Source organism: Pelmatolapia mariae, linkage group LG9 (assembly GCF_036321145.2).
Source record: "Pelmatolapia mariae isolate MD_Pm_ZW linkage group LG9, Pm_UMD_F_2, whole genome shotgun sequence".
Taxonomy (NCBI): domain Eukaryota; kingdom Metazoa; phylum Chordata; class Actinopteri; order Cichliformes; family Cichlidae; genus Pelmatolapia; species Pelmatolapia mariae.
In genome coordinates, this window is record NC_086235.1 from 965,619 (window position 1) to 1,037,707 (window position 72,089).

At 42.8% G+C, this 72,089-nt stretch overlaps 1 pseudogene; it reads right to left on the bottom strand.

Annotated features, from left to right (window-relative positions):
• Positions 1 to 7,615: 7,615 nt before the first annotated feature.
• LOC134634060 (protein NLRC3-like) lies at positions 7,616 to 39,587 on the bottom strand (annotated as a pseudogene).
• Positions 39,588 to 72,089: the final 32,502 nt, after the last annotated feature.

The window sequence follows — 72,089 nt, forward strand, 5'->3', positions numbered from 1 at the left end:
CAATCTTGGAAGAAAAGACTGAAAAGATGAATGGAGAAGAAAACAGAGCAAATGAAAATAAGACTGAAGGAAGAGGAAATACTGAAAGATCAAAACAGAGAAGAAACACACTGTGTTTGCTGGAGCTCTGAAGCCCGAACAGGACACTGTGAATGAAAAGGACCAGTGAGAGATGAAGCTGGACGAGTTTGACTGCGAGAAGATAGGAGATGATTGGATTGAAATTGAACGCTGGACTTGAGGTTTTAGGGATGTCCACCACATCACAACAAAGAGGTAAACAATACAAAAGGTAAAGATAATCAAAATAACTGACACTTATATTAATAAATAGAAAACACACATATACAAACTGTTACAGGTGAGATTATTTTCGAAACGAATCAGAAGTGAGATAGTTTGAATGTAGAGCTCAGTGAAAAGATGCATAAATTAAATATGAATACATGAAAATGCAATGAATACATAAGGATGCAATGAAGAAGCAGCTTACATTCATGCAATGAAGAAACTGCTTACACTTAATTAAGATGATCACCTGGCATGCAATGAAGAAAACAGCTTACACTGCATTTACATGACCACATAACGCAAGGAAGAACACGCTTACATACATGACATAATTGGTATTTTTGACTAGAAAAAGAGAAATGGGTGGTTTAGTGGGTCGTTTAGGCACCCGTGATAATAATGCAAATGTCTTAGTTTGTTATTTTTAGGAGCAAAGCAGACCCGGACCAACTCTCCAGATCCAGCAGTTGGAAGAAAATTGTAGGTTAACGCCAATGGATATGTTAAGGCAAGTTTCTGGTTGAATTGTTCACAGAATCATGTGTACATGAACCTGGAAAACAGGCCCTAGCTCCTGGCTGAAGATTAGGAGTGCTTGTTTAAGGTGGGAAATTAAAATAGAGGGTTTGTAATTCGGGGAAAGAAAAAACTGACTGCTTAACTGGAGAATTGGGAAGGAGTTTGAAAGACTGCGAAGCCATAGATGCATAAATAACACACACAAACAGAAAATGCATTAACTCTAAAAAAATAAGCTCATGAAGTTTAATGCATAGAGACATTGAATAAACCTGGTTAAGAACATAAGCATATGCAATGAAGATCTGCTTGCTGCTTGTATGAGTGAGAGAATGGTGTGAATGGTTAATAAAATTGATGGAGAGATTTAAAAAGATGGAAAAAACACAAGAAAAGTATTAAAGCAGTTTTAAAAGGGTGACTTAGGAGCGCTGTTGCACTGATTGATAAAAACAAGTGATTAGTATAGAAAGAAAATGAAAATAATTGAATAATGTGATGAGGTTTAAACATGTATTTCTCTTGCCAAGTTTACTTGTGGAGATATGATTCCGTACGTAAATTAGCTGGAGTGAGTGACGACAGAGGAGCTTCCTGTGTGTGTGTGTGTGTGATTGAGGCCTTCAAGGAGAAGTAGACAGTTCAGAGGTGCAAATTTGATTAAGAGGTTTATAAATTAGTGTTGACATATTGTTATAACGTGTTTATATCTTAGGTTGAATGTGAGTTTGGTAAAGTGCTTAAAGGGGGATGTTGTGTACGAAACGGTGTAGCTTTTTACGTTTTGGGTGTGTTCTATGGCTGAAATTTAAGATTGTTGAAGATTTTTGAGGTTGTTGTTTTATTTTTAAAGAGGGAGTTTTAATAAACATGGACATGTTTAAGGGGTTTTGTAACAGTGCACTTATAAAGAAAAAACCTGTCAGGTGATTTTGTTTTGTACTTTGATGAGCTAATACTCAGCTCTCTTTTTTCTCATTTTTGTTCTAAGCAGGCCTGCAAAAGACAACAATGAATAACGGCGCCGACAATAGTCTCAGGAAAATAAAAAGTAAGGTGACCTTTTCCGAATTACAATGGGTCAGATTGTGGGTCCCTGGCTAAGAGGATTGCAGCAAGTCAATCCAGTCCAAAAATATAAAGAACTATTTCTTAAGAAACGAGTAAAAAGAAAATAAATGATTATATAAATACACTGAGTTTGCTGAAAGTGGAAAATCTGATTATTCGTGCGGAAGTCTACCAATACCCGATGTTAATGCGTGTGAGTGAATGTGTGGGTGAATGGACGGACCAGGCAGACCATAGGTTGGACCGACTGGACACTGACAAAAGACTGGACTAAGGTTGGACATATGACTGATAACTGTTCTCTTTTAAGTTTTCTTTTATAACACAGGTTGGATCATAAGTGGGAGAAACTGAGTATGAAGTGTGAAGTTCTGGTTAACACACAGGTTTTTGTTTCTAGGACGTTTCAAGGATGCAGGCTGTGGATGGAGCCAAGAAGGGATTTTGACATGATGATTAATTTGATTTCCTTCCTTAAACACAGGTTTGAAGGCCCGGAGCAACTATACCTAATATGATATGATTAACTTTTGTTTTAATTCCCTAACTTGAGTGAAGGATTTTGAGTTTGTAACACATGAGATGTGTCACAAAAAGGGGGGGAGTTACAGGATTGAGTGTTAATTTGAAATGGGTTTTAGGATTACTTGATGACGTTTGGGGTTTTTGATAATTTAGGTATGGTAAAACTGAGGCAGAAAGTGTTATTTTCAGGTTCTTTTTGATTTCTAGAATAAGAGGTTATAATTTGGGCGTGCACATACAGATATGTCAAAGGAAAATTGTATATATGTGATTAGCTACATGAAATGTGCTGTTTTAGGGTTACTAAGCAAATGTCTACGCGACCTTTACCTAACAACCTTTGTGATGATAAACTTGTTTACCGACTTGCTCTCTTGTAGAACATACAGACTTAGGAAAGGGGAACCTCAGCTCTGAGTTTTGAGAATAACTCTGTTAAGTTGACAGGAAACACGTCGGAACAGCCATATAGGGCAAATGTATTAGAGCTTGTAATTAAATGTGGGATTTGAAAAGAGGAAGCAAATTTGGTACAGGACGTACTTGAGATGATCAGATGAGAGAAGGAGAAGGTCAGGAAGAGTTTAAAGTAAGATTGAGAAATTAAATGGGGTAAAAGGGGGTGTAGCTTCAGGGCAGTTCACAGCCCGGCGTAAACGCAAGGTGCTGTCACACAGCTTAAGTTATTTGTTTGATTTATTTTATGACAAAATAATAAGGAAATATTAAAAATATACAACACGTTGAGGAGATCTCTTTTGTTATATTTTAGTGTTTAACATGGAAGATGCCTCTCTGGAGCTTCTCTCCTGATGCTACTCCACCAAAAGACGCTTATCCATAGAGACCATGTCAGCTTCCAAACAGACAACAACAAACCAAGACTAGCAATAAACAATCTAAACATAAATAATAACAAATAAAGAACAATACAGAATAAAATTTGAACGGAGGAATAAAATAGTGAAATGTGGATTATTAAATATTAAGTATTTCTCTTCAAAAGTCTCTGTTAGCTGACGCCAAGCGGTTGCAGCAGATGGCTGCCCGTATCTGAGCATGGTTCTGCCGGAGGTTTCTTCCTGTTAAAAGGGAGTTTTTCCTTCACACTGTTCCCAAAGTGCTTGCTCAATAGGGGGTCACAAGATTGGTGGGTTTTTCTCTGTATATATGAAGCACCTTGAGGCAATTTTTGTTGTGATTTGGCGCTATATAAATAAAATTAAATGGGAATGTATTGAAGTAAACTTAAATGTCATAAACTAGGAATTAGTTCATTTCTCAGGGGAGAAATGAAAAAACGGGGACTGGTGTTAGGAATAAAAGCTATATTTTTAATATGAATCTGCTCATTATTTTGTTTTATGTACTTTAATAATGAAGGCTGGCTTGGAGAGCAAGGCCACCTTTTACTCACAAACAAGTGCTCAGCCAGACTGAAAAACAGGAAGTTTTAGTGCACAAGGCATATTAATAAATATAGACACAAAAGAGGAACTCCCCATATAAACAACATTCAAATGAGTGAAGTATAAAGTACCGAAATAACACTATATAAGTCACAGCTGATGATTTTAATGTTAGAGAGCTCTTGCAACTGGCGTCTGAGCTGTGCAGAGGTCGCTCTTAAGACAGGTACTTACGTAGGTTAGCATAAGGTTGAGTCCAACAGAAGCAAGGCACCCTAAATGCACACAGCATGCAGCAGGGGTGGCCAAAATAATATAGGAAACAGCACATGTAGGGAGGGAATACTCATTAAAAGTTCTGACTAACATAGTGTGGTGGCTTATGTGAACTTGCAGGCGTTCACTATGACATCATTAGCACAACAGAGACTGAGTAAAGTTTTAGATGCTCGAAATCGGACACTTACACATGAAGGAATCAATATGGCAGATTTAATGGGATTAGGAGGACCTAATTATTGTACTAAGAAAGCAGAACTTGAAGGGAAAGTGAGGGAAGATTTAAAAACAGGACCTGTTGGGATTTGGGATTTAGAGATTCTTTTATTGCTATCATATAATCTGTCTTATGATGACTGCATTAATAACAGGTTGTACAGTATAATTTTAATAGTATTGAATATGTTTGTGATAACAGTGATGTCTCTATTTACAGGTTGAGTTTATTTCAGACACAAAGCATAACTGTGCTTGTTTAGAGTTCATGTTCCGTCCAAAAGGGTTTTAAGCTTCACGGGTGAGAGTGTCCAGGTGATACATGTTGAGGGAAGATGAGAACATAGCAGGTTAATTGCATGCACGCTTACAAACACACATGATTTAAATATAGGCCAGGCCGAAGGCCTGGACTTTATGTAGCTTTTAAATTTACAGCTCCTAACTTGCAGGAATGGCGTGGAGTGTAATGAATGAATGGAAAACATGCTTACAGACACAAACATGAAATGGATTTATTTTACAGGGTAAAGGTGGAACACAGGTTGCTTTGTTTCTGCTTAGCAACTGCTGAGGTAAAAGGTGTTAAAGATAAATATGCAATAAGTGAACAGGAAATGTGTGAGGGTGAGCCGGGTGAAACAAAATGTTGTAGAAACTTGTCTAACTAGTATTAACAGTAACTTTTGCATGTTATGTATATGCTTGAAGCAAAAAGAGGCGTAAATGATGATAGAAAATTTTGAAGTGTGTTTTCTAGCGGACATTTAGGCTGACATAGGGATGGTGTATATTTTACCCGGGGTGTTTTTAATAGAACTAAAAGCGTTGCTCACACACATAAAGAGTATTGAGATTAAGTAAAGTTAATATAATGGATAGAGCCCAGAACATGATATTGTCAACCAACTTTGAATAATTGAAGGAACATTAGATGAAGAAAGTAGGTTAGTAAGGTGTAGCAGAGAAAGGCTGTTTGTTTTTTATTCCTTACAGGAGAAGATTTCCACTAGAGAGGGACCCAGAAAAGGAGCAGAGACCACTTAAGCATGAAGTGTTTTCAAGTGGGAGCTGGTGTTTTATTACTGGACCACCTAGAGGACATGAGGTGGTTTTCTGATTTGCTGAGTCAGAGGACGGCTAGAGAGGGTCAGAGCGAAGGCAGTGGACCTGGGAATGGTGGTTTCGGGGCCCATGAGGCCATTAATGGATGTAGAGGTGACAGAGTGGGTCGAGGAGTGACACAAGGAAATGGTGTGGTGATGTCTCTGGAGAGACATCAAGAGAGGGAATTGTAATATTTAAAGAAATTAGGTCACTGCTGAACTGTATATAACCATCATCCTTAACATTACATTAATTATCATTTCATCAAAGTGTTTATTGAAGCTGCTGGCATTATGTTATAAGTTATATTATAGGGGTTATCATAATCAAATATTAACATGTTTATGACAGGTGCAGTTATAACTACTTTAAAATGATGGAGTTAATATATATATATCATAACTCATATGCTGAGTATATTGTTATAGTAAAATAGTAGCTGAGCAAAGGCCTGAATGTATTCAGCTTCTTGTGGTATTTGAGTTTGCTTAGTTACAGGTGACGAAAGGATGTCCAGTCCATGGGGACCTCAAAGGCCTGAGATCTTCACCATATTTGGATGGATGGGGAACTTCTGTGTCTGCAGTTATCTCTTAAAATACATGGATGTTTTGTACATGCAAATTATGTGCTTGTAAACGCAAGAAGGGGCGTTACAATACCCTGATGGGATAAAAGTAATCTAGAGTGTATTTTGGGTAGAGATGTACAACTGATGTTTTGCAGTTTGCACCTCTCCACGCTGCGTGCATTCATTAAAATCAATTGTTTGACCGACCTCTTCTGGACTATCATTGTTTTACTCTCGTCCTCAATTTCGAACCCGTAACAGCGGGGAAGATGGATATAGGAACAGATATATCTTTAGAAGAGTGCAAATTATTGTTAACACAAGAGTAGCTTTTACAGGTTAACTGGTCCATGCGAACTTATCTAACCCCTGTTAAGCTATTTGATAATAATATCCCAGATACATGTGTGAAATGTGGTATAGAAAAGGGAACTCTTTTCCACTGCTTATGGGAATGTGAGGAGATACAGACATTTTGGAGGGAGGTAACTTTAGCAATAAATAGTATAGTAAATATAACTCTAAATCCAGCCCCCAAATTACTTTTATTGGGACTTTATCCGCCAACTCCTACAGTTCAAAAAGAGATCAGGACCCTCATAAATATGTGCCTCTTGCATGCTAAACACCTAATTGCATTGTATTAGAGAAAAACTGATAGACCAAAACTGGGGCATTGGTTAAGGGACAAGTCCTCATCTCTGGCTATGGAAAAGATAACTTATATTTTGAAAGGAAAGAAGGAGCTGTTTGAAATTGTCTGGAAACCATTTATATTATACCTGGAAGTAGCGGACCTTTCACAAGTGTTGGTGGAATCCGGGGAACCTGGAGTCACATAATTTGGAGAGACATAACATGATATAAGTAATATAACCGTGAGGGATATGGTGGAATGACACTCTGTTTAGTACATCCGTTGTTTTTTTGGTTTTGGGTTTGTTTTTTTGTTTGTTCGTTTGTTTGTTTGTTTTTTTTGGTGGGGGGGGGGTGTCTTGCTTTTTTTGTTTGTATGTTTTGTTAGTTTATTTCTGTCTTGTTGTTTGTTTTACGTTATTTTTTTCCTTGATGTATACAATTTATTTGACTTGTTTTTTGTGTGTTCCAAATACTCAATAAACATATTGTTGCAAGAAAACCATGAACATCCTCACAGCTCCAAACTTCACCTTTATTAGCTTTGACATTCATGTCTTTCTTTTCTCTCTCTCTGTTTCCACACAAGCTCAAAGTCTCTGTAGCCTGTTTTTATCTGCTATCATCAGATCTTCAACAGCCTCATTCACATCCCTCACACACTCTACAGCCTCATCAGTACTGACATTATCTTCACTGACTGATGGAGCACAACATGAACCTGTGGAGGCTGAAAAACTGTCCTGTCAAACATCTCCCCGTCACCACGCCACTTCTGTCAGCCTTTAAATGAACCCTGCTCAAGTCTGTCACTTCTATTTGGAGCCAAAAGGGAAAAACTGTTGTTCAGTCGTTTGGAAAGACAACATTTCTGAAAGCACTCAAATTTCTTCACATTTATCTTCAGACACATCCTGAACATTTAGGAACTAAAGAATGTTTCAAACACAAATCAAAGATCTGAAATATAGTAAAACAACAACAGCTGCAGTCAGTGAACTCACCTCAGAGTCTCCAGTCGACAGTTTGGACTCTCCAGTCCAGCACACAGAAGCTTCATAGCTGAATCCTTCAGGTCGTTGTAACTCATGTCCAGCTCTGTCAGATGGGATGGGTTGGACTTCAGAGCTGAGGCCACAACTTCACAGTGAATCGCTGAGAGTCCACAACTTCTTATTCTGTGATTATAGAAAATATAAAATGTGTTATTATAAAAGTAGAAAACCTGCATTATAAACACAGACTGGAATGTATATGAAGACAAAACAGAGTGACATCATAATCTGATGAAAATCTGCTCTTCACTTCTGATCTTAAGCTCTCAGTTTGATCTTTAAATCATAAATAATGATCATAAACAATGGTTCAGAACAGCAGAATGAATTCCAGGATGTCTCCCATCACCCCCATCACTTAGAAAAGATTGCTGCCACTCCCTGCACCTGGTTCTTCCGGATGTTTCTTTCTGTTAAAAAGTCTGTGAAGGTTCTTAGTCATTCAGGTTATCATAGTCTCACCTCTCAGGTGAGAAGCTTCTTCACTTCAGAACTGAAGAAGCTTCTCAATTCAGAACTGAAGCTTCTAGGGTGTGTTACGGCCCTGGGCCTTGGAGGAAGGGAGACTGCCCTTTTGTTTATGCAAATCTAAGTGTGCTAGGACTCGTCGATGACTGGCTGCTGGGAGTCCTGTGCCAGCCTTCTTTTATGCAGATCAGTGTGCCAGACCTCGCGGACGATTGGCTGCCTGGAGATCCCATGACACTCCAAGATCAATTGACTGGCTGATTGTCTGCACCTGGGAGTATAAAAAGGCTGAAGATTCTTCACACTGTGGGGAACTGCTGCTCTGAAGTGAACATGCAGTGTCCTCCTCGTCTGCCTAGCATTTGAACTGTGTTTGTAAAGTCTGATATTCAGCTGACCTTAGTTTTATTAGAGTCTCGTGTTTGATTTGAACTGTGTTTGTAAACTCTGATATTCAGCTGACCTTAGTTTTATTAGAGTCTTGTGTTTGCTGGCTCACCTTAGTTAACCCTTAACTTTTATTCTTGCCTGTTCTTTTCTTTATGTATTAATTGTTTGCCCAGTGGTCTGTTGATCAGCCCTGTCGGTTTTCAGTTTAATGTTTGCTTAATCTCCAGTCTTGATATAAGGAATGAGAGAACTGACAGCTGTTATTTTAATCAGCCTGTCCCAGTTGTTTTAACTCTAAGTATCACAAAGTAATGTGGTAACATCTGGACTGACGAGTTTACTGTCAGCATTGTAATCGCTAGTTTAAAGGCTGTAGGTTGCAGCCATTGCTCTAACACTGTATAAATGTAACAGGACTCAGTGCTGGTTCTAACAGTCTGCTTCCAGCTTTATTTGTGAAGAGCACAACAGCTTACAAAACACGTAGCTAGCTCGTACAGCTGCGATGTAAAATTTTCATAAACTAAGATGACCTTAAAATAACGGGGCTACGTGCGGTGATGCTAGCGTTAGCCATGTTAGCACGTTACCTTCAACAGGTGGTCAGACTGCGTAAACAGGCACTCAGTCAGAGGTTGCGCTCTCCGTTTCGCTGCAGGGTCCCTTCACTCTTCACATATCCGTGTCGAGCCGAGTGTAAATCCCGAGGCTGAACGGCCTTTGTACAAGCACACACGCTTCTTAGCAGGGCGAAGCTAAGAGCTAGAAAAATCCAGGCTGGCAGACAGCCTGTGTCTGACCAACCAATCAGAGAGCTCCTTACATCCCACGGTGTGGCTAATTTGAATAGCCGCAGGATTTTTAAAATAAAGTTGTTAATCCAACAGCTAATCCAAAAGTTAATCCCTGAGCGAACAGGACAGGGAAATGGATTTTGAAATGCAGTTTATTAAAGTGCAATTAGAAAACAAACTTTGAAATGAAGTTTAATAAATTGGAATTCAAAAATGTTTTTTGAAATGAAGTTTTTAAAAAGCATTTTAAAAATCAGTTTATGAAATTGGAATTCATTTTAAAATATATTTAAAAATAATGATTTTATTTAAAATAAAATTATTAAATAAGAAATTACTTTAGTAATGTTGGAATAAATAAAATAATGTAAAAATGAATTCATAAATGAATTTACAAATGCAGAATTTATTCTACAATTCATTATTTAAGGACAGAACTCTTTATTTTGATGCGCGTGGCTCTTGTGGTCCTCCACAGACAACAGGCTAGAGACTTCTCAAGAATAACTACTAGGATTTGCTAGGGATGCACATTAGTGTGCATGCCCCAACCAGCATGCAGCCTGTTACAGTTGCTCCTGCTTTTTCTCGTTAGTTTAGCTTTTTTTCTTACTTATTCTATTTTTTTTCCGTACTTGTACTTTCATCCGTTTATTATCTTTCGCTCAATCATGTGGATTGAGAGAGTTTTTGTTCTGCCAGTGGCCACAGAACTGTTACTTTTCCTGTTACTGCGATCTTTATCAAATAAAATCTATGAGCTCTCAGTGCTGGTACGAAATCAGAGGTAATACCGGGAGGGTAGCCTGATGTGTTTCACTGAATCATGGATGCACCAGGACATTCCCGATGATAACGCATCCGTGGAAGGCTTCCACACTGTTCAGGCGGACAGGGACAGCATCGCTAGCGGTAAGCGGAAAGGAGGTGGGCTTGCTGTTATTGTTAACAACCGGTAGTGTAACCCTGCCCACATAATTAAAGACAGGATTTGTTGTCTGGACATTGAACTGTGTGCTGTTGGACTCAGGCCGTATTATTTACCCAGGGAATTCTCTCACGTCATCTTGGTGGCTGTTTATGTTCCTCCCTCTGCTAACCCCACAGCTGCATGTGACACTATCCACTCTGCCATAGCCCGGTTACAGACTCAGCACCCGAGTGCCTTTATTGTGATCTCGGGTGACTTCAACCATGTCACACTGGACAATACACTACCAACATTCAGACAATATGTGGACTGTCCCACCAGGGGAGAGAATCTTAGACCTACTGTATGCTAATGTTAAGGATGCATACAGCTCCTCCTCCCTCCCCCCACTTGGAAGGTCAGATCACAACCTGATTCACCCCCCGCTATGTGCCAATTGTGAGGAGGGAACCTGTGACCACGAGGAGTGTTAGGAGGTGGTCAGAGGAGGCCTTAGCGGAACTACAGGGCTGTTTCGAGGTGACCGACTGGGAAACACTCTGTGAGCCTCACGCCGAGGACATCAATGGGCTAACTGAGTGTATCACAGACTACATAACTTTCTGCACTGACTCCATTGTTCCAGCTCAGACTGTTCATTGTTACCCAAATAACAAGCCGTGGGTGACTAAGGACATCAAAGACCTCCTCAACGACAAGAAGAGGGCTTTCAGAGGGGGCAATAAAGAGGAGGTGAGGAAGGTCCAGGTGTTACTAAAGGACAAGATCAGACAGGCTAAGGACAACTACAGGAGGAAGCTGGAGTGGAAAGCATGAGAGAGGTGTGGAGGGGCATGAAGACCATCACTGGATTCAGGCCAACCAACAGCAGGGGAGCTGAGGGAGGTGAGAATAGAGCTAACGAGTTGAATCTGTTTTTCAATAGATTCGACACTACAGTGTCTGCTCAGACCCCCACAACCTCACCTGTGGTCAGCCTGGAACCCAGAGCCACACCACTGTGCCAGCCTCTCTCTTCACATGGCGCTGTTGCCTCCTGTGAGAGTCCTGATACCCCTCCCATCTGGACCAGCCGGTGAGCACTGTGAGGGTCATGTTTTTTGACTTTTCCAGTGCTTTCAACACCATCAGGCCGACCCTCCTGGGTGATAAGTTAGCAGCGATGCAGGTGGATGCTTCTCTGGTGTCCTGGATATTTGATTGCCTGACAGGAAGACCACAATACGTGCATCTTCCACAGTGTGTGTCTGACAAGGTAATCAGCAACACAGGGGCACCACAGGGGACTGTCCTCTCCCCCTTCCTCTTCACCCTCTACACCACAGACTTCAGCCACTGCACAGAGACCTGCCATCTTCAGAAGTTTTCTGATGACTCCGCGGTGGTTGGATGCATCAGCAGGGATGATGAGACGGAGTACCGGGCTGTGGTCGACTCCTTTGTAACGTGGTGTGAGCAGAATCATCTGCAGCTCAACGTGGCAAAGACCAAGGAATTGAACTTGGACTTGAGGAAGACCGGGAAACACTTGACCCCTGTTTCAATCCAGGGGGTCAATGCTGACATTGTGGAGGACTATAAATACCTCGGAGTACACATTGACAATAAACTGGACTGGGCTAAAAACACCAAAGCACTTTACAGGAAGGGCCAGAGTCGTCTCTATTTTTTGAGGCGACTCTGGCCCTTCAACATCTGCCAGAAAATGCTCAGGATTTTCTACGAGTCTGTTGTGGCCAGTGCGATCCTCTATGCTGTGGCATGCTGGGGGAGCAGGCTGAGGGTCGCAGATGCCAACAGACTCAATAAACTGATCCGTAAGGCCAGTAATGTTGTGGCGATGAAGCTGGACTCCCTTAAGGTGGTGTCGGAGAGGCGGATGCTGTCCAAAAAGATTACCAAAAAGCACCACTGAACGACACAGGAAATCATTCCTGCTTGTGGCCATCTCCCAGTACAACTCATCCACTTAACACACTGTATATTGCAATAGCTACACCCTTTTTGCACACGCTCTTCCTTCGTAATAAGATAAGTCTCCCTGGTTTTAGTTCAGACTCTCAGTTAGCCAATGAGATGAATAGATTTTATTTGAGATTTAATGATAAGTACAATTCAAGGAATACACTTGATTTCTTAATAGAGAACACCAGAGCCCCCCCAGCTTTGTTCTTTGATGAAAGAAGGGTGGAAAATCTTTTTAAAATGTCACGGTTCTGGGTCAGTTCGACCCAGCATTTTGGAGTTATGTTTTGATTTTGAATGATGGATTATTCCTGTATACTGGTGGTAGTGGTGTTGATTATGATGATGATAGAGTATTATTAGAGTTCCATGTTTCTGTTTGTTCATGTTTAAGGATTTGTTCTTCGGTCGTGTCTGCTTAGTATAGGTCTAGTTCCATGTGTCATTTTCTGTCTCTCTCTCAGTGTCGAGTCGGCGTCTTTGTGTGAGGGTTTACTGTTTCCTGTTTTATTGTGAAGGTCTGCGTCTCATGTGAGTGTGTTTAGTTTTACCTCTCTCGTCTTGTTGATTACTCCCAGCTGTGTCCCCCACCTGTGTGTAATCGCCCTGCGTTTCTCTGTGTGTATTTAAGTCACGTCTTTAGTCATTGTAGTTGCTGGTCCGTCTGTGTATCCTCCATGTCCCATTCGTGTGTTCTCCCTGCTGTCACCATCTTGTACCATCGTCCACCTTGCTTCATGTTTGAGTTCCGGTTCGTATTCAGTAGCTTAGTTGTCTCCAGTATAGTTTAGTTTGTCTCCGTTTGCCATGTTTTCCCTGTGCCGTGTATTTCAATAAACCACCTTCTCACCTTTACAAAGTGCCTGCATTTGGATCCTACTTCATATTCTCCACACGGCTCATCTCACTCGCCGTGACATAAAATGGTAAATGGTAAATGGCTTGTATTTGTATAGCGCTTTACTAGTCCCTAAGGACCCCAAAGCGCTTTACACAACCTGTCATCCACCCATTCATACACACATTCACACACTGGTGATGGCAAGCTACATTGTAGCCACAGCCACCCTGGGGCGCACTGACAGAGGCGAGGCTGCCGGACACTGGCGCCACCGGGCCCTCTGACCACCACCAGTAGGCAACGGGTGAAGTGTCTTGCCCAAGGACACAACGACCGAGACTGTCCAAGCCGGGGCTCGAACCGGCAACCTTCCGATCACAAGGCGAACTCCCAACTCTTGAGCCACGATCGCCATGAGTAAGACTAATAAAAGTCCAGGTCCTCATAATATATGTGGCCAGGTGCTTTGAACATGCGCTGAGCAATTATGTCAGACCTTCCCAAAGTGTGGGGCCCGCCCCCTAGGGGGGGCGCAGAGCCATTGCAAGGGGGGCGCGGCATGAAAGAGGGGGGGGAAACAAAACGCTTGGACACTGCTAGCACGGGGCGGCCACACAAACGCAAAGCAGGAGATGAAGCATGGCTGAATATGTTTCCAAACCAACCTCATTCTAAGCCAAAGACTAGAAAATATGGTGACGCATATCTTCCCTTTGGTTTCACCTGCACAAGTGCTGAGGTTGGTCTCCCTGCAGAATTGGTTTTCCCTTTGTCGGGAGCAGCACTGGGCTCTCCAAATCACGGACAAACAGTATCCCACATTCTTGATTTTTAGTTTACAAGCACTTGTTGTAATGACTAACTACTCCTGACATTTTGGAGATGTTAGTTCTTTATACAGTAAAGTTACAGCGGGATACAAATATCATCAGGCTGATCCTGCCACGATTTGTTCCCCCGTTTAAATCACGGACAAACAGTATCCTACAGCTGTTTATGTTTTTGAACCCATTTTGCACAGAGAGGCGTTTTTTGAAAAATGTATTGATAGCAATGTTGAATATTATTACACAAGAAAAAACAACTACACGTAAAATAATCACACCGTGACGCCTCTTCCTTTGTAAATGCAGGGACAGTTACTGCGTGTGTAAATGTAAGCGTGTAAAACCTGCAGACAGTCAGATTAACAGTATTTTGTCTCTACCTGCCATTCTGCAATTCATCTCATGTAAACAATAACATGGCGCACAGCGTGACGTGAAAAAAGGCACATACGTTTGACATTGAGTAATGAACTCTGTATTCCTCGTCCACACGTAAACGCAAAAAAGGAGTTTTAAAAAAAATCTCCGTTTTCGGTGATTTGAAACGCCGTCTACGTGTGGACGAAACAGCTGCGTTTTCAAGAATACCCGTGTAGGTGCGGACGCAGCATAAAAGAGTTAGTAGTTTATTTTATTACTACCTGTAATTTGTTGCAGATTACTCGTATTTGCTTAATTGTTTACTAAATGTTTGAGGTGTGAAATAAACCGCAATTGAGCAAAATATGGCTGTGTGTGGTTGGAGGATGTGTTTGGATGCGAGAAGGGGGGGCGCGAACATTTTCGTGTGAAACAAAGGGGGGCCCAGCAAAAAAAGTTTGGGAACCACTGAATTATGTAGTATTTTTTATTACATCTTTCTTTTATCTCTTCAGCAACAGAAGGTTCCAGAGGTATGGAAAAAATCAATTATTTCTCCAGTTGCTAAGACCACAAAACCTACATCACTAAATGATTTTAGGCCTGTCGCTTTAACATCCTTAGTAATGAAGTCCTTTGAAAAACTTGTCAGGAAGGAGATCCTGCAGCAAGTAGAGAAGCTTATAGACCCACTACAATTTGCGTACAGGCCTCATAGAGGTGTGAATGATGCAGTGGTCACTCTGTTGAACTTCCTTTATCGCCATCTTGGTGGCGCCAAAGCTCATGCTCGGCTCTTATTTATTGATTTTTCTTCAGCTTTTAATACTATCCAGCCACATCTTTTAGTTGATAAACTTCTTAACCAGTTTAAACTTGATTTTAATCTCGTTGGTTGGATTTTAGACTTTTTAACTGACAGATCTCAGTGTGTGAGGGTAAACGGTTGTTTTTCCTAACAGCTGAACTCTTCTACTGGCTCACTACAAGGTTGCTGTCTCTCTCCTCTACTGTATATCTTGTACACTAATGACTGTCGCAGTACACAGGCCAACAGGCATTTCATTAAATATGCAGATGACACAGTCATTGTAAGCCTCCTTCATGGTGAAGAGGATTCCCATGGGCCTGTTGTGGATGAGTTTGTTTGGTGGTGTGATCAGTCATTCTTAATGATTAACACCTTGAAAACCAAGGATATGGTTATTGACTTCAGGAAGACATCCCCCCATCCTGCGCTAACAGTGGTAAATGGTGCAGCCATTGAACTGGTGGACAGTTATAAGTATTTGGGGGTTGTTCTTGATAAGGCTCTGTCCTTTGAGCCACATCTTGCTGCTACAGTGAAAAAGGTTCAACAAAGACTGTACTTTTTAAGGAGGTTGAGAGGTTTTAATGTTTCATCTGAAGTGATGACTCTTTTTTATAAAAGTTTTATTGAATCTGTTTTAACTTTCTGTATCATTGCTTGGTACGGTAATATGTCCCTGAATAATAAGACCAGACTTAACTACCTGGTTAAAGTGGCTGGTAAGATTTCAGGGAGGTCTCAGGTCCAGCTTGTGGACTTTTATAACAGGCAGGTGCTGAGGAAGGCAAACTCTGTCCTGTTGTGTTCAGATCATCCTCTCTTTAATGATTTTCAACTGCTTCCATCAGGTCGTCGTTATAAAGTGCCTGCAGTGAAGACGAAGAGACATAGATTGTCTTTTGTACCTAGTGCTATTATCATAATTAATAACACTAAACCATAAGTGTTGTTGCCACTGCACATTGTACTTTTTTTTTTTTTTGATGAAATCTAGGTTGTTTTCTCAGGCTTATATTATATTATATTATATTATATTATATTATATTATATTATATTATATTATATTATTTTGGTGTGTGTATGTGATGTGTTGGTTGTCTGTTTGTTTGTTTGTACGGACATACTGCAAATCAATTTCCCGTTAGGGACAATAAAGTTACGATTGACCATTGACCATTGACCATTGACCATTTCTTATTCAGCTATTTATCAATAAGTCATATATATATCTATATAGGCTGAATGAAAGTTAAACTAATTGGCTTTGAAGGCTAAGTTAAACAGGTCTGTTTTTAAGCACGATTTGAACGATTGAATTGATTCCGATGTACGGATATCGAGTGGGAGATTATTCAAGAGTCTAGGGGTGCCAATGGAAAAAGCATGGTCACCTCTGGTTTTTAAATGAGACCTTGGTTGCATTAGGAGCAGTTGGCTGAAGGATCTTAGTGCTGTCTTTAGGTTGTGCAGATCAAGGAGATCAGTTATGTAGCTAGGGGCCAGGTTATGTAGAATTTTAAAAGTGAGCAGAAGGATTTTGAAATCAATGCGATATTTGACGGGAAGCCAGTGAAAGTTAGCGAGGACAGAGGTGATGTGCTCATGCCTTCTGGTTCCAGTTAAGGGGCGTGCTGCCGCATTTTGGACTAATTGCAGGCGCTGAAGGAGGGAGAGTTGGAGGCCCAGGTAAAGAGAGTTCCAATAGTCCAACCTAGAAGTGATGAAGGCATGGATAACTTTTTCGAGTTCTTTATGTGGTAAATAGTGCCTAGCTTTGGAAATTTGGTGTAATTGATAAAAGCTGGTTTTTACCATAGTGGATACTTGCTTGTTTAATTTAAAAGAACTATCCATGAGCACTCTGAGATATCTGGCAGAATGGGAGAGGTGGCTGGCGAAAGACACCAGTGTATCAGTTAGCTGGCCCAGGGGAATGTGGCTATAGAAAACAATTTCTGTTTTGCTTTCATTTAAGATAAGAGAATTCTGGGACAGCCAATCTTTAACCTCCTGCAGACAGTCGAACAAAGACAAGAATGGAGACGGGGCATCCAAATTTAGAGGAAAGTAATGGGGGGCATGTTATGGTTTAGGGCCCGGATGGCTTGGGGATAGAAGCTCCTCTTGAGTCTCTCTGTCCTTGCCAGGATGATGCGGAACCTTCTGCTGGATTGCAGAAGTTGGAACAGTTTGTTGCCAGGATGGGACGGGTCCTTCAGTATCTGCGCCGCTCTAGTCCAGCATCTCCTGGTGGAGATGTCCACATCTCATCAGACCATGTCAGGTCTGAGGAGATGTGGACACCGAGATACTTGAAGGACTGCACCCTCTCCAGTGGAGCTCCATTGATGATAATGGGCTATTACAGGTGGCCAAGATGGGTCGGGTTTAGCAGTGTCCAAGATTACATGTGCAACCTTGTCACTGATGTTTAGAAGTAATCTGCTGTCATAGACTATAAAACTACAGATTTTGGGATGTAAAACAGAGCAAAAAATAAGTAAATAACTAAAAAGGTGCATAGTCTGAGCGGAGCAGTCAGGAAGGCGTTTGTCATTAATGAGAACAATTTATGTGTAAAGAATAAAAATTAAAAACAAGTGCCTATAAACTGTTAACACATGACCTATTGAACCTGCCAGACTGTTTCATGTTGTAGCCTTTTAAAAACTCACAGAGTCCTGCAAGATAGAGGAAATGAAACTGCGACCGCGCCTGCCAGTTCCTGTCATCTCAGGACGTGCTCTGATAGTTAGAAGAAGTCACATGACCATTGGTTCTATGTGTCCTAATATGGTTGTCATTGTGCAGAAACAGCTAGCTGATTAGAAGATTTATTTTGAGCTTTGGTAATTTTCTACAGTAAACATAGCCAGCTACAAGTTCCAATTCAATTCAATTTTATTTATATAGCGCCAAATCACAACAACAGTCGCCTCAAGTTCCTGTTTTTATATTTCGTTGAGAGGTCACCGCCATGTATGTCAGGAAGTGACACACACATATACACACAAACACACACATGCTTGCCTTAACCGTCACGTGGTTAACTGAGTTGTGTGTAACCTCTGTTGTCAATAAAAGAGTGAGGCGGACACGGAAGAGTTGGAGTTGCTTGGACAGGCGAGTGGCAGCACTGCTCTCCGATGCTCCCCTTGCAAGTAAAACATACTGTGGTGTCTGTGTGGTTGCTTTCAGTAACAGTTTCTGTTTACCAGCAGGGTTGACTTGAACCCAACAGGAAGTTTAGAAATCGGCCTGTAATTTGAAAGAGGGCCTGGGTCAGCGTTGCTTTTCTTGATAACAGGTTGCACGACTGCATGTTTGGAGGCAGTCGGAAAACAGCCTGATGACAATGAAGAATTCATTAAGCGTAAGATACAGGGTTCAATAGTAGTCAGAGCATCCTTAATAATGCAGGAAGGAAGAATGTCATGCAGTGTATTAGAGCTTCTCAAATGATCAATTATTTCTTTCAAAGTCGAAAAAGATACAGGCTCAAACTGTTGAAAAACCATAGAGCATTCATAAGCTGGGGTTTGGTTAACTGCCAGGAGATATGGCGCCCTTAGTGCTGAGATTTTATCTACAAAGTAATTTAAGAATTTTTCACAGAGAGCCGGGGAGGCCTCCCTCTGAGTAGCAGAGCAGGGATTAATTACTGAATTAAAGATTTTAAACAGAACTTGGGGCTTGTGACTGTTATTAGTAAAGAATTCTGACAGAAAGGAAGCTTTTGCAGTTTTGACAGTCTTCTGATATTTTGATCAGCATTTATAATAATAATAATAATAAATTTTATTTATGAGCACCTTTCAAGTCACCCAAGGACACTTTACAATAGGAAGACACATAGTAAAACAATGGTAAAATAAGAACAATAAAACAAAGCACAAGATAAAATTAACAAACAGTGGATTCACAGTGAATATGCAGATTTGAACAGATGAGTTTTGAGTTGGGATTTAAACTGGGGGAGAGAACCAATGTTTCTTATTTCTGGGGGTAGGCAGTTCCACAGCCTGGGAGCAGAGCAGCTGAAAGCTCTGCTTCCCATGGTGGTGAGGCGGAAGGAAGGTACAGCAAGCTGGATAGAAGAGGAAGATCGAAGTGAACGGGCAGAACAGGTAGTGGTTAACAGGTCAGAAAGGTAAGGAGGAGCGAGGTTATGAAGGGCCTTGAAGGTGAGCAGAAGAAGTTTGAATATTATCCGGAATTTCACAGGGAGCCAGTGAAGTTCCTGAAGAACAGGGGTGATGTGCTGGTAGGAGGGGGTTCTGGTGATAATGCGAGCAGCAGAGTTCTGAACCAGTTGAAGCTTATGGAGGGATTTTTGGGGAAGACCATGCAGAAGAGAGTTGCAATAGTCAATACGGGATGTAACAAGACTGTGGACAAGAATGGACGTAGACTGGGTGGAAAGAGAAGGAAGTAATCTGTTAATATTGCGTAGATGGAAGTAGGCAGAACGGGTGAGATTATTGATGTGAGATTTGTAGGAAAGTGAACTGTCTAGGATGACACCAAGGCTCTTAACCTGAGGAGAAGGGAAAACTGTGGAGTTATCGATGGTGAGTGAGAAATGGTTCGCCTTTAAAAGATTGGATTTGGTGCCAATAAGGAGGATCTCAGTTTTATCCTCATTGAGCTTTAAAAAATTAGAGTTAAACCAGGATTTTAGCTCAGATAGACATTCTGAAAGGGAGGAAGGTGGGAGGGAGGAGTCAGGTCTGCAAGAGAGGTATAACTGGGTGTCATCAGCAAAACAGTGAAACTGGAGATCAAATTTGCGGAAAATGGTACCTAGAGGGAGGATGTATATTATGAAGAGAAGAGGGCCTAAGACTGAGCCTTGGGGTACACCAGAGGTGACGGGGAATAGACGAGAGCGGAATGATCTTAGTTGAATAAACTGGGAACGGTCGAGGAGATATGATTGAAACCAGGCGAGGGGTGTGTCAGAGATGCCGAGAGAAGAAAGTCTGCTTAGAAGTACAGAGTGAGAAATGGTGTCGAAGGCTGAGCTCAGATCTAAAAGGACGAGAATAGTGAGAAGACCAGAGTCAGCTCCGATTAGAAGATCGTTAGTGACTTTAAATAAAGCGGTTTCTGTACTGTGACATGAGCAAAAACCAGATTGAAATCTCTCGTAGATGTTATTATTAACCAGGTGTAAATGAAGTTGAGCTGCAACCACTTTTTCGAGTATTTTAGAAATGAAGGGTAGATTGGAAATCGGACGGAGGTTGTTGAAGTTGTTGGGATCTAAAGAAGGTTTTTTCAGTATAGGAGTAACTAGAGCAGTCTTCAATAAGGAGGGAACGATACCAGTGGTGAGAGAAGAGTGAATGATAGCAGAGATGAGTGGGAGTAAAGAAGAGAGGCAGGATTTTACAAGCCCCGTGGGCATGGGGTCAAGATGACATGTGGCAGGCTTTGACTTACATATGAACTCGGAAATATCAGATAAATCAGGAAGATGAAAAGTGGAAAATGGCTCAAAAAGGAGAAAAGGTTCTGGAGAGAGGGTAGACACAACATTTGATCTGAGTTGCTGGTGGATGTTATTGATTTTCGTAGTCCAGAACAGCATCAAGGAGTTGCAGGTTTCAGAGGAATAGAAGTGTGGTGGTAAAGCGTTGGGGGGTTGAATTAGTTTGTTAAAAACTGAAAACAGAGTCCTTCCATTACCCTCAAAAGTGTTGATAATACCAGAGTAGAAGCTTTGTTTGGCCTTGCTGATGGAGTCTTTATACTGAAGTACATGGTATTTATAGATTTCAGAATCAACAGTTAAACCAGATTTCTTATATTTACGCTCTAGCTGCCGAGCTTTGGCCTTCAAAGCTCGGAGGTCAGACGTAAACCAGGGAGCAGAGCGAGCGAAGGAAACAGAGTGGGTTTTTACAGGAGCCAGAGAATCAAGGACAGTGCGTAGACAATTATTATAATATAACAACAAATCATCAGGAGTGGAATAGAAGTCTGGAATCTGAACATTGTCCAATTTATGCAGGATGTCCAGGGACACATGAAGTTTGTCTTTTTTCCATCTCTCGTCTCAGTGACATTCACACCTGAGAGTCATTTAGAACTGGTGCACGTACCTAGTTCCGGCGCCCCCCGTGTGCGGCAGCCTGTTACAGCAGCTCTGCTCATTCTGAGTTTATTTCTTTCTTATCTTTTCTCTCGTAATTTTTTATAACTAACGTATTAGTAATTAGACTCTGCAACCGTGTTCTACCGTTTTGTGCTAGTTCTGGTCGTTTTTCTTAGTTTTTTTCTACTTTTTTCACCCGTGTGTGGGGACCCAGAGCAGGGATCCTTTGTTTACAGTAAGGATCAGCTGTTAGCGCTGCGTCCCACAGCGGTACTGCCGGCGGACAGACCTGACATTCCCAGCGAGCTGAGGAGGAAAAGACGGGGGTGTCGTGCTGGGAAGGAGCGCCGTCGGCCGAGAAGGAGACGTTATCGACCATCTCTTCCTTCTGTAATTATTGGAAATGTACGTTCTTTGCACAATAAATTGGATGAGCTCACGTCGCTAACCTGGTCACAGAGGGAGTACCGGCAATGCAGCATCATGATGCTAACGGAGTCGTGGCTAACATCGCTAACTCCGGACACGAGCGTGACACTACCGGGATTCCAGCTGCTGCGAGCGGACAGGACGAGAGAGAGCGGTAAGAGGAAAGGAGGGGGACTGGCAGTGTTTGTGAATGACAGATGGTGTAACCCTGGGCACATCACCGTAAAAGAACAACTCTGCAGCAGAGACATTGAGCTGTTAGCCGTTAGAATGCGTCCGTACTACCTGCCCCGATAATTCTCGCATGTTATCGCGATAACAGCGTATGTCCCCCTCTCGGCCAACGCGGATGCAGCCTGTGACACTCTCCACTCAGTGGTCAGCAGACTGCAAACACAATCTCCGAGAGCCCTCCTCATAATATCAGGGGACTTCAATCATGCCTCCCTGGACTCCACACTGCCCACCTTCACCCAGTATGTGACCTGCCCAACCAGAGACAATAAAACACTGGACTTACTGTATGCCAATGCTGAAGAGGCATACAGTTCATCACCTCTCCCTCCACTGGGCAGATCTGATCACAACCTGGTGCACCTTGTCCCTGTGTATGAGCCCTTAGTGCGCAGGGAGCCACCAGCCACCCGCACAGTACAGAGATGGTCGCAGGAGAGCGAGGAGGCTCTTAAGGACTGTTTTGAGTCCACTGTGTGGGAGGTGATCTGTGACGACCACGGAGAGGACATCGACAGCCTTACTACATGCATTACGGACTATATTAATTTCTGTGTGGATAACACCGTACCTACCAGGACTGTACGGTGTTTCTCCAACAACAAACCTTGGATTACCCCAGAAATTAAAGCCGTCCTCAAGCAGAAGAGGAGGGCCTTCAAATCCAAAGACAAAGAGGAGTTGAAAAGGGTGCATAGAGAGTTGAGGGGACTGATAAGGAATGGGAAGGATAGCTACAGGCAGAAGATGGAGAACCAGCTTCAGCAAAATAACGTTGGTGAAGTCTGGAGAGGCCTCAGAACCATCTCAGGCCACAAACATCAGAACTCTCTGCCTGGGAGGGATGTGAGGTGGGCAAATGAACTGAATCATTTCTTCAACAGATTTGATTCAGCCATGAGGCAGTCTTCAACATCGGCTGCAGACTCACCCACCCCCACTGCTGCTGTTCCACCTCTGACACCTAAGACACTTCACACCTCCTCTATTCACCCTGCTCACTCCTCCCCACCCCCAACAACAGCATCCAATACACAATCAACACAAGGCTCCAGACTGTCTCTCTCAGCCACCCAGGTTAGGAGGGAACTGAGGAGGATTAAAGCCAAGAAGGCAGCGGGTCCAGATGGCATCAGCTCGAGGGTCGTCAGGTCCTGCGCGGACCAACTGTGTGGTGTGATGGAGCACCTCTTCAACCTGAGCCTGAGGCTGGGAAGAGTCCCACAGCTCTGGAAAACCTCCTGTGTTGTACCAGTGCCAAAGACTTCACGCTCTAAGGACCTCAACAGCTACAGGCCGGTGGCTCTGACATCCCACCTGATGAAGACCCTGGAGCGGCTGGTCCTGGCTCAGCTTCGGCGCCTTGTGAGCTCATCACTGGATCCACTTCAGTTTGCCTACCAGCCTGGCACTGGAACGGATGATGACGTCATTCACCTCCTACATCGCTCCCTCGCTCACCTGGAGACCGCTGGAAGCACTGTGAGAATCATGTTCTTTGATTTCTCCAGTGCCTTCAACACTATTCTTCCCTCGGTTCTGAAGGACAAGCTGGAGAACTCAGGAGTGGACCATCACCTCACTACCTGGATTTTGGACTACCTCACCGACCGACCACAGTATGTGAGGACTCAGGGCTGTGTGTCGGACAGGGTCGTCTGCAGTACGGGGGCCCCACAGGGAACGGTTCTGGCTCCGTTCCTCTTCACCATCTACACTGCAGACTTCTCCCACAACTCCACCCAGTGCTTCCTGCAGAAGTTCTCTGATGACTCTGCTATAGTCGGCCTCATCACTGATGGGGACGACAAGGAGTACAGAGGACTGACTCAGGACTTTGTGGACTGGTGCCAGCTGAACTACCTCCAGATCAATGCCAGTAAAACAAAGGAGCTGGTGGTAGACTTCCGCAGGCACAAACATCCTCCACTGCAACCACTGAACATCCAAGGTATGGACATTGAGGCTGTGGACAGCTACAGGTACCTTGGTGTTCATCTGAACAACAAACTGGACTGGACTCATAACTCAGACGCCCTCTACAGGAAAGGGCAGAGCAGACTGTACCTGCTGCGGAGACTCAGGTCGTTTGGAGTGGAGGGCCCACTCCTGAAGACCTTCTATGACTCTGTGGTGGCCTCAGCCATCTTTTATGGTGTGGTCTGCTGGGGCGGCAGCATCTCTTCTGGGGACAGGAAGAGACTGAACAGGCTGATCCGCAGGGCCAGCTCTGTTCTAGGATGCCCTCTGGACCCAGTGGAGGTGGTGAGTGACAGGAGAATGGTGGCTAAGCTGTCATCCCTGTTGGACAACATCTCCCACCCCATGCATGAGACTGTGACAGCACTGAGCAGCTCCTTCAGTGGGAGACTGCGGCACCCACGGTGTGGGACGGAGAGATTTCGCAGGTCTTTCCTCCCCACTGCTGTCAGACTCCACAACAAAGACTCCAACTGATCAACACACACATTCACACATGTGCAATAACACTAATGTGCAATAATCTTTCTGGCACCGTTGTATTTTTACTGAGTTGTATATAGCACTTCTATTCTATTTTTATCTTATTGCATATTTTATTCTATTTTATTCTACTGTATATAGTATTTTATTTTATTCTATTCTGTACAGTTGTATACTGTATTTATTTTTACTTTATTTTATTCTAATTTTTGCTTCATAACTTTTGCACTGTCCACTTCCTGCTGTGACAAAACAAATTTCCCACGTGTGGGACTAATAAAGGTTATCTTATCATATCTTATCTTATCTTATCTTATCTTAACTAATGGAGCCACAATATCTAAAATCAAGGAGCATGTTGAAATAAGGAGTTAGCAAGTTCATCAATCGATATAGCTGTAGTGATGTGCGAATCATGAACGAATCGTTCAATACTCGAGAATCACTTTACTGACTCGTGAATCATGATTCACAAGCCCAACTGACTCACTGACTCATCCCTGTTGCTGTTAGCAAACTAATTTCATTAGTAGAAATATATCTAGCTTATAATTAAAATTGTGCAGAAAAAAAACAACAGCCAGTTTCTTAACAGAAACATTTCTGCTCTGAACTGGAAGAAAAAACCCTGAGTAGAAAGCTCAGATCAAGACAATGGCTCCTCAGTTCACAGTAGCATCGCTCTGCTAACATGCTAACAGCACATTTGAGTTACTCACCCCCTCCCTTCCTGTGCTGAATCATAGCATGAACGAATCACTCAGGACTCACTCACCACCTCCCTCCTGGCTCACAGCTTCTTCTTCTTCTTGGTTGGCAACCAATGTGAAGGAGCATTACCGCCCCCTGGCTCACAGCTCAGTGGACATTTATGATGAGAAAATATATATTTGACACATTTGAGGAAAATACTAATAAAATAAAATAAAAATAAATAAAATAAATGTTCCCTTTAGAAATCTTTTTTTGCTCTTTTTTGCTCTATAAAAAGAGTTGTTTTTCTTTTTCAATCACTCGTCTTAGCAGTAGGATATACATAAAAAGAGAAATAAATTAAGTTTGAGTGAAAATGTAAATTTTTTGCACTCTCTGGTCAACTGACTCAGTGACTCAAAAAACCCGATTCACTTTGGTGAGTGACCCATTTAAACTCGATTCAGTAAAAAGAATCAAATTTACCATCACTATATAGCTATATTACAGTAGGTATCATAAAAAATTGAGTTAGTAAAGGTTGCAGAGTAGCTGGGGATAGTCTCAGGATTAATCATGCACACTTGGCATAGGGGGGCCTCACAGGTCAATTCCACATTAAAAAGTTCAATATCAAACATGACCGGGAAGTGATCCGAGATCCTACTCACAACAAACATGAATGTTAAAATCACCAATAATAAGAATACGATTATAATGTAAAATGAGACTTCCTAAAAAATCAGCAAATTCACAATTAAAGTCTCTAGTGAATTTTGGTAAACCACAGCGCAGATAATCGAGGGGGCACAGATCAACTCCAGTAGCTGTAATTCAAAGCTAGAGTACATGTCAGGATGCAGTTGCCGTACTTGAAATTTATTTTAAAGGCCTAACCCTCCACCTCTACCCGAGGTCCTGGGAGAGCTCAGAAAGGCACAGTCCGGGGGAAGAAGTTCTAAAAAGGAAAAGGACTCACCGGGGCGTATCCAAGTCTCGGTCAGAAACAAGAAATCTTGCCTTGAGAAAAAAGTCATTTAGGACGATGGAGTTGTTCATTAATGACCTGGTGTTAAGCAATGCCATCCATATCGTAGTCACATTATCGCTTCTAGGAGTGCGTCTCAACAGACTTAGATTGTTGTGGTTCACGCCACCTCTGGAGGTCCACATCCAACACCGAGAAGGTAGAAACTCAGCCGGTAAGTCCGAGTGGGCATGCTGGCCGACATGGCAGGTCCATCGATGGCGAATCAACTTAAAGGTAGACTGGTCCCAGAAGGATGATGAGGAACGTGAAATATCCAAGATAGCATAGTTGTTAATTACTTCATGTGACTTCAGGTAGGCCTTGATGTGTACACGGATACCGCTCTGTTTACCTCATCTCCTAGGTCGTTTCTTGTGCGTGTGGGGGGGGCGGGGGAATGACCGTCGGAAGCGGGGAAATTTCCTGGTTCCCAGTGCACGTCCGGTGTTTGATGGTTCAATGGTCCAAGATTCAAAAGAGTCTGACAATCATAGGCAATTATTTCAAAAACATCCGGGAAGCATACAGAAAGTAAAAAGGCAAGCAGTAGATAGAACTTGAGGAGACGAAGACAGCTTGCCGTACAAACAGGCGCCATCAGCGCTATTAGCATTAAATGGCCATGGGCCACTTCCTGCCTGCTGGTTGCCTCACAACTGTTTGCATTTTTTCCCTGAAATTTACTGTAAGAGATAAGAGATGATTCTGAGCAAGCAGATGGGATGTCTAACTGGGTTTGGATTAGATTCCTGTTTGCAGCCATCTGGTGTGGCCGGGAAGATATTATGTTTTAGTAAAGAAATCTAATCTATTGCTTTAGCAGAACGAAACAATCCAGTTAGCTTTTAAAAACACCTAAACTGGAGACAATAACAATCCATGTGCAGTTTCCTACAGAGCAAAACTCACAAATGAAAAAAGGCTAATTAAAGTATCACCCAGTGGCTATTTAAAATCAAGACTTTTCTGCACTGATGATCATTTTGCCAAAGACACAATTCGTTCTTACTCAATGTGTGACGGAAATACACTGGCTACTTCCAGCATGACAATAAAGGTAAGCAAGTCAAACTCCCTGACTGGAGATTGGCAAAGTTTAACCTCAGTTATCTTACAAGACAAACACAAGGTTGAGAAACTGGTGTCAAACAAAGATGTAGCTACATTCATGCAGCCACTGGGAGGAACCCGAGCCTATCGGGAGACAACAAGAACTGATTCAGTAAAAGGACTACATGTTACAGTCCCTGATAATGCACTGCTTTAAATGGAGAGAATCTTGAGGGATGGCTGTTATAAGGAAAGGCAGCCCAGAAACTTTACCAGCAGCACACATCGTTGTGTGCCTCAACTTTCGGTCTTTTACCCAAGCTAATCTGCCATTAGAACTCTTATTACCATGATCACACAGCTAAGAACTTCCACATTCTTTAGCACATTTTCAGCTGCTGAAAAGTCATTGAGGCAATAAGACAGCAAGGTAAAGAAGGTGAAGACTTGAATGGTCAGCAAAGTGTGAAGTAGTGAGAAGCAATCCTGTGACAGCAATGTGCATATTTGATAAGATAGCTGAAGCATTATTCAGTGATTTGCGTTTCAGCACAAAGAAAGCACTCATTCACACTTTCTCTTATGGGTAGAAGGTGCTCCTATGTTTGAGGGGAGTGATGATCAGACTGTTTTGGATTTCATAAACAAATGCAGAACAAAAGAGCAACATCAAAAGAACTGCAGGCCTTAATCACCTCAGTTAAGGTCAGTGTTCACGACTCCACCATGACAAAGAGACTGGGCAAGAACGGCCTGTGAGGCAGAGTTCTGAGACGAAAGCCACTGCTGAACATAAAGGCTCATTTCAGTTTTTCTAGAAAACATCTGAATGATCCTCAGGATGTTTGGGAACGTCCTGGGCCTTCTTTTGCTCCATATAAAAGCACTTAACCAACCCTCCAAAACCTTAATAACCTTGTTAGATAACAAGATGGGGATCATTTGCAGAGGATATAGCAGTCTGGGCACAATATTCATTTTGATCAGGGCCACTCTGCCAAGCCATGAAATGGGGAGGGGGGCCCAGCGCTCCAGATCAGCCTTAATTGAATCGAAAAGAGGGAGACGAAGTTGAGCTTGAACAGCTCATGGTAAGAGCGAGAAAACCGTATCCCCAAATAAGTAAAACCAGTAGGAGACCAACGAAATGGAAAGAGAACACTTGTAACCGGAACTGTCAACAATGAACCCAGGGGCATGGCCTCTGACTTGGCAAAGTTAATCTTATAGCCTAAAAATGCACCGAAAGATGAAATTACTTCAACAAGACGGCGTAGGGAGGTTTCAGGTCGGAATAAGAGCACCAACTCATCATCTGCGTATAAAGAGATTTTATGTATCTTCTCTCTGACACAAATACCAGAAATTAAAACATCCTGTCTTACCGCCTGGGCCAGCAGCTCTATGGCTATATCACAAAGTAGAGGACTAAGAGAATCGCCCTGCCTATTTCCAACGTGGAGAGTAAAATTGCTGGATCGCATCCCGTTAGTTATAACTGCCGCAACTGGGGAGTTATAGAGAACTTTCACCTAATTTACAAATATTTTACCCAATCCAAATTCCTCTAAGGCAAAAAATAGATACGTCCTTTGCTTCCTAAAGGCCACAAAGGAGATGAGCAGACCCCGGGAAAACGCTTTACACGTTTCCCAGAGGATAGAGGGGTTGTCTGAGGATGGGGAGTTGATTAAATAGAACATCCTGAATTCCTAATTAAAATGTGAAATAAATTTCTTGTCTCTAAGCAGGGACCAGCAAAATCTCCAGCATCCAGACAAAACCCTGACATCTGGCATGGAGAAAGACAAATACAGGGGAGCGTGGTCTGATAAGATAATGTTGCCGCTCTCACATGAGGGAGACAGGGAAATTTTTTCGAAGCGGGGATGAACATATGATCTTTTTTTTTCCTTTGTTTTTGACTGTCCCGTTTGGCTCTTTTGCCATCAGAATTATTGTCTAAAGGCGAAGAAGATGCCCAACGGATTTACTTTACCAAATGGACCATCCCAGCCTTGCCGGATGAACATATGATCGATTCTGGTGTAACTTTTATGGGGCAAGGAGAAAAATGTAAATCCTAAGTCGGGAGGGTGTCGCTGCCTCCAAACATTACAGAAACCGAAGTCAGAGCATAACGAAATGAGCACTCTGGACTGGCTCGAGGGAGGGGAACAACTCAACGGCCACTTATACAGCAAGGGATCAATGTGACAGTTAAATTCCCCACCTACAAAGCAGAGGCAAGATCGGTAAACGTGGCAAAAGTAGAGGCAAGAAAGCTAGGGGAGTAGCCAGGTGAACAGTACAGATTCATAAATGTCACTTCTTTTTCCAGAAGTGTACCCTTCACTATTATATAGCGGCCATTGTCATCTTCGACACAGTTGAGACACTGGAGCGCAAGCTTTTTGCTAACCAGGATCACTATGCCCCTACTAGAAGAGGAATAGGAAGTTGCAAACACCTGTCCAACCCAGCCCCTCTTTATTTTGATGTTGTCCTTATCCTCTAAGTGAGTCTCCTGGAGAAACGCCAAAGAAACCTCCTCCCTTTCCAAAAAGGAAAGCACAGCTAGTCTTTTGGTGGGTTTCTGCAGACCCCGAATGTTCCACGAACATAACTTAATAGTACCAGAAATTGAAGAACTAATCATGTACCCCACCCACACATGTAATATGAATATTCAAGCAACCTCAGCTGCCCACATGTAAATGGTAAAATTGAAGAGGGAGAGAGGAGGCAGCAAAAAGAAAACAAAATGGTAAATTTTGTTGTGAAAAAAAAAAAAAAAACTTAGGCTCATCATGCTGGAGCTAGACATTCCAAGTGAAGAGCACCTATTCATACACCAAGCGCCCAATCCGCTCGTCAGAGTCGGTGTGCATGGAACAGTCAGAACCATACCAGGACCCAGACGCAGTCAGCAGAAATAATAACAGGTGGAAGAAGAAGCAGCAGGGGATTCAATCAGTTAAGACAGGAAATCCTGCACCTGCTCAGGGGTGGAGAATCTCCTCCTCAAGCTGTTGTGTGTCACTTGGAGTGTCGCCGGAAAGAACATGGCGTACTGTATCCCACACTCCCATAGAAGCAGTTTCACTGCATCATAGGCCTTCCGCTTCTTCAGCACCACCGTGGAGAAGGCGTTGTAGAATGACACAGTTGAGCCATTAAGCTTGAGACCCCCATCTTCAGAGCTGACTCAGCGCGCTGCTTCCATGACTCTCTGCTTATCTCTGAAAGAGTGGAAGCGAATGAGCAGCGCGCGGGGACGCTTGTTAGGGTCTGGTTTCGGAGTGAGTACACGATGAGCCCTCTCCAACTTTATGCGCTCAACCTTGGTGGCCATCCTGAGAACGCGAGGTAGCCAAGTCTCAAAAAAGTCCGCCTGCTGAGCAGATTCAGTGTCAACAAGCCAGACATTCAGTCATCTGCTGTAATTTTCCGCTGCATCCAATCTTTCCATGAGAGCGCTGACTTGATTTTCCAGCTCGGTAATCCGGGGCTCCTGAGCAGTAACAGCATTCTCGTCCAACCTTTTGTGTGCTGACTGGAGTTCCACCATGAGCTTGGAAACAGCCTCGGCCAGAGGACTAAGTTTCTCTCCAATTACTTTAATGACATTAGCTGTCATCAGGTTAAAGGCATTGGTGAGGGCCGGGTCCAATTCGGCAGTAGGGTCAGAGTCGGAGCAGGGACCATCTAGGAGGGGCTTCGCCCGGTTCAGATGGTGTGTCGTTTCTTTCTCTGTTCGGTTGCTGCCTACGCATATTATCAAAAGACTGTGGCCAAAACTCTTTCAGGGACATGGCCCACAATATACATACCAGAATAGAAGCTGCTGTTCACAAACACTGTCCATCTAATCTGACTGAGCTGGAGCTGTTTTGCAAAGAAGAATGGGCAAGGATTTCAGTCTGTAGATGTGCAAAGCTGGTAGAGACATACCCTAAAAGACTGGCAGCTGTAATTGCAGCAAAAGGTGGTTCTACAAAGTATTGACTCAGGGGGCTGAATAATTACGCACACCCCACTTTGCAGTTATTTATTTGTAAAAAATGTTTGGAATCATGTATGATTTTCGTTCCACTTCTCACGTGTACACCACTTTGTATTGGTCTTTCACGTGGAATTCCAATAACATTGATTCATGTTTGTGGCTGTAATGTGACAAAATGTGGAAAAGTTCAAGGGGGCCGAATACTTTTGCAAGCCACTGTAGTTATGGCTGGACCAGGCGACCCTGAATCCTCCCTTAGTTATGCTGCAATAGGAAAAGGCTGCAGGGGGATTCCCATGATGCATTGAGTTTTTCTTTTCCAGTCATCTTTCGAACTCACTATGTGTTAATAGACCTCTCTGCATTAAATCGAACTTGTTATTAATCTCTGTCTCTCTTCCACAGCATGTCTTTATCCTGTCTTCCTTCTGTTAAGGAATATATATATTGTGTTAGTGATTATTTTCTGATTATTTTGTTTATGTATTTTAATAACAGGCCAGCTTTGACTCACAAACAAATTGCTCAGCCAGACTGGAACTGTGCAGAACAGGAAGTCTTGTGTAGAGCTGCACAGGCGGTATATTAAGAACAGGAAACCCATGTACAGACAGAAAAGCGGAACTAAGCAACACACACACACACACACACACACAAGTAAGGGCAGCGGTAAAGAAGTTGTTTTGATCGAAACTGTGTATGACGTGAAATAAAATAGCAGACTATATTATGTATATCTGGCCTGTAAGGCTTCAGATCTGCCGATGCTTAGCAGCGTGCACATCCACTATCCGGAAAGTAATGATTGAATAAAATGATTAGAAATACTTTGACCACTCTGAGTCTGCGTCTTCTCTGTACAGTAAAAGAATAACAAAAACTGGGTACAATACTTCTCTTAACCCAACCAATCACAGCAGATGGCCCCGCCCCTCCCTGAGCCTGGTTCTGCTGGAGGTTTCTTCCTGTTAAAAGGGAGTTTTTCCTTCCCACTGTCGCCAAGTGATTTTCACAGGGGGTCATATGATTGTTGGTTTTTCTCTGTATGTATTATTTTAGGGTCTACCTTACATTATAAAGCACCTTGAGGTGACTGTTGTTGTGATTTGGCGCTGTTTAAATACTTTGTATAAATAAAATTGAACTGAACTGAATTGAATTGAATAGAAGACTTTTTTTCTGTACTGACAATAAACGTTTTGAATTGAATTTGAATTGAATCAAATGCTTAATCTGTATAGCATTATGCTGGCCAAGACATAGTTTACGCTTTCAAGTGAAAATGAGTTTGTTTAGAAATACCTAGTTAAAAATCCATTGCTCTGTTAAAAACACACATGGGAAATTTTAATAAAAACTTTACATTCCCTCATGTTTCGTGATCATACTTGGAAAAACTACAATATTAATCTACACTAATTTATGATGTTAATGATCACATCTGGACTCACTGAGCCTTTCTGCAGTTCCTCACAGCTGGAATCAGTCTCAGTCTTCCCCGCTCTGATGTGTTGTACTTCTGCACATCCACCTCATCTACAACCTCCTCTGACATCTGCAGCATGAAGGCCAGAGCTGAGCAGTGGATCTCAGAGATAGTCTCTGATTTGTTCTCTGACTTCAAGAACTTTTGGATCTCCTGATGTACTGAGAGATCATTAATCTCCATCAGACAGTGGAAGTTGTTGATGCTTCTCTCAGGAGAGATTTGATCACTGTTCATCTTCTGCAGATTGTTGATGATTCTCTGGGTGACTTTTGGACTGTTCACTATCTGACCCAGCAGACCTCCTAAGAGTCTCTGGTTGGACTCCAGACAGAGGCCATGAAGGAAGCGAACAAACAGGTCCAGGTGGCCATTTTTACTCTGGAGGGATTTCTCAGTGACTCTACTCAGAAAGACGTCCACAGATGATTTGTCTATATAATCACTGTCATTTAAAACAGAGGAGAATCTTGACCGAATCTTCAGGAACTGCATACGTTTTTCTCCGAGGAAGTTCTTCAGCACCTCTGACTTCCTGTTGGTGTGACAGTGGAACATGTAGACTGCAGCCAGAAACTCCTGAATGCTCAGATGAACAAAGCAGTAGACTGGTTTCTGGAAGATCACACACTCTCTTGTGAAGATCTCTGTACAAACTCCTGAGTACACTGAGGCCTCCGTGACATCCAGACTACACTGCTCCAGGTCTTCTTGGTAGAACATGATGTTTCCTTTCTCCAGATGTTCAAATGCCAGTCTCCCCAGCTTCAGAAGAACTTCCCTGTCAGCCTCCGTCAGCTCCTGTGGACTCGTCTCATGTCCCTCATGGTACTTGTTCTTCTTCCTCTTTGTCTGAACCAGCAGGAAGTGTGAGTACATGTCAGTCAGGGTCTTGGGCAGCTCTCCTCTCTGCTCTGTAGTCAACATGTGCTCCAGAACTGTAGCAGTGATCCAGCAGAAGACTGGGATTCTACACATGATGTGGAGGCTCCTGGATGTCTTCATGTGGGAGATGATTCTGCTGGACAGCTCTTCATCACTGAATCTCCTCCTGAAGTACTCCTCCTTCTGGGCGTCAGTGAAGCCTCGTACTTCTGTTAGCCTGTCGAAACATGTAGGAGGGATCTGATTGGCTGCTGCGGGTCGGGAAGTTATCCAGACGAGAGCCGAGGGAAGCAGATTCCCCTGGATGAGGTTTGTCAGCAGCTGGCTGACTGATGACTTCTGTGTGACATCAGACAGCAGCTTCCTGTTGGTGAAATCCAATGAAAGTCTGCTTTCATCCAGGCCGTCGAAGATGAACAAAAGCTGAGAGACAGCCAGCTTCTCTGCTGTGACCTTCTGTAATGTTGGATGGAAAACATGGAGCAGCTCCAGAAGACTGTACTGCTCATCTCTGATCAGGTTCAGCTCCCTGAATGAAAGCAGAACCACCACACTGACATGTTGGTTCTCCAAGCCCTCTGCCCAGTCCAGAGTGAACTTCTGCACTGAGAAGGTTTTTCCAACACCAGCCACGCCGTTGGTCAGAACCACTCTGATGGGTCTCTGTTGGTCAGGTAAGGCTTTAAAGATGTCCTGGCACCTGATTGGAGCGTCATGGAGGGCGTCCATCTTGGAAGCTGTCTCCAGCTGCCTCACCTCATGTTGGGTATGAACCTCTTCACTCTGTCCCTCTGTGATGTAGAGCTCAGTGTAGATCCTGTTGAGGAGGGTTCTACTTCCTGTTTCATCACTTCCTTCAGTCACACGTTCACATCTCCTCCTCAGACTGATCTTATGTTCATCTAAAACCTCCTGCAGACCAACATCTGCTGAAAGAAAAACAGAAAGAAAACTGTTCAATGTCTGAACAACAACAAGAAGTCCAGTTTTCAGAAACGAGTCCATCAGCAGACAGATGTTCAGTCTTACTTTGTACACAGCTGCTCTGACTGGCTGCCTGCAGTCCAGCTCTGCTTCTGGATCTTTCTCCACACTGGGGACAGGACGAGTCTCCTGATGAAGCAGACTGGTCCCAGTATGAGGAGATGCACTGTCTGCAGAACCAGTGTCCACAGCTGGCAGAGACTGGATCCTTCAGGACGTCCTGACACAAAGCACAGCAGGACAGCTGCTCCTCCTCACAAACACCACTCCTCTTCCTCCCTCTGTGAACACATTTCTTTATCAGTAAAATCATTGACTGTCAGTGACAAACATCCAGATTTGATGACACTGTGCAGAAGCTCTGATGGTCACAGAGAAAAGTCAAAGTGGAGAAACTTCATTTTGAATTCAGTGTTCAGTCTGGAATCAAAGTGTACGCGGTCTCTTAATTGGGACACAGCCAACGTGAAGTATGAGGTACGATGAGCAGGGGAAGATGTAGACACTAAATACAAGAGGTGAACAGGAGGAAACAGCTGGGAGATACTGCTGACACTGATTACACAGACGAGACAGGGAGAGCACAAAGCTGAACACACTGACAAAAGACAAAGACCTTCAAAGTAAAGCAGGAAATGCACAGACTAGACTCAGAGACACGGTAACTGACAGAGAACAGAGGGAACACAGAATCAAAACCCTAAAAACTAAAAAGTCTAAACCGGAACACATTATCAGAATGAACTAGAACACAAGACCATAATAATAATAATAATAATAATAATAATAATAATAATAATAATAATAATAATAATAATAATAATAAACACAAAACACTGAATCAAATGACCCAGGACCATGACACTAAAGACTTTTAAATCATTTGTGGGACTTTAAAGATTTGTTTTAGTCACCTCACCAAATGCAGTTGAACCACCTGTGGATCACTGTTTGACCATTTTACGATCCTGAGCTCTACTTTTTAATCATTTTATTATCATCATCATTTATTTATTTATTCTTTCGAGCGGAGCTATTTCACAATGCTGTCATGTTGGGCTCTGTGCAGCAGGCAGGAAAGGACCCAAACGCAGGACTCAAAACCAGGAGGTTAAACTTAAAGAGCAGCTTTATTGCTGGGAAAAAACTCTTAATAAATTAACTCACCCAAATAACAAAAAACACACTCTGGACAGAGGAACTAAGAACTGAAATTAGTGATGTGACGTTCTGTATCGAGGCTTCAAAGCTTGTGTCGAGTAATGGAGGGGGCGTTTCCGCGATGCGCGTAACGAGGCTTGCTTCATTTATGGGAGGAGCTGAAAATGATGAAGTCCGAAGCCTCGCTGCCCGGCTGTACCACGTGACTGGTTCAGGAAGTGGTTCGAACTTTGCCGCGAGCTACGACAGCGATATAAACCCCTCAGACTTCATTCATAATGTGGGTGTTTGATGGAGAGTTGCGGTTAGTGAGAGTTTGGAGGTTTAGGAGAGTGAGGAGAGAAAGTCAGGAGAGAATGGAGCCAGCTAAGAAGAGGAGGATGTCCTCCCCTGTGTGGGAACATTTTGATCTTATTCCTCCCAACAAGGTATGTAAATTTCTACACAAGATGTATTTTCATAATACTGATGGTGCAATACAATTTATGTTAAGCTGTCTTTACTTTTGTACAAGGTGAAGTGTTTGCTATGTGCCAGGGAGCTGGGATATAACAACAACACCTCATCCATGCTCAGGCACTACAGAGCTTTGCATGAGAATAAGGGGAACACCGATTGTGGAGCAAGACCAGGTGAGCCATCAAATGCCATGATAATATAGCATGCAGTAATCTTACTAAATGATATAACAATATTATACAACTGTAATAAGTTACGTGTTTGATATTTATATTTGTGCTTTGTTTTTATAGTCTTTCCTCAGCAGAGCAATCTCAAATAGATGAAGACCTGGTTAGCATGGTGATTGAGGACTCCCAGCCATTTAGCATTGTGGAGGACAAAGGATTTAAAAGATTTGTTAAATCATTAAATCCTAGCTATGTTCTCCCCACTAAAAAGGTCATAACAGCAGTGAAAATTTAGTTTTTACAGAACAAAATGTAAACAGGCAGGACTGAGGCTCAAAGCCTCAGTGTGTAGCTACACTACACACTGCTTCACAGCCACGTCATACTTTTAAACAAAATGTTTTTTCTTTCCTTTAGGCCCTGAAAGTCATGGTGGAGGCCAGGTACCAGGAGATGAAGGAGAAAGCTAAGGCCAGCGTTGAGAAGGCAGCAGCTGTGAGTCTGACATCAGATATGTGGACCTCCATCAACACAGACGCCTATCTTGCAGTCACCTGCCATTTTGTTGATGAGTCCAGCACATTAAACACCGTTGTTTTAGGAGTGCAATATTTTCCTAATGCAGAAAACATTGCACAAGTGAAAGGCTCACTCATGACAGAATGGGCAATTACTGACAAAGTCACATGCCTAGTAACCCCTGAGGTTTCTGACATCCGAGTCAAGTCCAGGAAGATCGTGGGATATTTCAGGAGCAGTACCACTGCAAAGGTAAATTCTTAAGTGGCTTAATTACAGTTTCTTTAATGCTACTTAAGTGTATAGTTTTGCTCCCTTGACAGTCAAATGTATGCTTTTTTAATTGTATTTTGTAAGTAGAGGCTTTCAGTGGTGCAGGAACAACTAAGGAAATTTCAACTCAAACTAATACAGGAGTTGGAAACCTGCTGGAACAGCACTTATAATATGCTGCAAAGACTGTTCGAGCAATGGGAGGCAGTGGGTGCTGCTTTGGCAAGTCTCACAACAGACATCCCACCTGTTTCATCTGAGGAGTTTGGTATAATTTCAGAGTGTCTGGTTGTCCTAGCACCATTTAACGATGCAACCACTGAGCTCTCTCAGGAAAAAAGGGTCTGGGTCAAAGGTCATACCTTTGCTCACTATGCTGGATCATTGCCTCAATGAACAAATGGAAAAATCACCATCCATTGGGTCTTCTCTGGCTCAGAAGCTGAGGATGCTATTGAGAGAGAAGCTAGATAAAATACAAACCATGAGCATTATGTTCCTTGCGACACTGCTGGACCCAAGGTTCAGAAAACTCTGGTTTCTCAGCCCTGCAAGAGCGAGCGAAGCAGAAAAAAGACTGAAAGCAGAATGTGCTTCTGTAATGAGGGCCTCCACCACCTCCTCTTCCTCCACACCACCACCACAGCCATCAACGTCACAATCTGTTGAGGCTGTTTCCCACGGTACTATTGTTATTGCATTTGAGTTGCATTTATATAAACTGATTGTTGGGTTTTCCTCTGTATCTATTATTGTACGATCTACTGTACAATATAAAGCGCCTTGAGGCGACTGTTGTTGTGATTTGGCGCTATATAAATAACATTGAATTGAAAATTGAATTGTTAGTATCACATAAAACTCTCCTTATTGTTTAGGTAACAACCTGTGGCGTCGCCTGGATGAAAGTGTCAGGCAGACAGACACAACATGTGACAGCAGACGCGAATATTGAGGTCCAATGGTACATGATGGAGCCAAATATTGGAAGGCTGGAGGACCCCCTTAAATACTGGGAGAGACAAAAATATGTCTACCCTCACTTGTATAAGTTAGCACTGACATACCTGTGTACCCCTGCCTCATTTGTGCCCTGTGAGCGAGTGTTTTCAAAAGCAGGGGAAATATTGTCCAAAAAATGAAATCGCCTACGACCTGCCACAGTGGAGAAACTGTTGTTTTTAAATAAAAACCAATGATGTGTCCCCTAAACACTAATCACTGTCCATACCTCAATGTTACAAAAGCACAACCACTGTCCATACCCCAACCACACCTCACCTCACAGTAAATGATCATTTCCATTTTTAGCATTTCCAAATAATCATTTTCCATACTGCCAGTATAAATATACACAGTATACTGCCATCACTACAACATACACACTCCTTTTGTTGTTGACATTTACAGGCTGTGTGCAAAATGCCACACTCTTCAAATTCATGCCAACTAATATTTTTACATCCAGTAGATGTCCTACTAGAGCAAATGAAGCTTCAAGATGCTTTGCGCTGGGGTGAACCAATTGGATGAAAAGCTTCAGTGCTTCATGAAGCTTCATCTGCCCATCACTAGCTGAAATACTGGAAGAGAAAAACTAAACAGGAGCATGAGACAAAACACAACATGAAGAGGGTGCGACACAACAAAGGGCAAAGGCAAACACAGGGCTTAAATACACAGTGGCGTAATCAGGGAGTAGGAGATATGAGGGAAACACAGCTGGGAGAAATTAGGGCAAACGAGACAGGGGAGAAGCAAAACTGAATACACTGACATAAGACATGGACCTTCAAAGTAAAACAGGAAACAAGAAACAAATCACAAAGACGCAGACTCGACACCAAACTAAACCCACTGCACACAGAGCAGCTTCAGCTCTGGGATAAACTGCTCCCTTCAGGTCCTTCTCCAACATTTCTGTTGGGTTCAGGTCACTTGGCCTTTCTAGAAAATTTTCCTTCTAATGTTTCTGATGAAGTGGGGGTTTTTCCCCCATTTTTCTTCTCCCATTCCATCAAAACTAGAATCAAGTATTGAGTATTTTTCTGAAATTCTACTATGGTGACCCTTCACTGAACACTTTAGCTGTTTCTCATCGATTTTGGCTCTTTGGGACCTCAGGCTATTGCACACCTTACAGTGACCTTTGGTGGTCGACCTGTTCTGAGGATGGGATTAAATGCCTTGTATTTTCTCCTCTTATCTATGATCCATCCATGGAAACTATTTGGTGAGGCTCCGACCTCAGAGGTTGGAACATGTTTATTCAAAAATCTTGTAACCAAGTCCAATATTCTTCTCTCATTTGTTTCATTTGAGTTTTTTTTAGCTACTTTCAGGACTTTTGTGACATTTTAGATAATATTAATGCATAAAGATGGAAAATTATAAAGTAATCACAAACCTACAAACACAACCATAAATGAGTTAGCAGCTCTCTTACATTATTGCTGCAGGTTCATTACTGAAGCCTGGAGGTAAGCCTTTGGACACATCACTCCTCACAGACACACAGCTGGATGCTGCAGATGCTGCTCCGTCCTCTTCCTCCATCTTCTTGATGTCAGGGTGGAGTTAGTCTGAGAGGTAAACACACACACTCAGAGGTGCTGTTGTACTGGAAGCATCACACTGACGGGTTTCTAATGTTCTCATTGTTCATTTCATTTGAGTTTCTGTGGTAAACACTGAGTCTTGTGACGTATGTGTTATGGTGAGGGTCATGAGGGGTAACCAGCCCCACTCCTTACTCCTCATATTTCAGCCTGAAGCACAATAACAGCCTAAACCTACCCAGGAGGCTGTAACCTCAAAGGGACTTCATGGTTAGAAATAAAGGTTCAATGAAATGAAGCAGATCATAAAAACATGAGTTCCAACTTTAAAGGAAGCATCCACACGATGACGGCACAGCAGAGCAGCACTTTCTCTAACAGACTGATTCAGCTCCACTGACACAAGGACACACACAGGAAAGCACACACACACACAAGCTTTTATAAGAAACAACACAATCATCTGATCTCTTAACTTTTCATTCACACTTTTACTTTGGATTCCTTCATTTTCAAATATTGCACTTTGTACAGTCTCATTGTTACTGTCATAATTATTATTAATCTATTATTGTCATACAAGTCCACCTTATTATACACTCCCTGGACACTTTATTAGGTACCCATGTTCAGTTGCAAATGTGTAACCAGCCAATCACACGGCAGCAGCAACGGCTGAGACCAACAAGAGAAGGATGCCACAGCGAGGACGGGGACAGATGGGTGAACAATGTGTCTGACAGACGATGGCAAGCAGAGACAAACATCCTTGTAAAAGGGTTGAACTGTGACGCTGAGACAAATCCCACTAGTGGAACTGATCACAGCCACAGAAACAGCAGAAACAATTAGAGAGCGCAAATTTCAGAAGAAATTTTAAGTGTGCCTATGCTACTGCCAATGACTGTAGTTTGCCATTCATACGACTACAGGGAGCAAAACGCAGTAGAGCAGCTATTCTCCACCATGAACTATGGTAAAAACAAACACCGCTCGCGCCTCACAGATGACAGCTTACAGTCCTGCGTAAAGATGAAGTGACTTTGTACAGCCCCGATTTGCAGACGCTGTGCACACAGGTTCAGGAGCAAAAGTCTCATTGTACCACGGCAGACCCGACGATGTTTGCATGAACACGCTTTTTATCTGTGAAGTTTCTTTGCAAACTCCTTTGACAACACGTGTTTTAGCATTTCTTTATTGACCACTTTTCACACATGGTTGCTGTACCCACACAGCCGGCTGTAGCTTTTCAACTCACAGCCCAACACACACCAACACAACAGCCGAGAGAGCACAGATTTTAAGCCGGCGAGGCGTGATTGCAGATGACGCTCAGGTGCATCCGCCTCCCCTGCAGCAGCACTACAGACCACGCCACGCCACACACATCAAACACGTAAAAGAAATATTTATCCAGATAGTTTGCAAATATTTATCTTTCATTTTTAGCAACATAGTGCTTTTTTCAAAATATTTTTTAAAAATCATGGCAAAACTCTGCTACAGGCTGCAAAATTCCAAAGGTGATATAGGGATGACGGCTCACTACAGTTTTTGTTTGCTATTAATAATTTAAGTTTAGCTGCAGCTTCATGCGGGGACCAATTTTGCATGCACTTTTTTGTTTTGTTTTCGGGGGGGTTTTAACACTGCATTCTGATTGATTGACACTGGTCTAGAGCCAATGTCGTGCATTATCTCCTATACAGTACAGAATACGTTCAGCTTGTCAAATTTACATAAATCTTTGATCGCAGTGACTCTGAAGTGCTGCACTGTATGTTTGTATGTTTTCTCCCCAACAAACATAAACATCGGTGGGATTCCCTTGTGATCACCTTTACTAAGTATCTACAACCAATCTGATTATATCCTGTTTTGTTTTGTTTTTTTTCAATGTTGAAATGAAAATCTAGTAGCAGCCTTCTCATTTCTTTGTGTTTTGTGCTGTGTTTTACAGGCCCAGAGAGGAGGACAGCTCCGAGGCAAATGGAGCTGGCCATCCTGGTGTCCCTGAAGAGGCCACGCCAGTCTCCAATGGAGCATTTCCTCCTCAGCCTTGTTTCTGCTCTGGAGAGCAGCTGGGTCCTTTTTATTCCTGTCTCTCTGTAAATACTTATTAAACATAAATATGTAAAATATGTTTTTCTGTTTGAGAATTTTAATATTATTTCAAATAAATTTTTATAATGACTAATGTCTCAGTTCTACTACACAGCAAATGTTGGCACACGACTTGACACATGTATAATTTATTTCATATTATACTAATGACAAAATATACTAATACAGTGGGATGCAAAAGTTTGGGCAACCTTGTTAATAGCCATTATTTTCCTGTATAAATCGTTGGTTGTTACAATAAAAAAATGTCAGTTAAATATATCATACAGGAGACACACAGTGATATTTGAGAAGCTGCCATCTTGCTAAGATACCGTCCTGCACAACTTCCTCCCACATTTCCAGTTCACGAGCGTCAAAATATGCAATTTTGAGGCGCGATTGATTTGTGTTGGACACGCGTCGAGGTGCGAATGTGCACGCGTCAAATGAGGGGCGTCTGGGGCGTTTTCGCTCACGTCTATCGCGTTCGGTGTGAACACACCGTTAGTTGTGAAGCAAAAGCGCTGAAATCGGAGTAATAAAACGTGCGAGGGGAACGATAACGACGACTAGAGTCTCCCGATCATTTACTCTTGCTGTCCTGTGAACAACACCGGTGTGGTGTTAATTGTTTGCTGTTTTCACGATCGCATCGCACATGAGAATGTCACCAGGTAAACTCGCAACATTTTTAAACATTTTGTTGTTCAACAGCATCAAGACTGACGGAGTGTGTTTGAGATAACCTCACAAGTGTCACAGATGACACATTTGGCGTTTTTTTTGCTGGTTTGTCGGCAGCAGCTCCTGAAACACAAGTGTGCCACACATCTGTTCAACCAACGCCAGTTAATCTAAACGCCAGTTGATCTGGAACACCGGCAGCCGCCTCGGGTCTCTCCTCCTCCTGCCTCCCCTTTCCCTCATCCACCTGCTGACCTCTGTAGAAGCTCCGCCATAGCCACCACCAAACAAATGAGTTACTTTACACATCGACCAGCATCTGGCCAATCCACCACCTCTCATTGTTCATGCCGTTACAAAAAATAAATAAATAAATAAATAAGTCATCGGGTATGCCCGATGGCTAGTCCAGCTATGTAAAAAAATAAAGTTGGCTACTTCACCGATTTCAACTATCGCGGGTTATTTTTGGATCGTAACTCCTGCAATAAACGAAGTACCACTGTAAATAAAAAGCAAACGCTTACCTTGGATGAAGTAGAGGCATCAAAGGCTGTTTGTCACCAGTTTGAGTCATCGCGAGGGGGGGTGAAAACGAGAGAGTGAGCCAGTGTTCTGGGAATCCATCCTGCCTGACAAACCACCTTACCCATTGTTTCTGCGCATGCGCACAACACGAAATTAAGTGGCGAACCGTCCTACCTTTGTGAATATTAGCTAGAAAAATACTCTGACGGGTAGTGATGTGCGATACCACTGATTTCCTTTCCGATCCGATACCAAGTTAAATTTAGGGTGGTATCGACGATACTGATCCGATACTTTGTACAAAAACTTATTTTATTTATTGTATCTCAAATTATAGCGTCATAATGATTACAGGACATCAGATTACTTGTTCTTATCACTTAATAATCCAGAGTTCATCATATCGAAATAAAAAAACTGAAGTTGTGTGCTATTTGAACACCTTGCCTGCCTGCAGCACTAAAGGACTCTGTGAGAGAGTCCTTTAGTGCTCAGCAGCACCTGTCCCTCTCCTCCTCTTCAGTTTGCCTCAAGAGGAGGCAAACTCTTGAGGCATGTGTATGTGAGCGTATGTTTGCCTCAACATACGCTCATCATGTGATATGATTTACTCTGAGGTGTTTGACAAGGTTAGTGGTGTTGCCAAAACACCTCACTTCTTTGCCACATGTATCACAAACCACGTCTCAGCTGTTTGTGGAGGTAAAATACATCCGCACATGACTCCATTTACGCTCAGCCATTGTTGTGAGTGCGCACGCCAAGGGGCTGCGACACATTTATACAGCCGTGTTTCGCACATGACTTGAAAGGTGGAAGGGGAAGTAGTTCCTTCCAATGTAGACAATCAGACTGTTATAGTTTCTTTCCACTGTGTTCCTGTTAATGATAATGTTAAGTCTAATTGTTGAATGTGTCATTGTGTTTCTTAAATTTGTAAGGTTTGAGTTCAATCTATAGGATCAAGACATTCCTTTGTCTCTGACCACCTCTCCAGCCACTCTGTGCTGGGGGAGGATTATTGTAGTGTTTTATCACAAGCACATCCTTGTGAAGGGTTGTTTGATGTTTGGTAAGCTTCCTGCCCTTTGTATGGCTTCACTGTGTTGTGCATGGTGAACCAATACAGGAATTGAACCATATATTGGGTGTGGGGGAGATTACCATTTTATGACTAAGGATGTTGTTAGAAACAGTTGGAAGTCACGCACACAGAGAGACACACATTCTCACACACTCACTCAAAAACACACACACATACACACACATTCTCACTCAAAAACACACACACATACACACACATTCTCACATGCATACACACACACACACACACACACATTCTTGCAAATCCATACAGATGATTACACATACACACACATAGTGCCTTGTCTTAGAACCATTTGGGAGGTGCTTTTGCTGTGATGTGTATTGTGTGAACTGTTTTCCCAATAAAAGGCAGCAAGCGGAGGCCGTCGTTGGGGTCAGTCTGCGGTAGGAGTCAGAGTGCTTTCTGAGACACCGGCTGGGGCCTCCCTTGCTAGCAAGTAAAAGCTGTTCGTCTTCTTTTTGCCGTTAACGAGAATAAGTCTCTAAACTAGCGGGGCTTGTGGAAACACAGACCCAACAGATAAACTACAAATTTACCCTAAATTACTAAAATATCGATATTTTAACGTGAAAATCGATTCTAGAATCGATATTTCAGGATCGATCCGCACATCAATCAATCAGTCAATCAATCAGAGCTTTATTCGTCACATGCAGGTTGCCCTGCAGTAAAATGGGACCCCCCCCCGACCTTACATACACAACACAGACATTACATGGGGATACAAGTCAGAGATTGGTAGCGTTGGAGAAAAAACATTGAAATGTACATTACAATGGGAAAGTACAAGAGGAAAAAAAGAGACCCCTTCTCATGCTGTGCTTCCATGGTAGGACAACATGAGAACAGGAAACAAAAAAACTCCTCTGCACAGAAAAGCACATAAATGTCCACAACATTGTGAAGACATAACAAGCCACAGGGTTGGGTGGTGGGTGAGGAGTAATCTGAGGCGAACCCAGCAGCCGCCTCGCACACTACTGACGGGTAAAATTAAGTGCCAAACCATGCTACCTTTGTGAATGTTACCTACAAGCAGACTTTAACGGGTAAAATGAAGTGGCAAACCATACTGGCTTTATGAATATGAGCTACAAGCATACTCTGATGGGCAAAGTTAAGTGGCAAACCGTCATACCCTGGAAGAAATGTACGTAAAAATTACCCTAAATAACTGTAAAATGGCAACGGTAAATTACCATTAGATCAAAAAGAGTAAATGATTGTAATATCTACAGGGTGGGCCATTTATATGGATACACCGTAATAACATGGGAATGGTTGGTGATATTAAAGTCCTGTTTGTGGCACATTAGTATATGTGAGGGGGCAAACTCCTCAAGATGGGTGGTGACCATGGTGGCCATTTAGAAGTCGGCCATCTTGGATACAACTTTTGTTTTTTCAATAGGAAGAGGGCCATGTGACACATCAAACTAATGTCACAAGAAAAACAATGGTGTGCTTGGTTTCAACATAACTTTATTCTTTCATGAGTTATTTACAAGTTTCTGACCACTTATAAAATGTGTTCAATGTGCTGCCCGTTGTGTTGGATTGTCAATGCAACCCTCTTCTCCCACTCTTCACACACTGATAGCAACACCGCAGGAGAAATGCCAGCACAGGCATCCAGTATCCATAGTTTCAGGTGCTGCACATCTCGTATCTTCACACCATAGACAATTGCCTTCAGATGACCCCAAAGATAAAAGTCTAAGGGGGTCAGATCGGGAGACCTTGGGGGCCTACAACTAAAACAGTAAATGTGTTAGTAATAGTACAGGTATTTGTAAAAAAAAAAAAAAAAAAAAAAAAAAAAAAGAGGCAGTAACTGTGACTGTTCTAGTGGGATGCTAAATGCAGAGAATTAAATTTACAGTATAATACTGCATGTACAGGTAACTGTGGTGTGAACTGTAGCTGAATATTAGAGAATCTCAGAGAAATTAAATGTATTTATTTTTTGTATTTATCAATCATAAAACCGTCTGTTTTGTAGGCCTGTTACGATAACAACTTTTTGTTGGTCGGTATATTGCCCCATAAACAATTGCGACAAGTTATGTCATTGTCATCTTAAGACCATTTTATGCCATTGAATGTATAATCATAATATAACACCATAATAATGCAAGATCTACACACTTTCAATTGACAAACCAACATCTAATTCTTAAAATATTTAGATCATGGAAATTAGGTATCAAAATATTAGTTACCTTAAAAACTTGAATAAATAGTAAATTTTCTAACAAATAGAAAACAAAATGCACAAAGAACTTTTATGTAGATTTTTCCATCTACAGATTTTTCCCTATTTTCCTCTGAAAAGTAAAATATTTTGCAGAAAAATACAATCCCTATTTAAATTTTTTAAATGTTATTGTGTTGTTATTATTATATTTTTATTTTTGTATTTTTTTAATGCAAATATAATGGCAGATATATTGCATCATAAACAATTATTGAGGTCATGTACATATTAGTGGTGCAACGGATCACGGTTGATCTGTAATCCGAACCGATCCCACTCCACAGTTGGGCACGCACGTGATCAGAATAATTTATGTTATACTTTGTTATTGCTACAGAAGAATATTTATTTTATTATTTTACATTTACAATTTTTTTTCCTGGGGAACCTGTGACACCCTATTGAAGAGCCGTAGGCTGTGGATCTCTTAAGATCTCACTGTTGGGTTTGTAAGGCCATGTTACTCCTAAATTTCTATCTTGTTCAAAGAGAAGATATAAAACAAAGTTCTAAGCTAATCGACCTTAGTGTTCTCCTTTTTTAAAAAGAATCAATAAGAGAATCGATAAAGAATCGAATCGTTAAACAGAATCGAAAATGGAATCGGAATCGTGAAAATCTTATCAATTCCCATCCCTACCTGTGAGGCTCAATAACAGAGATTTAATTAGAAAAGTACCGAAATTTTGCACCAGAAATAAAAAAAATATTTCTGTATCGATACCTACTGAATGTTTTCAGTCAGTACCAAAAAGGTATCGTGTTTTGGTACCCAGACCTACTTGCATTTCATTTCAATTGCAATTTTCATGTCAACGATAAAATTCAATATCTCAATGCATCACGCTAACTTCATTTCAGTTTGTTTGTTTTCATCAACAAATAAAGGAGGTTATATATAAGCTGCTTTTTTATTGCTCAAAACTTGTCTGAACACAGACTGCACTTGTTGGTCCACTGTGATGTATGTGGCTGAAGAAAACAAATCGCTGTTATTTTTAGGTTGTACAGTCCTGATCAAAAGTTTAAGACCATTTGAAAAAAGGCAAAAAAATCATATTTTGCATGGTTGGATCTTAACAAGGTTCCAAGTAGAGCTTCAACATGCAACAAGAAGAAATGGGAGTGAGGCAAAACATTTTTTGAGCATGCAGTTTATTAAAAAGAAAGCTTAAACTGAAACAGGCTGTTTTACAGCTGATCAAAAGTTTAGGACCACACCTCCAAAAAACAGAAATCAAAGTTCCAAACTTGAACTCAGTAATGAATAGGTCCGCTGTTATTGTTGATCACTTCATGCAAGCGCTTCCATGAGGTGAGTGGGAACATTTCTCCAAGTGGTGAAGACAGCCACACGAAGGGCGTCTGCTGTCTGGAACTGCTGTCCATTCCCAGTTGGATTTAGATCAGGGAAAGACGCAGGATGGTCCAAAAGAGTGATGTTGTTCTCCGGGAAGAAGTCCTTTGTCCTGCTGCATTGTGTACTGTAGAGTTGTCCTGTTGAAAAACCCAGTCATTACCACACAGACGAGGGCCCTCAGTCATGAGGGATGCTCTCTGCATCATCTGGACATGGCCAGCAGCCGTTTGACGCCCCTGGACCTCCTGAAGCTCCATTGTTCCACTGAAGGAAAAAGGACCCCAGACCATTATGGCGCCCCCTCCACTGGGGCGTAGACAACATCTCAGGTGGGATCATGCCAGTAACGCTGGAAACCATCAGGACCATCAAGGTTAAATTTTTTTCTCATCAGAGAATTTGTTTTTGAAGCCCTTCAGTCTCAGATGCCGTTTGCTGCAGTCGACACCACTAATGGCCTTAATTTGGGTTGAGCATTTTTTAGGTCTTCCGCTTGACTTTTTTGTTCCATAACCTCCAGGATCATTTAAGAAATTCCAAATGACTGTCTTACTGCTTCCCACCTCAGCAGCGATGGCACACTGTGAGAGGCCGTGCTTATGCAGTTCGACCACGTTCAAAAAGGAAAGTTTTTTTGCTTGTGCCATCAGAACATCCTGACAGTCTGACTACCTGATAGAAAATAAAAAAGCAGGAACTCCAGCAACACTTGAGAAACGAAGAACAGCTTTAATAATTGACCCTGGGTGATGACCCTGATGAAGGCCACAAGCCGAAACGCGTTGGTCAATTATTAAAGCTGTTCTTCGTTTCTCAAGTGTTGCTGGAGTTCCTGCTTTTTTAATTCTTTCATCTTCTCCATGCACCTTGGAAGCAGGTGAAGTTGTGCCAGGATTTTTTGCTGTGATTTACCTGATAGAAAATGACAATGAATCCACAGTTTTGCACAGATTTGGCCTTTTAAAGGCATGTGGTCCTAAACTTTTGATCAGCTGTAAAACAGCCTGTCTCAGTTTAAGTTTGTTAAATGTAAGTTAAATGTTGTCTGCCTCCCATTTCTGCTTGTTGCATGTTGTTGGAACCTTGTTAAGATCCAACCATGCAAAAGATGATTTTTTGCCATTTTTCAAGTGGTCTTAAACTTTTGATCGGGATTGTATTTAATAATCGTTTCTTCTGAATGGATTAAAAATGCTTTATGTCCACATTGCAATGCGTCACAATTGTAAATCATTATGCGATTAATTGTGTCAGCTCTATTAAATGTAAGATTGTATATTTGCTTGATACATGTCAGGGCTCTAGACTAACTTTTTTGCCACGGTTGCACTGGTGCGCCTAAACTTTTTCATTAGGCGCACCAGCACCGAAGTTAGGCGTACCCAAATTTTTCAACCACATCACTTAACACCGCAGTTTTACATGTGCACTTTTTTGGGGGGGAAATTGCAGTCCATACAGACAATATTGATTTGTAAATGATTAACTAACAATCTTGTGCTTGTACTTAAAGTGCTTTGGCACTCTTTGGTAATATTGTAGACAATGTTAAACTTAATCATCATCTCGGCCTCCTCTGACGACCTGTTTGCTGCTGCCTGCTGCTGAAAGGCCGTGGGGAGAGGGGACACTTGGGCAGTGCATTTATCACAGCATACACTGTGCTTTTTTAGCGTTCAGAGATTGATGGCTCCGTGTCAGAGCTGGCTATGAATTTCAGATGGATCAGGCCTTAACTTAACAAAACAGCTATCAATAGTTCTTTTCATTTTTTCTCATTACTCACAGCTACATCCACTTCTGTTGGGTATCATCACTGATTTCTATAATCCATTCGATTCGATTCAATTTAGCCTCAGACAGTCAGAAATATTATAATTCTGATCATTTATCAGTACTGACACTTGTGAGACTTCATCAGAAGTGTGAGCATCACAGCAGATGCCTTTGTGTGAAAGTAACTGAGAATAAAACTCAGAAAAACATGAAGGAGATTTTCCTGGTCTGGCTTTTTATAGCAGATAACCTTAAAAATGTTCTGCAACATTCTTCAATTTTGCATAATTTTACAAAGTTTAAATGTCTTCAGTGTTGAACAGCAGAAATTAGGCTTTCTTGTCCGAGGTGATAAAGTAAAAAAAAAGACAGTGTAAACAACAGCTGGTGGGTAATAAGCAAATGAATAATGCAGAAAACAGATTTGAGATGGAAAACTGTTCTTGAAGTACACAGAGAGCGAGAGCTGTGCATGAAGTGTGATTTTTATTGTGGTGGAGGCAAAACAGCAAAAGTCAGAGGGAATTCATGACGATGTTTGTCAAATGTGAAGCGTATCTTGCTGCTGGTTCAGTGAATTTTGGTTGGAGAGAGCCAACACCTGCAGCTCAGAATCTAGCACAAAAAAGACATAAACACAAAGCACTGACCCGACGCATCACAGTCAGTGAGCTGTCGTCTTTCAGCCCAGATGCCGTGTCCGTGTCCGGGCCATCGGGTGAGAAAGCCGAGAAAGAGAAAGCTGATTCTGATGCGTCGGGTCCGCGCTGTGTTTACGTCTTTGTGTGGAGTCCGTTTACCTGCTCTCATTTACTGTTTGGTGGTTGTTGAAATAGTTTTGTGAGCTTTAACCTGAGATTCTGGCGTCTCGGGCAAAATACATTTATATTTAAAAGTCAATTCAGGATTTAATGAATCAATATGACTTTATTCAAGCTACTCCCCTCACTCTCTCCACCCACCCTGCACTTTCAAACGTACACGCAGACTACATGAATATCTGGACCACGACCAATCGGAGAGGTCCCGCCCCTGACTATCTCTAATTGGTTTAGACCATGATAGGGGCATAATGTGTGTCTGCTGTTGACCACACGGAGACTTCCAGAGTTGTGGAGTCTTTTTTTTTGTTTTTTTTTGTTACTCGAACAGTCGGTCGCACCGGTGCAACCTAAGATTATGCACTGAAACATGCTGTAAATGAACCAATGAGTGAAAACATGACACTGAGACTCTGAACATACCTGAGCAGGTGGCGTGTTCAGCATCAGCTATCATGTTGATTTACCAGGTAAAGACAGAGACACTTTGGTGACACAGAACAGCCTGACTAGGACAGGGCGATATGACCCAAAATTCATATCTCGATATTTTTTAGCTGGATGGCGATACACGATATATATCTCGATTTTTTTTTTAAAGCCATAAGGTAAGAACAAAAAGAGAGTTCTTAGTCAAAGCTGTGTCCCAAATCTCACACAGGCACTTTTATTAACATACAGCGTAGATTTACATAAAGAAATTACTCAAAAATAAATTATCAGAATTTATTAAATAATAATGCTCCATAAATAAAATAAAACAATGTTGTTTTTGTGCATAACAAAGAGCTCACAATTGTGCAGTCAAAATGTAAACTAAAAGACGCTGACCATAATAGCAAAGACAGATTTCGCAGCTGCTCTGTTCCCAACTTCTACTGCGTGACTGACAGCCTGGAGTTTGAAATCCGCTTCGTAACCATGTCTCTGAACAGGTGCCATTTGTGGCCCTTATGCACACACAGTACGGTAATATTACGTTGAAGCACAGTACGTATCACTCTGCGAGGCTCCTCGGTAGCCGTAATGCTCCAACAATCCATCAAGCGGTGCAGCTCCGTAGCTTACCAAAGTCGTACTAAAACATTTTTTGACAGATTGCTGAGCGCCCTGTACCACATAAAATTGGTTCGAGGTCAGTAAGCACAACCAGAATTCATACATAAGACACACTGTTGATTTTTGAGAAAATGAAAGGATTCTAGGCCATGCATGTCGTTAGCGTGGTTAGCTCGTTAGCGTGGTTAGCTCGCTAACACGTTGACGCTGTCCAGCCCCACGCACGGGGCGATCCGCGGTAACTCGTTAACGGAGATTTGCCGTGTCCATCATGTCGTTGCCTGCAGGTGAAGCGATGGGGGAGGAGGGGGAGTTGTGTTCAGTGAAGGAGAGGCGAGGCCGAGTAACGTTGCGTAGAGACAAAAGTGGACGAAAGAGAGGCAAACTTGCGGCTCCGCAAGTATAATTATAACGTAACATAGACTATATCGATATAAACGATATTGTCACATCTTATATCTCGTATGGAAATATATCGATATTTTTAAAAAACTCGATATATCGCCCAGTCCTAAGCCTGACTGGAACAGCTCACTAAGTCATTGCTCTGGCTTCAACAGGATCTTTGCTACAACAATCATAAAACCTGAGGACAGGTTAATCATTGTGAGCCACACCTGTTGATAAAGAGTCAAAGTCCTAGAACAAGAGAAAAGCTGCAGAGAACTGAACGTACGGCTGATTTAATGAGACACAGCAGACAGGGAGAAGTGATTAGAAACAGCATATTAATACACCTCACACTAATCTGGAATTTCAACTCAAATATCCTACTGGGAACTCTGGAAATTCTCTTCCCAGTTTAAAACCACAGCATTACTATGACAGCAGTCTGCTCAGGTGTATCCTCTGTATCCCAGAAAAATCAAAGTGCTGAGCTGTGACTCTTCTTCTTCCCTCTACAGTCCACAGAGACAAACACACTCAGAGACAGCAAAACTACAACAATGTGGTGTTAACACTCACCCTGCCTCAGCTCCACGTTCCTCCTCCTGCTCTAAACGAGGCTCAGCTAACGACTCCACACTTTCACTGCTCCTCCTCTCAGCAGGAAACCAGGTGAGTTTATCTCAATGTGGGCAAGTGCTGCTCAAAGGTCAGCTTTTAACATCAGTTTTTTATGAGTATTTCTCTTTGCTTCAACTGGATGAATTTCAATGTTTTTGTGGTCGTCATGTCGACACTTTACTTTATCTTTGTGTTAGAATGCTGTAAATAAATCTGTGTGCAAAGAAAGTTTCCTTTCACAGACTGAAAGGAAACAAGAATCCAGTGGAACAGGAGCTCCTGTAGGTTCCTCTGGATCTGGTCTTCAGTGTGGTCTCTGATCGCCCAGGACTGTATCCTGTCCCCCTGATTCCGTTCATTTTAAACAAGACTTTCACTTCCATCGGAGTCCACTCCTGACTCCATCACAGTCTGATATCCAGGAAGAAGCAGCAGTCAGTGAACGCTCACCGCTCCAAACACACCTGAAACATCCTGAAAACATGTTGAACTGATCGAAAACCTCATGTTTCCATGGAAACGCCCACATATTGATCCATATGTAGACAGAGATGGTTCAAACATGTCAGAGTGCTCATTATATACAATCATATCTGATGGGTCTGTCTAGCACAGGCCCACCGCTGGAACGAGACAATTTTACTACAACAGCAAAAGCAAGCTGCAAGTAGGCAAAGTTCTTTGTGTTACTCGTGCACGCGGGAGAGAACTGGATGAGCGCCGTTCCTTCGCTTGACCCCAGTTGCTCCCGTCTGCTCCCTCGTAGCACTGCTCTTTATTGAGGTTACATGACTATGCATAGGTTCATTAACATATGATGTCTTACATAGGCGTACACGTGAACAAAGGGTACCGTGTCTGTGTGTTGTATAGGTATGTGTGCGTGTGTGTGTGTGTGTGTGTGGGGTCAAGATGTGACTCCGTGAAGACTCCCCACACCTACTGGCGCCAGGGAGTCCAGCAGTTCACATAAATAAAACGCTCTTACATTCAAACAGATATACGTGTGTTTGCTATACCATATATCAGCAGGAGAAGATACGACCTCTCTCATGACCCTAGGAGGTGTGAGATCTATGCCAGAACACTCTGAAGAGGAGTGAACGCACTCCCCTCTTCACACTACACAGAGTTGTTACAGACCCCCTAGGATGAGACATTCTTTCAATATGCAATCAACTATATACTTCTAAGCATAAATGATTATATGTTTCTCAATACAAATGACAATAATATAATATGAATCCAACAATATCCATGATATTACTGATTCATTCATGTATACAGGGTGGGCCATTTATATGGATACACTGTAATAAAATGGGAATGGTTGGTGATATTAAAGTCTTGTCTGTGCCACATTAGTATATGTGAGGGGGCAAACTCCTCAAGATAGGTGGTGACCATGGTGGCCATTTAGAAGTCGGCCATCTTGGATACAACTTTTGTTTTCTCAATAGGAAGAGGGCCATGTGACACATCAAACTTATTGTTAATGTCACAGGAAAAACAATGGTGTGCTTGGTTTCAACGTAACTTTATTCTTTCATGAGTTATTTACAAGTTTCTCTTTGTTCAAAGCCATTGACATGTCGAAGAGGTTAACACGTGAGGAGCGGATTGAAATTGTGTTGATATCTGGTGAACGCAGTAACCGGGTCATTGCAGCAGATTTCAATGCAAGACACCCTACGAGACCACCCATCTCCCATGGTACAGTTAGCAAACTGCTTGCTAAGTTTCGTGAAACTGGTTCAGTGTTGGATTTGCCAAAATGTGGACGCTAGAAAACTGTCACTAATGAAGAAACATCAGTGGCTGTCCTAGCTTCATTCAGCAAGAGCCCACAGCGTAGCACTCGCCACATGTCACTGGAGAGTGGCATTAGTCGAACATCCCTTCGGCGGATATTAGCTACTCACAAATGGCACCCTTACAAACTCCAGCTACTGCAGCATCTCAACGAGGATGACCCAGATCGGCGCACAGAATTTGCAGAATGGGCAAAACAAAAACTGGAACAGGACCGTCAGTTCACGCAGAAGATTTTGTTCAGTGATGAGGCAAACTTTTATGTGAATGGTGAAGTTAACAAACAAAACCACCGCTATTGGTCTGACACTAACCCACATTGGATGGATCCCTCCAAGACTGTTGGAACAACAAAAGTGATGGTTTGGTGTGGTATATGGGGTACAACGATAGTGGGTCCATTCTTCATCAATGGAAACCTCAAGGCCACTGGATATTTGAAATTGCTACATGATGACGTGTTTCCCTCTTTATGCACTGAAGCTGGCACGTTCCCTGAGTTTTTCCAGCAAGATGGTGCACCACCACATTATGGGTGCCAGGTCCGAGCATTCCTAGATGAACAGTTTCCTGGAAAGTGGATTGGTCGTCGTGGGCCAGTTGAATGGCCCCCAAGGTCTCCCGATCTGACCCCCTTAGACTTTAATCTTTGGGGTCATCTGAAGGCAATTGTCTATGGTGTGAAGATACGAGATGTGCAGCACCTGAAACTACGGATACTGGATGCCTGTGCTGGCATTTCTCCTGCGGTGTTGCTATCAGTGTGTGAAGAGTGGGAGAAGAGGGTTGCATTGATAATCCAACACAATGGGCAGCACATTGAACACATTTTATAAGTGGTCAGAAACTTGTAAATAACTCATGAAAGAATAAAGTTACATTGAAACCAAGCACACCATTGTTTTTCTTGTCACATTACCAATAAGTTTGATGTGTCACATGGCCCTCTTCCTATTGGAAAAACAAAAGTTGTATCCAAGATGGCCGACTTCTAAATGGCTACCATGGTCACCACCCATCTTGAGGCGTTTGCCCCCTCACATATACTAATGTGCCACAGACAGGACTTTAATATCACCAAACATTCCCATGTTATTACGGTGTATCCATATAAATGGCCCACCCTGTATATCGCTTTATTGTTTCATCCACGCTGTTGTCCAAGTGGGTCAGTGTCCCCACTGTGGACACGCCCCTGTGTAGGGGCAGGGCTTAAACTTGATTTAAAACGGCGTGACAATAAAGAAATGTTCTTTCCAGGGATTGTGTGTAAAAATGATCCAAGTTTGAAATCAAAGTGAAAATGTGCAGAACGTTGTTGGAGCAAAGTGGACAAAGTGAAATGTTACAGAGAAAATAAAGCAGACATGAATGTGTACGAGAGCTTTAACGGTATAAATGTGACAGCTTGGAATAGTTCAGCTGTCTGACTCGTTTTTATTGCTCTATCTGAGAAGGTACATCTGGTGGCCAAAAACATGAAGCGCATCTGCTTAATGTAAACTGCTTCATCATGATTGGCCGCTCTACAGAGCTTCTGTTTCATATCGGGCTGATGTGGAGCTTTGAACATGTGTTTGTGGGGCTGAAAAAATGATGTTCTGTCTGTTTTAATAAATCATTTAGATGAACAAACCTTCCTGGGCCGTGCTGTGTTCTCCTTTTGCTTTGACTTCTTGACGTTTTTTAATAATAACCAAATACACAATATAACTCTGTACAAAACAATCATATAATAGGCTGTGAGTACGCTTGTGCTGTGAGGTCCCTGCCTCCATGTGATTATGTAACTAACCAGTGGACGCGTACGTTTATATATAATATACTAGGTTCAAGGCAACTTTATTTATACCCATAGTCAAGGTAAATTTGCTTTACAGAAAAATAATAGCATTTGGCATCCCTTCAAAAACACACATACATGATATAAACCTCACTGTAGCACATATATAGTCAAAGGAGTTTGCAAAGAAAAGCGTCTGGACTTCTTTAAGTTGCTTGAAGACGTTTCACCTCTCATCCGAGAAGCTTCTTCAGTTCTAAGGTCAAATGGTGGAGAGTCCCAGATTTAAACCCAGTGGGAGTGTCCCCCCAAAGAGGGACAAAGGACCCCCTGGTGATCCTCTAATCACATGAGCCAAGGTGTGAAAGCGGGTGTGGGACCTAATCAGCCAGGGTTTCGGGTGAGCTCATTGTGAAACCTGGCCCCACCCTATCATGTGAATTCCTGAGGTCAGATGGCCCAGGATGTGAGTGGGCATTAAGGCGTCTGGGGAGGGAACTCAAAACTGGATTATAGATGGCAGACAGTTGGTGTCGTAAACCACCGCCTCTGTTCAAAGATGGTCGCTCACAGTGGACATAGATGGCCTCTTTCACTCCCCTTTCACACCATCTGTCCTCTCTGTCCAAAATGTGAACATTGGCATCCTCAAAGAGTGACCTTTATCCTTAAGATGCAGATGGACTGCTGAGTCTTGTCCTGTGGAGGTGGCTCTTCTATGTTGTGCCATGCGCTTGTGAAGTGGCTGTTTGGTCTCTCCAATGTAGAGGTCTGGGCATTCCTCGCTGCACTGTACCGCATACACCACGTTGTTAAGTCTGTGTTTTGGAGTTTTGTCTTTCGGGTGAACCAGTTTCTGTCTGAGTGTGTTGCTGGGTCTGAAGTACACTGGGATGTCATGCTTGGAGAAAACTCTCCTGAGTTTCTCTGATACACCGGCTACATAGGGGATAACAACGTTGTTGCGTCTGTCTTTCTTATCCTCCCTCGCTGGTGTCTGATCTACTTTTCTGTGCCTCTTTGCTGACTTTATGAACGCCCAGTTAGGATAACCACATGTTTTAAGAGCTTCCTTTACGTGTGTGTTCCTTCTTTTTTCCCTCAGGCTTAGAGGGAACATGTTCTGCCCGGTGGTGTAGGGTCCTGATTACTCCAAGTTTGTGTTCCAGAGGGTGATGGGAGTCAAAGAGGAGGTACTGGTCCGTGTGTGTGGGCTTCTGGTAAACTTCGATGTTGAGGTTGCCATTCTCTTCAATGTGCACAGCGCAGTCCAGGAAAGGCAAACAGTTGTCCTTTGTGTCTTCCCTGGTCAACTTGATGTTTTTATCCACGGTGTTAATGTGCGCAGTGAAGGATTCCACTTCTTGTGTCTTGATTTTGACCCAGGTGTCATCTACATATCTGTACCAGTGGCTGGGTACTCTCCCTTTGAAAGAGCCAAGAGCCTTCCTTTCCACTTCCTCCATGTAAAGGTTTAGGTCCCACACCCACTTTCACACCTTGGCTCATGTGATTAGAGGATCACCAGGGGGTCCTTTGTCCCTCTTTGGGGGGACACTCCCACTGGGTTTAAATCTGGGACTCTCGGCCATTTGACCTTAGAACTGAAGAAGCTTCTCGGATGAGAGGTGAAACGTCTTCAAGCAACTTAAAGAAGTCCAGACGCTTTTCCTTGCAAACTCCTTTGACTACGATGACCTGGATGACTGAGAACCTTCACAGACAGCACATATATAGTAATTTAACGTTTCGAATCAAAAACCACAACAGTTCTTGTTTAAGTCAGTGACAGCAAACAGGGACAAAGCTGTTTTCATAACTCTTCGTCCTCCATCTGGGAAATAGAAACCTCCGTCCGCCTCAGGACGGAGGTTTCTATTTCTGTCCTACTATAACTTCTATAATTATAACTGTATGTATTGCGTATTTCTTATGTACATGTTAGACCTGGGAGCAGAATTGCTCATGAATTGGTGTTTATTTACAGGCAGAGCATCCTCTCTTCAGCACAAAGACTGACTCAAGAACAGTTTGTTTTCTAAAAGGTATTCTAGTCTATTCTATTCTATTCAAAATGATAAAATCACCTATAATCTATCTGTCTTTATTGCCAGTCCTTCACCAGCAGGGGTGTGTGTGCACATGAAGCCCTGAGAAAGGAACCTTTTTGGGAACCACCAGGCTTGAAGGCTTCAGGCTTCAAGGAGCTTTAAACCCTGAAAACTGTGGCGAGTCGATCAGAGTAGTAGTAGTAGACCTCCTCTGTCCACACAGAGGGATCTTCTACAAATGCTGACACTTGATTGGTCAGTAGGCGGTGACGTCATACTTATTGATCTCCAGTCTGGAGATGAGAAGCTATAACCTGATCTTCATAATATTGTAAGAAGTTACCATGACGATTTTCCCTGGATAACATCAAATCCAGGTTGGTAGTTCAGTCTCTGCTCACTCCATCCAACAATCATCAGACATGCATATCCCAGGGGAACCATCACGCATTAGTTTCACACACATATGAGCCGCACACCATGCATCACCATCACATCCAAGTCACACACAAATCTGTGATGATCACTGAAATCTAAATGTGGAGAGTCAGAGAGAAACAAGAACGGCTGTTTGTGTCTTCTCTTCATCACAACAAACCAAATGAAAGAGGAATGAGGAAGTTGGCTGCAGAGGGAGTGTAAACATGTTTATTTGGACATGTTATGTTGGACTTGTTAACATGGGAGATATTTTTAGTGGGAGGGTTTCTTTTCAGTTTTGAGGACATCAGCTGCCTCCTCTGGAGTACAACCAAGCGATGCTCACGTAGAGCTTTAAAACGTTCAGTTTTTTGTTTTTTACTTTTTCTACATGTATCTGTGTGGATGTGTGTGTTTTTTATTATTATACATCAAGTAGAGTCCACCTACTGTCATCAGGACCTTCTGAGTTTGGGATTGCGCTGTGCAAGGAGCATTACGTCGGACTACCACCACTTTCAGAGCATTCCGGAGGACATAATAAGAGCTCCAGGGTCTCCGTGGTTGGTTCTTCCCAGCGGCAAGAGAAAGAGGAAACGTAAACAAAGGAGGCAAAAGTGTGGCTGCAGGGCGGGCCCACTAGCACGGCTAAAGAAACAGCCATTTAAGCTACCGCTCCTGAGTATTTTCCTCTCCAACGTCAGGTCCATAACTAACAAAATCGACGAACTGAGATTACAGATTGCAGTCAACAAGTGTGTACGGGACAGCAGCATAATATTACTCACAGAGACTTGGCTGCAGCCATCAATTCCGGACTTGGCTATTGAGCTAGCAGGCTGCACGGTCCACCGTCACGACAGGAACGGCCGCTCCGGTAAGAACAAGGGAGGGGGTTTATGCATCTACACCAATGACAGCTGGTGCAAAAACACAAAGACTGTAGACAGCCATTGTTCCCCGGATTTGGAATATTTGACTGTGCAGTGCAGACCCGTCTACATACCTCGCGAGTTTACTGTTGTCATGGTAACAGCCGTGTATGTACCACCCGATGCTAATGCTAACTCGGCCATGGAGGAGCTGCACAAGACAATAAGCAATCAGCAGAATTCTCATCCAAACGCAGTGCACATTATAGCTGGGGACTTCAACCATGCTGATATAAGGTCAGTATTCCCCAGATTTGAACAGCATATTAAATGTGCAACGAGGGGGAAAAACACACTGGATACAGCCTACAGCAACATCCAAAAAGGCTACAGAGCAACCCCTCTTCCACATCTAGGTTTGTCAGACCACATGTCCGTGCTGCTGATCCCTGAATACACTCCCCAGTGTATTCAGCCCCCCCAGTCACTAAAACTGTGAAAACCTGGCCAGAAGGCGCATCACATCAGCTGCAGGACTGTTTTGAAAACACGGACTGGAGTGTGTTCGAACATCAGGACCTTGAAGAGCACACAACATCAGTGCTCTCATTTATTAACTTCTGTGTCAACAGTGTCACTGTGGACAAACGTCTCCGGGTGTATTCCAACCAGAAACCCTGGACCCTGGACTAAAGAGGTCCAGGTCCAGGTCCTGCTGAAGCAACGTGACGCCGCTTTTAGATCCAGTGATGGTATGCATTACAGTGCAGCCAGATCTGAGTTGAAAAGAGGCATCAGAGAAGCCAAGGCAGCGTACAAGAGAAGGATCGAAGACCACTTCAGCAACAACAACTCACGACAGGTATGGCAGGGAGTTCAGCACTTAACCAACTACAAACCTTGCAATACCACATTGACTGAGGGTAATGCGGCGCTTGTGGAGGAGCTGAACCACTTCTTTTACGCTTTGAGGTGAAGGGACCATCGGACACCAGCAGCAGCCCAAGCCTCATAGTGCAGGAATATGATGTGAGGTCTCACACTGAGGGCAGTGAACCCCAGGAAGGCCGCCGGACCAGATGGGGTAACCGCAAGGGTCCTAAAAGAGTGTGCAGACCAGCTGGCTGGGGTCTTCACTAAGATCTTCAACACTTCACTGTCCCAGTCCTGCATCCCGCCGTGCCTAAAGTCAGCCACAATTGTCCCACTGCCAAAGCGTACTAACATTAGCAGCCTCAACGACTACCGACCAGTTGCTCTAACACCTGTTATAATGAAGTGCTTCGAGAAACTGGTCCGGCGTCACATCATGTCCAGTTCGCATACAGAGCTAACAGATCAACTGAAGATGCCATTGCTACAACGCTCCACACCACCATCTCTCACCTGGAAGTGCAGGGCCGTTACGCCAGGCTGCTCTTTGTTGACTTTAGCTCTGCTTTCAATACGATATTCCCGGACAGACTAATAGTTAAACTGCTGGAAATCGGACTTCCTTCTACCACCTGCTGCTGGATCAGAGACTTCCTCTCAGACCGTGTACAGAGAGTTAGAGTGGGGCCTCATCTTCCCTCAGCCCTCAGCCTTAACACCGGCTCTCCACAAGGCTGTGTACTGAGTCCCCTACTGTACACTCTGTACACACATGACTGTGTTAGTTCCCACCCAGACAACGCAGTCATCAAGTTTGCAGATGATACCACCGTGGTGGGGCTCATCTCTGGGGGAGATGAGACGGCGTACAGAGCTGAAGTTCAGAGGCTGTCAGATTGGTGTGTAGATAACAACCTGGACCTCAATACCACCAAGACAAAAGAACTGGTAGTTGACTTCAGAAGGAGGAAGTCTGAGCTGCAGCCTGTCAGCATCAACGGGGAGTGTGTGGAAAGGGTCTCCAGTTTCAAGTTTCTGGGTGTGCACATAGACACAGACCTCCAATGGAATTCAAACACCTCGGCTGTTTTAAAGAAGGCCCAACAGCGTCTCCACTTTCTGAGAATCCTCAGAAAAATGGACCTGAAGAAGGAGCTGCTGACCGTCTTCTACCACTGCTCCACTGAAAGTGTGCTGACATATTGCATCAGTGTGTGGTTCCCCAGCTGCCCCACAGCACACAGAAAGGCACTCCAGAGGGTCATCAATATGGCCCAAAAAATCATTGGACATCCTCTTCCCTCCCTGAAGGACCTGTACAGCACTCGCTGTCTCAAGAGGGCACGCAGCATCCTACGGGACGGTACACACCCAGGACACCGGGTGTTTAAGCTGCTGCCGTCTGGCAGGAGGTTCAGGCTGCTGAGGTCCTGAACAATAGACTCAAGGACAGCTTTTACAACAGGGCAACAGCCCTGATCAATGCAAATAGCTGACCTGACTGGCTACCTACCTGGACTTACAGTTAACAACGGTAAAAACAGTAATAATAATATTTATATTTATAACAAGGTGCAATAATAATTAATGTGCAATAATAACAGTGTGCAATACAAATACACTTATTCTTCTCTTTTATTACTAAGTTATTATACTGTGTTGTGTTGTTTGTGTTGCGTTGTGATATGTTGTATCGTGTCGTGTTGTGTTATATGTAGTGCCGACGTAGGACAGTTTTCCAATTTCATTGTACTACTGTACTATGTATGACTGTGCAATGACAATAAAGAGTTATCTTATCTTATCTTATCTTATCTTATCTTATCTTATCTTAAAACATGTGACTGTGGTGATCATGTGACCCACAGCCTCACAGTCTATGATGTCATCCTGCCTCATTTCAAGAGCTCAAACAGGTTGATACGACTGTGTGTGTGTGTGTGTGTGTGTGTGTGTGTGTGACAGCATCACAGCACTAACACGTCTTTCTCTCCTCACTCGACCTCTGTGCACCTTTAACCTCATTTGAAGGATTCCAGGAGCAGGTTTGGATGTGTCGGAGTTTCCAGACGGGCTTTAAACGCATCATGATGTAAGCGGCTACACCTCGGCAGGTGTGCTGCTGCTGCCGCCAACAGGATGTCCTGCTACTCCGGCTGCTGCATGAGTGCCAGCAAGGAGCTGCTGGACGCTAAAACTCAAAGTCATGACAGCAGCAGCTGATTTATTCTCCATTATTCAGGGCTGTGGGATGGACAGACATGCTGTATAATGAGACAAAACATTAGACTGTCTCATTTTCCTCACATAGTTGTCCAGACGACTCTGAACCTCAGCTGCAGTCCACTCCTCAGGAGCCTTCAGTTGAAAAGACAAGGCAAGACTGTGATCAGGACAGTGATTAATGAACATCGAAACAACCTCACTACTGGAGTCCTCTACCAGCTTGCCACGCCTGCGGAGACACTCATCAGCAGCTACAATAGACTTGTTCAACCGGATCCAGTAATCCATGGCATTCTCACCTGGACGTGGCACAGTACTGTAGAAATCTTTCATGGGCAGGCTGGAATATGTTAAGTCGCTGAAGTTAGACCTCAGTATGTCAAACACAGCAGTAATAAGATCATTCCCATTCAACTCAGGACGGCAATGAAGTGACACCTTGACCACATCTCTGGCTTTGCCAGTCAGTCTAGACATTAATATGGCAAACATTCCTTCATCTGTGTCACAGCTGATTCTGTGCAGAGAACATCTCATCATGTCCTCCCATTCACTGATGGGGAATAGATCTGTGTTGTCACCGTTGAAGTATGGTGGAGCTTTGGTGTCTGACTGAACAACAACCTTCAGCTGGGACTGGTCATTGCCACTCGAGGGCACATTCTGGGGAGACTGTGGCTGGGTGGGGGCCAGCTGGTGCATAGAGTTTAGAGAGGACGTGATATTTTCCCCAATTTGCTTTGCTAAGTTAGTAATCAAGCTGCTCAACATGTCACTAGTGACAGCCTGGGTGTGTGTTTGGCATTCGCGAGCAGCAGGTGTGGAGCTAGCTGCTGGCATTAATGGTGAGTGCATCACTGACTGGTCTACAGTGTGGGCACCAATACCGGGGGCTACTGGCCTACCCCTCCCAAAACACTTTGAAGCAATCTGATGACCCCTCCCCAAACCAAAGGTCACATTACTCCCTGCAGAGAACAGAACAGGCATAGCGCTATCCGCAGTTTCCTCACCTAACATGTTGACCCAAGTGAGATATCACAGTTTAACAGCAAAAAAAAAAAAGAGAGAGAGAGAGCCTAATCCCCACACACAATTATGCAAAACTTCACAAAACAATGAAATGTGGGGAAAAAACATCAAAGTAATCAAAACATCATAGAAAATAAAAAGTTGTTGTCTCCTCTCAATTAAAACAGGCTGTGCAAGCCAATATAAACAGAAAAAAAATTACAATCCGTGCCTTTATAATTTGAGGCAACAATATGAAATGGGGACAGAAAGGAGTAAGTTCACACCCTGCAGGCCAAATAGCAGGGCATCGCTCACACACGCACTCTATAAAAACCTGTGAGTCAAAGCGCAGGGCACAGGACCCTGGCACACAGCGCACAGCTGCAGAGAGAAGGCAGGAAAACAGCAGCAGCAGGGGGAGGAGGAGAACGCGGACTGGCGATGTGACGGGTGTTATGGCCCATCTAGGCGCGGCCAGACCACAACATAAAGGGTGATCCATCCCCGTCCAACCCCAAGCAGCACGTCACACTCTTAATACTTTGTGACAGTGATTTATTTACAATGAGTGCATTTAAACAAAGGAAGGGAGCAAATTATAACTTCAGGGTGAACCCAAGGCCAAAACAACAAACAAAAAGGTAGCCTATCTCAGGAGTACATAACTTACCTACTCAAAAGAACCAAACCAAATGACATTTACTTTCCTCCCTAACTAACAAAAGCAGGAGAAAACTAATCAAACAAAAAGGCGGTCCACCCCTACATGCTCTTACATTAAAGCAACATAGTTTAAACAGTGGACACACAGTCTGCCGGTTGGGTTGGGCCGAGGATGAATGACCTGGCAGTCCCTGGCGGTGTCTTCTTATGCGCTGCCTCCCGGTCGATAGCCAATCGGTACGATCCATCCACCCTGGACGCACCAATCACGGAGGAGCACCTCCACACTCAAATTTACATATTATAATTACAACAACAGTCGTAACACGGGTCAGAGGCACCAAGTGTAACCGGTGTGTTTCTGCATTGTGTCTGACAAAGAATGAAAGACCTCCAAGTAAATAACTTGCTCACTCCAGCTCCTACAACCAAATACAAACAGTGGCGGAGAGGCTTAGCTCAACCCATCACAACTCCCAAGCTAGCCAGAATTATATATTCATGCTAGTGTTAATGGCGCCTAAAACACATTTGTGGCACAAACATACTACACATTTATAGCATCTAACAAAAACAGGCACAATGAAGACACTAATTGAACTAAAATCACAATCACAAAAATCAGGGTGGCTAAATTTACATTATATGTGTGTTGTACAGGGTCTGGAAAGAAATGGCACCAACCTCTCCCACAGGGGAATTGTAGAAAAGGGGAGAGGCAAAAGGGGTACACTGTATTTATAGGTTTGCACCACAGAAGAAGAACAATGAGGAGGGGCTCTAACTGATAATGAACATAACTGCAGGCTTGAAAGTCCTAAAAGTCAGGTATAAAATTTGTGCTCTAGAACACATTTTGTGTAATTATTACAATATGTAATCTATGACCGGGTTACACAAGGAAGAAGACAAGAAGCTCTCTGCTCTGTCTCATCATGTTCATGACAAACACAAATGAATGTTTGGTGTTTTCAGAGGAAACGTTCTTCATGAAAGTTTAAACTGGAAAAACTGGAAACTGCACGCGGCATAGTTTCAGTTTACAGCACAGCTGATGTCTGAAGCATCAACAATAACAACATGTTATTGAACAGAGCTGTAGAAAGAGCACACACGTGATCAGACATGAATCATATTTGTTTGATGTAAAGTTAAAATGTGTCACTTCCTGTTCTGTTCATCAGTTTCTGTGACGCCTCAGCTGTCAGCAGAGAAAAGCTTCACTGAACATCTTCATGTCCGAGTGTGTCACACTCCACATATTAACCAGGTCATTATTCTCCTCTGTTCCTTCTTCTGTTCTCATGAATAAATGTGAGTTGTTGTTAAATGACAGCATGAAGAGTGTGGATCAGTCTACTTCCTGCTCTGCTGCTCCTCACCTGATCTTCTGGACTCAACCATGTGATCCTCGTTAAAGTGCTTCAGATCATGAACATGTCCAACAAACTGGCTTCACTGAGTGACGGCTGTAGAAGGACTTTATAATCAGTTATTATAAAGTTGTGTTATTGCTATTAACGACCGTCTGACTCATGTTCTTTTGTGCGTCTGACTGCGTGTTGTGTGGTGATGTTAAACTTTACATGAGTAACTCAAATAACATGAAGGGACTGAAGACTGAGAAGGAACAAATTTGAAGGCTTCAACAAAACAAACAAACAAAGAGCACAAACTAGAAACACAACAGACCCACTCTGACCAGCTGTTAATGATTCAAAGCTTCAAACACTGGAAGAAAAGTCAGACTCAGATCCACTGATTAAAAACACAAAGACATGAAAAGCTGCCGAGTCCAAATACTTTGCTGCACATTATGACTCCAGTCAAATCCTCCACATGCAGATAAATGAACACTGACTTCTTAAGAACAAACTGAGTTCATCTGATTGTTTCCAGTTGAAGGACGATCAATGATCCATCAGATCACTGATCAGTGTCTGATGGCTCTAAAGTTTCATACAGATCCATTCAAACCGTTCATCACTGTAACAAATGTTCAGTGCAGAGTTACTGACTGATAACCAGTGTGGATTCAGTCAATCAATAATCTATAATCGTGTGGATTTGTCTTCAAACACAAGCGTGATCAAAGTTTGTCCTGAAACAAGAGCTGAACATCACAGAAAGCAACAGTCAGACAGGAGGAAACAAACTGTTAGGCTGCCTGGGTTTAGTGACCCAGTGCTTTTATTTGCTGTGTTATATTCTGTGACGTAGTCTTTCTATTATTTAGTATTTCTTGCTCTCTAAGTTCTTTAGTATCTCCTGATTTCTGTCTTAGGTTTTGTCTCTGTGCCTTCCCTGTCTTCACTGTCATGACTTTTTCATGTCTCTGTCTCAGTGTCAGGTTGACGTTGCTGTGTTATGTTTCCTGTTTTATTTTGACAGTCCCTGTCCTGTGTGCAGTCTGACTGGTTTTGCTTCCCCTGTCTCAGCCTGGTTTGTCCCAGCTGTGTTTCCCTCCCATTCCCTGATTGCTCCCTCTGTGTATTTCAGCCCTGTGTGTTCCTTGAGCTGTGTCGTGATCTCCTTCATTCCACGCTGTGTGTTCTGTCTAAGCCTCGTTAAGCTTCACACTTTAAGTTAATTTTCTGCTTTTCTACTGTGTAGCATTAAAGCTGAGATTTGAGTCTGTACATTGGGTCCTCCATTCCTGCCTGCACACAGTACATGACACCAGTGTTGGGTGTAATGCGTTACTAAGTAATGCGTTACTGTAATTAAATTACTTTTCCACTGAAAAAGTAGAGTAACTAATTACTGTTCATTTTTAGGTATTTTAATTACAGTTACTTACAATGTACTTGCGTTACATTGTAAAATAATTAAACTCGCTGAATATCATTATTTAATTTCAATAATTTATCTTCTAAACGTAAAAGTAAACTCTGCCGCTTTAACATCGCTGTAGTGCAGCTGCACGGCATTTCGCGCCAGTTTGCTGCGTAGTCGTAAGATGTCGACTCGGCTGAAGCGAGTGGCTGTTTTATGACATGGACATTTTCCCGTCTCTTCACTTTTCTGAAACAAGCAGACAAGAATATTACAGTAATATGTAAGCTATGTGCTGGGGAGAAAAAACTATCGGCCGCTGTTAATAGCAGGAGTAATCTACTGAAGCGCCTGACACCAGAGCACAGACGAACACTTCTGACTGATTCTTGTTCATCATCCATGGATAACACCGCAGCAACTCCTGCTAAGCAGCAAAACTTGATTTTACTTCAGCAGCACAGAAAGCGTCTGAAGGTGAGCTTAAAAAATGACTGCAGGCTACGTTGTGGAACAGATGCTACCGCTGCTGTAGAGTCTCTGTCTTTAAAAAATGTATTTATTATTTTAAGAGTTTAATTTCTGTTTGTCCACTCAAGGTTTATAGGTATTTTAAGAAGTATTTAGTTTAATTACTTATTTAGTAATTAAGTTACTTTTCTGACACAGTAATTAGATAAGTATTTTAAATACAATATTGACTAAGTAATTAGTAATTAGTAATTAATTACTTTTTTAAAGTAACTTACCCAACACTGCATGACACAAACTTACAGTTTCTTCACACACACAAGCAACAACAAGCTCCACTGCACACCTGGACACTAAACACAGACACACAGGTGAGCTGCTTCCTGGAAGGAGGCGGGGCTCCACCTGCAGAGTGTGACAGGACCTTCATGTGCTGGTTTCAGAATATGTGGTCTGACAGCTCAGACGGGTTCAGAGAGAACAAACTGATCACACCTCAGCTCTAGCACCATGAAAGAGGTCAAAGGTCATCATCCATCCTGGTTCACTGAGTAGTGACGACGGCATTTTTGGAATAAGTGCAAATCTACAGAGCACAAAGAGTGACGCTGTGAACTCTTCCTGCAGTGACTCCATGATCTAAAGACACAAGCTGTATCTCTATTCAGGGTCTGCAGCCCTGAAGGCCGCATTTTACCTCACAGGAATAGTTCAGCTGTCTGACTCGTTTTTATTGCTCTATCTGAGCAGAGTCTGAAATCTGACCTGAGATCAGAAATGCTCTCCTTTAAGTGCAGCTGAGGAACCTGAAGATCCTCCGTGATGGTGGAGGGGGCGGAGCTGAGAGAGAGGACGTGAAGAAGAAGTGAGCAGGATGAAGAGCACCTCCTCCCTCCGGCTTCAATAGAAGAGGTGACAGTTTAAATGTGTCCACCTGATTGTCTCTGTCTTCAGCCTCTGCATTAATCTGTGCACCAAAGCACATCCTGTGTATTCATATTAGCAAAGAGACCAAATCCTCATCCACACGTTCACACTTTGCATGAAGCTGCTGAGATGTTATCAGACTGAAGCAGCTCACTCGAGCACGTGTTTGATCCCGGAGCGTGGACGCCTCGTACAGAGCAGCCCTGATGGCGTTTGGTAGAGGTCAAAGGTCAGTTTGAGGACATCTGGAGCAGAAACTTCACACATGAAGCTCTGAAGCCTCCAACCGTCATGATACACTGAGACGTCTGAAGCCTCGCCGGTGTCGTGCCAAGCTAGGTTTCCCCTGTCGGGAGCGCGCACTGGGCTGTCCAAATCCCGGACAAACAGCGTCCGTCATTCCTGATGTGTAGCTCACAAACACTTCTTCTAGAGAAGAACTCCTCCTGAAACTTTGGAGCTGTGAGCTCTTTATACAGTAAAGTTACAGAATCATCAGGGAAACGTCGTCGCTTTGTAACACGTGAGAACAGAACGTGTCTCATGTTTTCTGTGACCCACAAACTGAACGCTCATGTACCCACACTCGTCTTTCACCGTCTCACTAAAGTAAACCTCGCTACTTCCACGTCTGGTTGGTTGGAAAGGAGGCGGAGCCAACTGGACACGCGCTCCGTGCCCAGTGCGCGCTCCTTACGCAGGTGAAACACGCTCTGTCGGGGATACCTGCTTCGGCACGACACCTGTTCAGGAAGTGTTTGTTTCCCCCAGTAAGGTCACTTTCAGCAGCATCATTACAGATATTTGATGTTTGTTATATTTTGATGTCTTTTCTGTTCATCCAAAGTAAAGTGTTTGTTGTGTGCTGAGAGGCAGCGATGATCAAATGAAGCTTTCTTGTATTGAAAAAGCTTTTCAGCACAGGCCTCTTTGGTGACATCTGGTGGCCAAAAACATGAAGCGCAGTTGAATCTTCTTAATGTAAACTGCTTCATCGTGATTGGCCGCTCTACAGAGCTTCTGTTTCATATCGGGCTGATGTGGAGCTTCGAACATGTGTTTGTGGGGCTGAAAAAATGATGTTCTGTCTGTTTTAATAATAAATCATTTAGATGAACAAACCTTCCTGGTTTAAACTGTGCTGTGTTCTCCTTTTGCTTTGACTTCTTGATGTTTTTCAGTAATAAACAAATACACAATATAACACTGTACAAAACAATCATATAATAGGCTGTGAGTGTGCTGTGAGGTCCCTGCCTCCATGTGATCATGTATTTAACCAGTGGACGCGTACATTTATATATAACATACTATAGAAGAGAGCATCCTCTCTTCAGCACAAACACTGACAGACTCAAGAACAGTTTGTTTCTAGAAGGCATTCTATTCTATTCTATTCTATTCTATTCTATTCTAATGGATAAAATCACCTATAATCTATCTGTCTGTACTGCCAGTCTCTTACCAGCAGGGGTGTGTGTGCACATGAAGCCTTGACAAATGAACCTTTTTGGGAACCATCAGGCTGGAAGGCTTCAGGCTTCAAGGAGCTTTAAACCCTGAAAACTGTGGCGAGTCGATCAGAGTAGTAGTAGTAGACCTCCTCTGTCCACACAGAGGGATCTTCTACAAATGCTGACACTTGATTGGTCAGTAGGCGGTGACGTCATACTTATTGATCTCCAGTCTGGAGATGAGAAGCTATAACCTGATCTTCATAATATTGTAAGTTACCATGACGATTTTCCCTGGATAACATCAAATCCAGGTTGGTAGTTCAGTCTTCAATCATATCCCAGGGGAACCATCACGCATTAGTTTCACACACATATGAGCCGCACACCATGCATTACCATCACATCCAAGTCACACACAAATTCAATTCAGTTCAATTCAATTCAATTCAATTCAATTCAATTCAATTTTATTTATATAGCGCCAAATCACAACAAAAAGTCGCCTCAAGGCGCTTTATATTGTACAGTAGATAGCACAATAATAAATACAGAGAAAAACCCAACAATCATATGACCCCCTATGAGCAAGCACTTTGGCGACAGTGGGAAGGAAAAACTCCCTTTTAACAGGAAGAAACCTCCGGCAGAACCAGGCTCAGGGAGGGGCGGGGCCATCTGCTGTGATTGGTTGGGGTGAGAGAAGGAAGACAGGATAAAGACATGCTGTGGAAGAGAGACAGAGATTAATAACAGATATGATTCAATGCAGAGAGGTCTGTTAACACATAGTGAGCGAGAAAGGTGGCTGGAAAGGAAAAACTCAATGCATCATGGGAATCCCCGGCAGCCTACGTCTATTGCAGCATAACTAAGGGAGGATTCAGGGTCACCTGGTCCAGCCCTAACTATATGCTTTAGCAAAAAGGAAAGTTTGAAGCCTAATCTTGAAAGTAGAGATAGTGTCTGTCTCCTGAATCCAAACTGGAAGCTGGTTCCACAGAAGAGGGGCCTGAAAACTGAAGGCTCTGCCTCCCATTCTACTTTTAAATACTCTAGGAACAACAAGTAAGCCTGCAGTGTGAGAGCGAAGTGCTCTAATAGGGTGATATGGTACTACAAGGTCATTAAGATAAGATGGGGCCTGATTATTTAAGACCTTGTATGTGAGGAGCAGGATTTTGAATTCTGGATTTAACAGGAAGCCAATGAAGGGAAGCCAAAACAGGAGAAATCTGCTCTCTCTTTCTAGTCCCTGTCAGGACTCTTGCTGCAGCATTTTGGATTAACTGAAGGCTTTTCAGGGAGTTTTTAGGACTTCCTGATAATAATGAATTACAGTCGTCCAGCCTGGAAGTAATAAATGCATGAACTAGTTTTTCAGCGTCACTCTGAGACAGGATATTTCTAACTTTAGAGATGTTGCGCAAATGGAAGAAAGCAGTCTTACATATTTGTTTAATATGTGCATTGAAGGACATGTCCTGGTCAAAAATGACTCCAAGGTTCCTCACAGTGTTACTGGAGGCCAAGGTAATGCCATCCAGAGTAAGAATCTGGTTAGATACCATATTTCTAAGATTTTCAGGGCCGAGTACAATAACCTCAGTTTGATCTGAATTAAGAAGCAGAAAGTTAGCGGCCATCCAGGTCTTTATGTCTTTAAGACATTCCTGCAGGTTAACTCATTGGTGTGTGTTATCTGGCTTCATGGATAGATAGAGCTGGGTGTCATCTGCATAGCAGTGAAAATGTATGCTATGTCTTCTAATGATGCTGCCTAAGGGAAGCATGTATAATGTAAACAGAATTGGTCCTAGCACTGAACCCTGTGGAACTCCATAATTAACCTCAGTGTGTGGAGAGGACTCTCCATTTACATGTACAAATTGGAGTCTATTAGATAGATATGATACAAACCACTGCAGCGCAGTACCTGTAATACCTACAGCGTGCTCTAATCGCTCTAATAGGATATTATGGTTGACAGTATCGAACGCTGCACTGAGGTCTAGCAGGACAAGCACAGAGATGAGTCCACTGTCAGAGGCCATAAGAAGATCATTTGTAACCTTCACTAAAGCTGTTTCTGTGCTGTGATGACCTCTGAAACCTGACTGAAACTCTTCAAATAAGCCATTCCTCTGCAGATGATCTGTTAGCTGTTTGACAACTACTCTTTCAAGGATGTTTGATATGAAAGGAAGGTTGGAGATTGGCCTATAATTAGCTAAGACTGCTGGGTCTAGAGATGCTTTTTAAGTAAAGGTTTAACTACAGCCAGCTTGAAGGCCTGTGGTACATAGCTGATTATTAGAGATAGGTTGATCATATTTAAGATTGAAGAATTAATTAATGGCAGGACTTCTTTGAGCAGTTTTGTAGGAATGGGGTCTAAAAGACACGTTGATGGTTTGGAGGAAGTAATTATTGAAGTTAACTCAGAAAGATCAATTGGAGAAAAAGAGTCTA